Raw genomic sequence first — 72,089 nt, 5'->3', positions numbered from 1 at the left:
TTGTAAACCCCCCCATCTCAACAACTTCATGAATTGTTCTGCCACTCCCAGGCTTTGCCAAAGACCTGGTAGTGCCTGGAGGACACTATTTGTAATACATACATCTCAAAGAGAAATTCTCTTTCTCCTTCATCATCTCTGCCTAAGATAAATTCTTTAGTGCTCCTCTCAGAACATCTCTTCTTAGCCCTGGGAAGATAGAAAGAAAGGGAGGGAGGAAGGGAGACAAGGAAGAAGGAAAGAAGAGAGGGAAGGAGAGGGGGAGGGAGAAAGGAAGTGAGGTACTTGTAGCTCTTTTCATCTGATCATACAATATAATATTCAATACCATTTCGTCATTGTTATCTATCATGCTGCTGAGCATTCACTCTTATTCTCTGAAGCCTTTAACTTAGAGCTCACCATCTTTTGGCCCACCCCAAATCCTGCATTCTCCCTGGGTGCCTTCAGTACCCTTGGTTTTAAGCCATCTCATAAGCAGTACACTAACTGCATTTTTATCACCCAAGTTTCCAAGCTCTATTTTGGCCATCCACTCATATGCCTTTACCCTGTATTTTGTCACCACCCATTGCTGTGCCACCTTTGAAACATGTGATTTAAGATTCAGTTCTCAAGTAACCCAATTGCCCAATAACAGGAAAATGGTTAAATAAATTATTGTAACAGCATCATTTAGAATATCATACAATTGTTTAAATAAGTGAGGTGTCTATAAATGTACTGATAAGGGAGTTCACTAAGACATATTGTTCACTGAACTAACTAAATCAGAAAGTTAGAATCCATTCCTGTGAAAATAAATTAAGTGCAGCAATGTGTATATAGTATAAAAATAAAGTTCCAAAAGGATAAACATCAAATGCTGAGAGTGATTGCTCTGGGAAAAGGATTGATAAGGGGAAGATGAGGAGACATTTCAGTATTTTACCCTCTGTAGTTATATATCCCTTTATTACTTTCAATAAGAATGTATTTATTCATTATTTCTGTAATTTTTAAATGTATAAATATGAAAAACAATTTCCATCGTGACAACTTTTACCTTTCTAAAATTGAAACAGTTAATTATCTTGCCTCTAATTTGCCTTCATTGAGAATTTATGGGTATTAAATCCTATTATGTTTCTGTTGATTTCTTCTTATGTCTTTCTTTGACTTTCCATCCTACTCTCCATACTATAATCAATTCAACCTTCTTACTGTAATTTTGAAATTTTTGCCCCATTTTCTTTTTATCACATCTATCCAATATTATTTCAACTTAGGACAGATTCAACTATTCACTTTCTATTAACATCAGGGTGACTGCCACCACAGTCTTCTCATGTTCTTCCTACTTTGATGACTCCCCTACCTTTCCTATCTATAAGTTATTTTTCTCTGCCTACAATATTAGGGCTTTTCAGAACTTTTACTGAGGACCTCTTCTTTTATTTATTTAAATAGATGTTCCCGCCAAAACCAGTTTGGCTCAGTGCATAGAGCGTTGGCCTGTGGACTGAAAGGTCCTAAGTTCGATTTCAGTCAAGGGCATATACCTTGGTTGCAGGCACATCCCCAGTGGGGGGTGTTCAAGAGGCAGCTGATCGATGATTCTCTCTCATTGATGTTTCTAACTCTCTATTTCTCTCTCTTCCTCTCTGTAAAAAATCAATAAAATATAATTATAATAAATAAATAAATAGATGTTCCCTTCATGTAGATCTCACCTATTTTTTGTGACTCTAAACTACCTAAACCTCAGTAATAATTCTCCAAGTTATTTTCTCACCTGTAAAATAGGAGGTTTGTGTGAACTTAAATATATCTCCAAAATTGTCTGCATATTTAGTATTTATAGTTAATATCCCACACTAGTTCCTATCACTGATTCTACATATATGCTGAGAGTTAATTTAGGCTAACTTCAGTCAAATCACCAAATGACTCACCAATCAAGGCTGGCAGCTTGACCTAGTCTACTATGATTAGAGTCAATTTATTAAGGTGCACAGATATCTAAATAATATTCAAAAAGAGTGTAGGGAGAACATGAATGAAAGATTCATTATCCTCATCAAGGGCCTGTTTATACTTTTGAGTTTATCTATTTTCACTTACACTGGGCACTGTACATCAGTCAGCTTCATTTTAGACAATAACCGGATACATTGTTCATTAGCATATTGTGCATTAATAATGTGGAAATGGAAGCTTTGCTGTATTAATTACTGGTCTCTGTATAAGATTATATCCCAAAGCAGTTGCTAACTCATGATTAAAAAACCCTTATCAATCATTAACAGAGAATTGTAAGAGGGAGACTAGAAACTGGGTATGTGAAAACAGTGTTATTTTTTTAAAATGTAGGGAAGTGAACTAATATATGTTGAGCATCAGATTATTTACATATATTACCTCACTAAAATATTATAAGCTGTCAAACTTCAGAGGGAAGGTAGGGAAGGGTGGAAATAGGGGGAGAGATCAACCAAAGGATTTGTATGCATGCATATAATCCTAACCAATAGACATAGACACCAGGGGTATAAGGACATGAGTGGGGGATCAGGAGGCAATGGGGAGATAAGGGCACGTATGTAATACCTTAATCAATAAAGAAAAAATTAAAAAATATATATTATTAAGCCCCCTGAAAAGAATAGAAAGGAAATGGAAGTTTAAGGAAGTAAATTACTTGGGGACTATAGAAGATGCAAAATTCAAGCTCAAATCTTTTTAAATTGCAAAGTCACATATCCTTTTAAAAATCACCAGGAGTAAAACAGTAAAAAGTGGGGTGAGTAAAAAAAAATTAAAAGGTAAAGTCTATATTTTATTGAACAGTGAATTCAATATCAGCTTCTGTCAAAATTCCAAAAAAATATAATTTTATATGTCTATTAAAATGCTCAAACCAACATATTGGTCTATAATATCTTGATTTCAGGACAGCTAACCCCTCATGAATTATTTGCGAACAAGATGAGTATATTGACAGCATAACTAAATGGAGAATATCTGGTTAATCATCTATACACCCCAAAATATTAATTAATGAGTGTGTAGTACAGTAGTTTGGAAGACCTGACTCAGTAAGGAACATGTACCCACCCAAACTTACGATACAGTGTTATATTCTGGATGCTCAGGCTTTAGAGTGACCATCCCCAGTTTGCCTAGGACTGAGGAGGTCTCCAGGACACAGGGTCTTCGGTTCTAAAACCAGGGAAATATTGGGAAAACTGAGACAAGTTTGTCACCCTATCAAAATGGTACATATGTCTCCTGCTTAGATATCCTATGGTATACTGGATCTTTTTACCAGGGAAATAACCCTGAGTCCAAGGCTAAGATATAATGGGAAGGTATGTCACTTAATAATAGTTTTTACCTGGATTACATTATCCATAGCTGACATATACAATCTTATTCTTCAAATTTCTCCCAAAATGTTCCCCTGCCTAGTCATGGTGCTGGCACTAACCAAGAAGCCACCATTTTCAAACTATACCCACTTCTCCAAGCTGCCTGAAGTATACCCATGAACAGATATCATCTGTACTCCTGGCAATTAGAAGAGCTTCAGCATTATTTGCCCTAGCTGACCACTGAGTCGGTGGCCACTGAGAGGGACCAGCCCCATTACTAAACAAACCACAAAATAAAGACAAAGGTCTGGAAAGGTCAAAACCAAAATCTACAGATTGTCTCACTAGCTAAGTATAAACGCTGGGTTCTCCTTGGCTGCTGACCAGGAAGGAGAGGCATCTATGACAGACAGAAAGTGTGACAGAGCTTTGCAGACACTGTAAACAGAGTCAAGGCTGGAATTGTACAATAATGGACACATTCAATATTTCTGCCAAAATATATAGACTTTTGGTTAAAAGCAATAAATCACTTTCGTTTAAGTGAAAGTTGGTTGGATATATTTTCTTCTTTTTTGACAAATTTTTGAAAGGGAAGGGAATAAGTTAAATACTATTCATAGCCATCCAGGAATAAAAACTGGCTTATACTTTTAATGCACTTTCCTCTGTGGACCTGTAATGGATATAAACAGTAGGCCTGGGGTATAATGTGTTGCAGTGCTCAATAGTTAGTTTCCATTTCTTCATGTATTTTGGTGGTGGTGGCAGCGGCTGATGCTTATTAGAATAACTATCCCAATTTGGACTGACAAGCTTTTGAGAGAAAAGACTAATTAAAAAGGCATAGTCTGTAATGTTGCAGCTAACTCATATAGCTGCCAACTGGTAAGATTTCAGGAATTTTTAAACAAGTTATTAAAGCAGTGGCAGTCTGAAATCTTTGTTGGTGAGTGTATTTATACCACGGAAATTGGCCAACACAGTAATCAAGGTTTTATTGTTTTATTTGTTTGCTTTTCCTGGAAAGTTAGTTGTTAAACATTCACTAACATACAAGTGTGCAAAATTTCATTCAAAAGGTGCTCTTCAGACCCCTGTCAACTACAACTACAGAGAGAGGACCGGAGCAGAGCCATGTCACCTGGATCCATTTTCACCTCCCCAGTTTGCTTTAAGGAATAACCTTCATGACCCAGAACTCTAGGTTAATTACCTCATGGAAAAACAAAAGTCTACCTTCATAAAGAACTTGGAGCTAAGGACCAACAAAGAAAAAGTTAATACGAAGTGTGAAATGGTTAGGAACACCGAGTGCCATTTATTTTAGTTGAAAGCACATAATGTATTAAGAATGAACAAAAAAGGATAGTCATCACTTTTCCTCCAGTTAATAATGCCCTCCACTTCCCTTGTCTCCCAATGCTTTGTTCGGTGTTCAGAAGATTAAAAAAAATCCTGATGCAGCTTTTCCATCCAGGGGTCTTCTTAAAAGCTTATGAATCTTTTCTTAGATTAAACTTAACTTCAAAAGCATCCACTGTGGTCTCTGTGTGTCACTGCAAGAAGGAATTAAAGCATTGCAGAGCTAAAGAGCTAAGATCCTGTAGTGACACTTCTATTTTAGTCCCCAAACACATTTTATTTCATGCAACTCTATGGTCAAACAGCCCCTAAAGAAATGTTAGGAAAAATGGCTTTTGAATTTTGTCCATAAATTATGGGTGTCAGCATCTCAGGATGCATTCTAGTGTTTTCTCTCTCTCAATTTCAGAGATATGTTGCCAAAATGTAGCTCATTTATTTCTCTTTATTTTATAGATTAGGGTGCCCATTTCTTGCTATGGGGATTTGCATTCTCTGTCATCTGTCAAGGTCAAAATCCAAAGCCTTTGTGTGCATTCTAAGCCCTTTCAAATATGTGTTCACCCTCTGGTATAATGCATTAACAAAATATAATTTGCTCAGAATCCACCTTCTGAATCCATACAAAAGATACTCTGCTCAGACCTGTGCATTTTGTTTGTCTTCTATTAAAGACTAAGCAGCAACATTTTCATTTCAAAAATTCCACATAAGCACTTTCACAACAGCTGAAATCTGGAGCTGTTGGCAGAGGAGAAGTAATAGATGACCTCCCAGAATCTGTCCTTCCTTTCTTAGGTATTGGAAGCACTTCCTCTCTTCTGTGTACACAAGACTGCTTGTGACACAACACTGAAGGCTCTCTAGTATGAAGCCTTCCCCTTTCTCTAACATTTGCTCCCCACCTTCCAGGTATTTTTATATCCATTCCTCCTATGTTCACAATAAAGTTGCTGATAAATAATATACATGCATTTTTGAGAGTGATTGAGAATATACCCATCTTAACAATATCCAATTTAGGTGGTATAAAACCTACTGAGAGAGTCAGGATGATGACCATTTCAATATGATGTACTTCACAGACTGACAGACATACTTAAATTTCTGACACATCCCTCAGAGGAAGGTAGGCAATTTGCTAAGCATCTCTAGATCACTAGTTCAGCTAGCCTATCTGTAAAGTTGAAAAATCCAGTTACTTCATAGGTTGGTTGCAAAAATTTAGATTATAAAATGTATAGAAAGTGCTCATTCTGGCACATAGTACTATGCAAAGAAAAAAAAGGAAATAATTTAATAGCTGTTGATCAAATAACTACCAGTGCTGGTAAAGGCTCAGCTCTTGTCAGAAAACAGGCTATTGAATTCAGACACAGCTTCCACTAACCTCAGTCTGAAACACAGGGTAACAGCCTGTGGCATGCAAGATGCTTTCCTGGGAAGGAGGCCCAGATGCTCAGAGCAAAGAGGTATCAAATAATTTGAGGTCAAAATGAAAACCCAGTGCCAGGCTCCCTGAGTGACCCCTGATTTTCTTAGTCTCTACTCATTTCAGTTTTCCCAGCGGCACAACATACTCTCATGTTTAGGGCTAGTGGACCAGCATATCCAAAATAATTGCAGAAAAATCATACTCCTTTATTCTTAGAATCCAGCACTGACTAAGTGGGAAAAAAAAGATAGCTTAAACATTAAATACAATTAGTCACTACAGGATATATTGATTTTAGAAACATAAAAAGGTAGAAAACAAATGAGCTTTTCAGAATTAAGGAAACATTCAAATTCAATTCAAAATTTGTTTGTATACTGTAAAAACCACCTTTCTCATTAATCCTCTCTCTCTTTTAATGGTTGTGATGAAACTTAGATCAGTTTATGAAACACACACACACACACACACACACACACACACACACACAAACTGCATGTTGATAGGCTAGCTGTGATGTCCAGAAAGTTCTGCTAAAGAGGTGAGAGAAAACTCAGAGCCAAATAGAATCTGGGCTCCCAAAATCTATGCATGTGGATGGTCAAGAGAGATGAGTAGCAATAATGGAACCTTTGTGGCTGCATTTGAGCTAAAAAGTTTCATTTACACATACTTTCTAGAGGCATAAGAATGTGTAGGAGTACCAAATTACCCAATACGGTGAGCATGTGCAGTTTGGTGGGTTGGATAGTGGAATAGCTAAGTTTGGAGTAAGATGGGAGGTCTAGGAGAATCAATTAAGACTCTTTACTTTAGCTCTAGTCAGCTTGGTTCAGTGGATAGAGCGATGGCCTATGGAATGAATCCTGGGTTCAATTCCAATCAAGGGCACATATCTCAGTTGTAGGCTCTTCTCCCACCTGAGCCCTGGTCAAGATTCATGCAGAAGGCAACCAATCCATATGTTTCTCTCACATCAGTATTTTCTCTCTGTCTTTCTCTCTTCCACTCTCTCTAAAGATCAATGGGAAAAAATATCAGGTGAGGATTTAAAAAAAAAGACTCATTACTTTAACATTGATGTGGTCAGGTTTAGACATTGAACTCTTAGAAATTTCAAAATCACAATTTTGGAATTAAGTGGTACCGACATAAGATACCCAAGTTCATGCACCTGCAGGATATTGATCCAGCTGGTTTAAGGACAGAAGGCTACTAGGATAGTGGGAGTAAGGGATAGGATGATGGCTCCTGGGAGAGGAGGCACTTATAACCTATTCCTTTTTATTGCCCTTTCAGACCTCATTTGCAGGGATCTCAATAGTTGCCTCTTCCTTGCACATTTCACTATGATAGCTATACTCTGAATAGTTCTAAGTCTTGCTCCTGCTGGCTAACTGGACATCTGGATAAATATCTGAAGGTTGCCAGGCAACTTCTGACCCAGAGAAGAAGGACACTTTGCTCTCAGTTTAGCACATGTGTCAAACACAAGGCCCGCGGGCCAAATCCTTGATAACATGTGAGTTGGTTAACAGCACTGTTAAGGAAAAGATTGTTCCACTCATTTTAAATTCACATTTCTGGTTAACATTGTCAGTTTATGACTGTTCAGTAAACCATTCGGCCTGCGATTTAGGCTGGATTTTAGATTTTGGCCCCTTCTCTGATTGAGTTCGACACCCCTAGTTTAGAGGGTCCTTCCATCCCACTGATGAATTGTCATGTGTTCTTTTCCTGTGAGACATTTTCCTTACATCATGTAAATAACTCAGTATCATCATAGAATTTGGTCCTAGATCTCATCAATACCCAAGTTTCACAAATTCCCCTTCTAAAATAAAGGTAGGACAATAAAATTAATATCCATTCATTAACATACAGTGTCCTTTTCTCAATAACCTAAAACATTATTCTCAGAACTAGATTTCTGCATTTGTAAATTTAATAAATCAAATATTTAAAACCTAAAAATAAGATGATGTTCCTCATAAGGGTATGTCTTATGAGCATGCCTGAGAATAGTGTATGAAAATATAGGGCAACATATGCCACAGAAGCATGTATGGGGTATTCTAGGAGAAGGATAAACCCAACCCAGGCAACAGGAGGTTAATATGCTTTAGCCCAGTCTTGAGAAATTAGTCCTAAGACTCTAGGCAGAGAAAATAACACAAAATGGTCAAGAGAATATGCAGAATTTGTGTGCATGTGTGGGTGTGCGCACATGGGAATCCTAATTTCCACCTTCCTTCCAAAGTGCAATCAGTCATATGAATGGTCTGATATGAATAAAACTCAATATGTTCTCTGACCAGAGATCTTGCACTTTAAGCCTAACCTTCAGCTACAGAATCAAGCCTTTGTTCCCTACTAAAATAATCCCAGCTACCAATGCATACCAGATGACTGTCATATATTTAATGGGGAGAAATCTTCCCAGAATCACCTTCTCTATGGACAAGCAGGCTCTGCCCTTAGCTTTGGCAACATCATAGGCTCCCAAGATGGTAACAGCTAGGAAGCTGCTTCCTGCTGCAGTGAGAGTATCCAGGACTCTCAGACCATGTGGTGTCTCTCCTGCCCTGGCCAGGCTCCAGGCTACTTCCCTCTGTGAGACTTGCTGCTCATGACATAACTGGGTCATGCTGCAACCACCACAATGTGATACTTCTGGGGACCAAGCCAATTTCCTTCCTTCTCCAACCCATTCAATGCTCAATGGGTCAGTCAGAGGAATAGTAAATGACAAGGTGTGCAGCCAAGCAATAAGGATGGTAAGGGACACCATGGCAAACCCTGATTTCAACCCCTTCCAGGTGTCCATGGCCTCAAGATCTTGAAGGGAAATTATCTTAGATCACTTTCCCTCCCATGAAAAATGCCACCTTCTAAGTTGCTGTGCATGTTAGCAGTGGTACAGGATAGAACACAGTCCCAGGTTTGGGAGATCTGAGCTCTAGCCCTGTGAGTGTGTTGATCCACCTGTCACCATGGAAAAGGCACTTGTCTCTATCCCCGTCTTCAGAGAAATAAAGCTGTTTACTCATTCTAGGTTCCAGGGACTACTATCAGAGAGATGAAAGTGTCTCCAAAAACTTTAAAACATTAAATTATATTGAATTAAGACAGAAAGTTGTTCATCCAGAACATTTGTTGAGACCACTGAGAGCAAGCAGGCCAATTTGCAAAGGCAAATGGGTCAATTGCAGCTGTTAAACTTTTCCATCCATGCAAGATATGCTGCCTAATTTGGAGGGAAGTCTAGGATCAGAGAAGTTATGTTCGCTCCAACGAATACTAAATATTCATTGAGAGCCTATCATGCACAATGTGCTGTGCTATATGTTTTAATTTTAGTGATTTGTCCAAGGTCAGAGAGCTGTTTAGTGTAGGGCTCAACTAGCTGCCCTCACTTCCAGCCGCTCTATCCATCATCCCATTCCATCACATGTTCCAGAGCCAACTGTTTCCGATTGGGCAAATGACAAAATTTATCTGTTTTAGGTTCATGGCAGCTTCATTTGAAGCTCTACTTAAAGCACATAGATTTTTCCAGAAATATTTCATCAAATTTCTCTTTTGGGGGAGGGAAAAATACATTGGTGGTACCATTTGTTTTCCAATGAGAGGGGAAAAAATACGCACCACAATATCTCAGAATACACCAGGTTTCCAAAGGAAAAGCAGCAGTATCAAGGGCAATATGAGATGCCAACACAATCAACACATAAATAATTCTACAATAATTGACAGGCGTGAATTTACTGGCTGTCATCCTAAATGAAAAGGAAGCCAGACCAGAGGTCCAGTAATGTGATCTGAGAGATCTGCCACTCCAGTCTTCATCATTGTTGCCCATGGCTGGATGTTCTCTCTGAGATGTATCTACCCAGCTGTGGTCCTACCCACATGGAGATAAAATAAAGAATGGAAAAGAAATTCTTGTCGCACAGCATGTCGGGCTGATTTATCAACCTGAAATATGGTTTAATCTGCATAAAAATGGGCTTTTGCAAACTGACTGGGATGAATAGGCTTTGGCTCTAATTCCTTCTGGTGGTCTCATTTAAATGGGCTATTCATCACTGTGACCTCATTTGATAATAGCCTTACTGTAATATTTAATTTTACATTAATTCTGTTGTAACATAGCCAATGTTCATTTGCAAAATAATCACTAAGGAATTAGCTCTGCTCCCCACCCTTAACAGCAGCTCATGAATGTCTAAACAATTGAAGACAGTCGATTCTCATATTTGCTAAGTTATATAAGAATGCTTTGTGTTTGGATAAGCTAGGCCATAAGGAAAAAGAAACATTAACACAAAATCTTTACCTGGACTATGAAATAGGACATTTATTTTGAGCTAATTAAGAGATAAAATGTGGCTCCACAGCAAAAACCTCAGGTTAATGGATGATTGGCATATATTAGTTGATTTCTACTCATGCTGGAGTTTGGCAAAGTTATCTATGTTATGATTGCTTCTTAAGAACATGTCTGGTCCTTCTGAACATTATGAATTCTATTAAATACCATCCAATTCATTACAATGTTCATGGAGAATTGTATGTGTCCTCTGCAAATTACAAAGCTAACATATAGTTGTTACCAGGAGGCTTATGAAGGATAGTTCATGCCACATTTAAGACATTGGGAGACAAAAACCAACTTGGTCAGGAGTGAGGCGTAGGCCTTCCTTGGCCCCTTCACTGTTCTCTGTAACAATCAGTAGTACACCCAGGAGGCAGAGGCACACACACAAGAAACAGATATGTGCCTGTGTTCCCACATAATTCTATGGAGAGCCAGAGAAATCAGTATTAAAACTGGCCCCAACAACCTAGGGACAGGTGAGATTTTTCCTGCTAGATAGATCTCAGAGGGGATTGGCAACTGATACTTGAATATAACTTAAAAGCTCTGGATCTGCTAAGTGAACTAATTCATCAGAGGTGTTCTGGACAGGCAGCAGCTGGCGAAAGGATCTCAGCATTTTTTCAGTGTGATTTTCCCTCTTCCTGTAAATTGCATGTATATGATTGATAATGGAATGACTTTCCTATTTTAGAACTTAGAGTTTCATTAAAGATTGTTTAATCTGACTCAAGATGAGACAGTATTGTCCGTAAAAAACAAGTAAATTGCTCACAAGCGGCAGGTAGAAGAGGAGGGTAGAGGCAGGGCCCAGGACAGATTCCACATCTCCTGATCCCTGAGTCCACAGCCCCTTCTATCTTCCATAGCTCCACATGCTGCTTCAACCATCTCTCACTTTAAGTGGCCATTTTGGTCAGAACACAGGTAAGGAGTACACCAGCAGGGCAGCTGCCTGGAAGCCAATGAATATGGTGCATTAACATAAAGTTCTCCTCCAGGACCAGCAGTGATGACTAATGACCTGGCGATGAAAAATCAGTAAAGACCCTGATCCTGGAAAGCTGATGAATAGTCTATTGAGATCCTCCCCTGACACCTCCAGATACTCTCTCTCTCTCTATGCCTTTATTTTTCCTAGCTCCAAGGGCCTTTCTTTTGACTCCGTTGTTTCCTGAGCCCAAGAAGCTCAGTTGGCTCACTTCTTCCATGGCTCACTTCTTCTACCTCTGTGACTTTCTAAAGAAAATTTTACTTGTATTTAAAGAAAAAAGATAAATGCCTCCTCACATCCCCTATTTAAAAAAAAAATCATTTCTTATAAAACAGTAGCCAATAAGGAATCTTTCCCTGGGCTGGTTATGGTACTCTATGCCAAGATACCTAAAAGATCAAGAGAGGAATTTCCTAAAGTCGAGAATTGACTCGCTTTCCTAAATAACCATTTAACATATTTTCCTATTCTATCTCTCCAACAGTTTTTCCACATTTCAGTTTCAGTTAATGACTTACTTCATGAGGGTAGGGGTTGGATGCCAGGGAAAAAAAAACACAAACACATGTACACACACACACACACACACACACACACACACACACACACAAAAAAAAAAAAAAACACAAAAAAACAAAACAAAAAAAAAAACCTGAGGCTATCAAACTAGAACTTCTACACACGTCCTCCAGGAAATCTATAAGCCTGTCTACATCTGCCTTAAAGAAACTATGAACAGACATTCCATGTTTCTTATCTTAGGCTAACTCAGATGCTTGAGAATTTAGCTCCCAAATGTGCCCCTCTGTCTACTATACCCACAACGTTTACACCTCTATTTGACCATCCTTTCAATAAAGCGACATGCTTGCTATGACACCATTTGATAAGCTCTTCTCTTGATACTATATCCCTCTCCTTTGCCTGAGTTTTCTTCCCATGTATAGTGTAACTCCTTGAAATAATTGTCTAAACTGATTTTATTTCCTTTATTTTCTCTTGAACCCTCTTCAGGCTGAATTTCATTGCCACCACTTACTGCCAAGTTCAACAATTACCTTTGTATTGCCAACTTTTATCTTCAGTTCTCATCTTACCCAACATCTCTAGCATTTGTCATAGTGCCTCATTCTTTCTTTCTGAAACACTTTCTTCTCTTGGTTTCTAAGCCATCACTCTCTCTTGGTTTACCTTGTGCTGGTACTGTATTGACGGCTCCTTCTCAATTCCTCCCTTGGTTTCTCATAATTTTCCCAACCTCCTATTGTGGGGAAATCTATAACTCAGTCCTTGCACCTCCTTCTTTTCCATTTTAACTAACTTACTGGGCAATTTCATTCAGCCAAAGGGTTATAAAATACCATGTATATCCTGAAAACTCTCATATTAATAAGTTATTAATTTATGTCTTTTTTCAAATGTATTTGTAAATGCTGCATTCCTAGAGAAGTCTTCTCTGAACCCTCTATATAAAATAGAAGCCTGCCCACATTGCCTATTCTCCTTATTACCCTTACTGCTTGAATTCCAAAAGCATATATCCCACTTCACACTGAACAAGATTATATAAATATCTAACAGACAACTAAATCTAATATTTATCTAACAGCCACCATCATCTTCAACTGTGCTAATGCAATCGTTACTCAACTAGTCACTTTATTTTCAAGTGTGCCCCTCACAATCTGTACATTGCATTGTAGCCAGCATTTTCAATCAAAGATCACATCACTCTTCTCCTTGAAACCAACCAATGATTCCTCATGTCACACAAGAAAATAGCCAAAGTTTTTATAGCACCTTCTAGGATTCTACACAATTTTCTCCAGTATGTAAACAATATCAATTTTTAGTTTAAATTTAAATTATGCCAACTCTTGTGTAAGGCAGAGGGTGAAATCAAAGAGTGACCTTACATCAGTCTGTATCAGGGCTAAATTAAGAGATGCAGATACTCTTGGTAGAATGTAATTTAGTGTTCTTTGGAAATTTTTGTCTAAATGTTGGTAGCTGCTCATCCTAGGCTTAATAGACAGCAGGGAAATGGAAAAAAAACTATGTGATACTAGTCATTGAGCCTCACACAAATCTTCTCTTTTCCAAGCTGAAATATTTAAGTGCTAAAATTGGCAATTTATTTTAAGAAATCCCAAACTTACAAAGGAATGAGAACTTATCATAATACCACTTTTATTCCTGAAAACAAAAGCACATCTCAAGTCATGTAACAAGCTTCTTAATCCATTGCCCCTTGAACATTGCAACCTCCATAGCTATCCAGCCCCCCTTGAGGGATAGCCTTTTTGGTCCATGACACAAGACAGTTGAAATACAGGACTTCTAGATCAGCATTTCTAAAGTATATTCAGTAGCATACTAATTCTGTAAGCTGATAACATATCACACACACACACACACACACACACACACACACCATTTTGGTTAAAGAAGAGTTTGGGAAATACTTGGTAAACCAAAGTCAAATAGTTACCTTTTCTGTGTGATTTAAATATGCCACTGCCACTTTACAGTGTATTCTCTAGGACTGTACCATGCCAGTATATGGATAAGTACAGCATGTATGGGAATACCTACCTTGATGGCTATCCTTCCAATACTTCAGCCCAAGCAATGATATCTCTGTGTCATTATCCCAGGCAAATGTACCTACCATGAGGCCTAAAATGTACCCTCCCTACTTTGGAATTGGGCTCCAGCCTTATTCTCAAGCTTTCTTCCTAGACTATGAGTCCTGCTGACATCACCAATCATTCTGCCGAGTCCATGCTACATGCTTCTCAAAGTCCCCGTCCCCCCCATTAAAACTTTCTCTAAATTTCTACACTTGAAACTCTAACCAAGTTTGGTTTAGATTTATCAGTACACTCTTCTCAATTTTTGCCCCATTTTGGCAATCCCAACCATTCCATTTATAAATTTAAAGCACTGATGGCAAAAAGAACTGGGTGAGAGACTACAGCTTCCTTGATAGACATCTAACCATCTGTATTATTAAAAAATCAGCTCCTCATTAATAAAAGGGCAGGTATTCTTCTTTCATGTATGAAAGAGTTTGCTGATTGATCACCCCAAACAGTAGAAAAAGATAACATCAATTGTCTCTTACAGTTCTGACAAGGAGATTCTAAGAACTGTCAGTTCCCTGGAACAAACAATTGCACTTTATCAGATATGTTTGCAACTTGGGGATTTTGGAAGGCCCAAGATATGACTATCATGAACTGGGTACTCCCATCTCTCTTAGGCCATATGACTTCATAAATATTTATATTAAAACAAAAGAAATAAGATTAATAATAAAAGAAAAGCCCTACAGAAGATAGAAGTTTAAAAAAGATCAAATCAATAGCCATGCCTTTGAAAGCAAACATAAAACAATATAACTATATCAAGGTACCAATATCCACTGTGTCTTTAGCTAATGGATAGAAAGGATGAACTTGAGGGAGGCTTTTAAACAGAAACTAAATGCACATAGACTCTCAGGATGGAGACCAGAAAATACACATTAGGAAAATTAGGGTTGACACGTGGGATGGGTTAGATTATAGAGGCAGGAGAGTTTCAATGCCAATGTCCTTTTCTTTTTTGTCCTTAAAAACTCCTTTTGCTCAGAAAATAAATCCTGTCACCGTAGGTAGCATTTTTATCTCCAGCCCAAGTTCTTTTACAAGTCCAACATGCTTCTTGTCAACCCTTCACATCTGTAACATTTAATTTTAATGCCTCTGCCCCTGAGGAGGGGCCAAACACATTTTGGCCTGAGGAACTTGGCTGCTTGGCAGCGGATCAGCGGGTGACCTTTCCTATTGACACTGCCTTCAGGGCAGCTCGGCCACATGGACAGGAATAAATTTCCTCCTGAGCTGAGCCTTCCATGGGGGATGGGAAATCATTCAGATTCATGAAGGTCAGAGACTCTTCAATACAAGGGGAGCAAAAACCTTGAAAATGGACCCAAAGGGTGGGTCCTCCTCACTCTAAAAGCTACAAGACTGCATTCAGTGGTGGCCTTTCCTGTGTTTGTGATGCCATTTCACCCCAGATGAAAATGGGAGCCTGGGTATATGAGGTTCCCTCTTCTTGGCACTGCAGATGCATTTTCAGAGCTCCAACCTTTGCTGACATTGGAACTCAATAGTTCTTTATTTCTCTACCCTTTGATTTCACCCTCTGCCTTACACAATAGGGTGGCATAATTTAAATTTGAACTAAAGTAAAAATTGAACTACTGTTTATTTGTGGGAGGTTCATGGTGAAATGTAACTTGTGGAATATGATGTGGTATAAAGTTTAAAGATGCTGGTATAGGTCCTGGAAAGATGAATTCACATTCACTAGACATAAGAAAGGAGGCGAGCTAATGTTCTAAGAAGAAAGACTGAGCAAAAGCAAAGAGGCAGGAAATTACAGCAGGACTCACTTATAGCACAGGTGTGGGCCCTGGGAGATGATGAATCTTGCCTGTCCATGTGTCCTCCAAGTCCGCATCATCTTTGGGGCAAACTTACTAGGACCTGAAGATAACATTGGAGCAATACTTTTATTCAACTCCCATTAGTCTACAAACCTGGGTAAGGAGTCTAGACTTTATTTACACACAGTAGGAACCACAGAAGGCTTTTAAATCATAGCAGCATCATTAGAACCTGGTTTGGCAAAATATAATTCTGGTTTCCTTGGGAAGACCAGTTGCAATGCAAACACTAATGCCAAGGATATGATAAAGGAAGGTAATTAAATAGCCCAGCAAATGATGATAATATAGTAACAGCTCCCATTTATCTTAATATGTGCCAGGGACTCTTCCAAACATATCATTACATTATATCCACTCCATAACACAATCCAGTAGAAAAGACACTATAGTCATCCTCGTTTTAGAGATGAAGAAACCACAGCACTGAGAAGTTAAGCAATTTACCAAGATCTGGAACTACTTGGCAATGAAATCTACCTAAGAAAGTAGGAGATTAGACTGATGGCAAAAAATCCAAATTAAAATCAGTATGACTTGATGGCATTAGACAAAAAAGTAAGCATAAGTTTTCTAGCTTGAAAGATTGGGATATCATAATGCTATTAGGTAAAGGAAAAAATTTAGAGGAATGAGCATATGTGCTTTTAAAATAGAACAGCCATGTTGCTGAGTTCCTAAGAACTCTGGATTTCCAGTGAGGAAGGGTTTTGATGTTAGGGAAGAGGGAGCAACAGACAAGCATGCACAGAATCCCATCTGGTACCAAGAGCATATCGTTGGGGGTCATTTAGGCCTAACTAAAGGCATTTTTTAAGCACAGAAAATCAAAAAATCTTAGCTTTCCCAGAATTTCTTATCTTCTGTGAAATTACTTTGTCTAGCCAAGATAAAATAAGCAATGCATATTCACTGAAACTTTCACTATACTGCATTCCTTTTCGTTCGTGCCTTTCAGAGACACAAAGAAAAACTCAGGCTGCTTTCTTTACAGTTACAATTGAAGGTTTCACAGGGACAGAGGCGAGAGCTGAGACAGGAAAACCAGGTTGAAGGGCTGCTTGCAGAATAGTTTGTCATTCTGGTTTGATCGCCATCTCTGTAAGGCATAGGCTGGAACAAGAAATTTCCTCCTTATTGAATGCGACTTCTTCTTTAATACAAATGACAGTATTGACTAGCCTCCCACTGGTCCCTTGGACATCTCTCAAATCAGCAGCATTGGATCCTGTTCTACCACAGGAGTGTCTGCCCGACTTCCAAATGCAGTACTTATCTTTCGGTGAAAAGCAGATTTGTACATCAGTATTACAATATTATCTTTCAAAGGGAAGCCATTAGGCATTTTAGCAGTGCAGTGACAGGATCTGATTTATATTTTCAGAGAATCGCTCTGGCTCCTCTGGAGAGAACGGATTCTAAGGGGAAATGAACAGAAACGGGGATATGAGACGCGACTACACAGTAACACTGGTGATAGAGAGCAGTGGCTTCATGCAGCCTGATGGCTGAGAAAATGGAGAAAAGTGGATTTGGAACACATTTTAGGAGTGGAATTAAATAAGAGGAAGGAAGGCAGGAGAGGACACTTTGGGAGACGCGAGAGATACTTTCAGCAGCCAATTCTCTTCTTGGGATTCTCAGTATGTTCCTTCAATGTGCATTATAATACATAATGCCTCCCTTATTCTGAGGGATGATTTGTTTTGCTGCATACTACCTATTCTTGGTTCAGTTGGACTTTTCCCAGAACTTTTTGATTAACTTCCTGTATTCAATTGTATCTACACACACACACACACACACACACACACACACACACACACATATATATATATATATATATATATATATATATATATATATATACCTGCAAATCTATGCTTATAGATCGATAGATATAGATGTGCACTTAATAGAAGAAGCAGAACATCCATCTGCTTGGCTGTCTGTCTGTGTAAACATATAATCTTTCAGGACTTTATGCTAGAAGGCAGGTCTGCCCCATGCCAAAACTTTCACTGTTCCCCTTACACTGCACTGTTTCCCTAGAGCAGTGGTCAGCAAACTGCAGCTCATGAGCCATATGCAGTGGCTCTTTGGCCCCTTGAGTGTGGCTCTTCCACAAAATATCACATTCTGGGTGAGTCTATTTCAAAGAAATGGCATTAGAAGTTTAAGTTTTAAAATTTTGGCTCTCAAAATAAATTTCAATTGTTGTACTGTTGATATTTGACTCTGTTGACTAATGAGTTTGCCAATTACTGCCCTAGAGGCATAATGCCTTATCAGAAAGTACAGAAAATACAAATATATATGAGGAATCATTTCTCTCAGATGAATTACATTCTTATTGGGGGGGATTCTTTTTAACTTAATTACATGGATCAGTAAAGGGCAAATAAATGATTAGACTTTCAAGTCCTAAAACGGTATAGAGACCTTTCTGGCTTGAAGGGAACACAACAAGTCTAATTAAATTAGTCTTTGAAAGTTGAAGAAAGTCTGATAGGCAGAGAGAAAATGGGTGGCCATTCCCAACACCAGGACTAGGGAATATGGAAAACATAGGGATTTGTATAAGGAATGCAAAAGAAAGCGACCTAGCACTTATTAGGAACCAACTCTGTTTCCCAAACATTGTCATTTCACATATATAATTTGTTATCATATTTCATCCTTATAATGCTGAAATGGGAAACTGTTGGCATGTCTAATTTATAGATGTGAGAATGGAGTTGGAGAATATACACTGAGTGGCCAGGTTATTATGACCTCTGAACGCATGATAATCTGGCCACTCAGTATAAATATATGTATACATTAGAGGCCCAGTGCATGAATTCATGCATAGGTGGGGTCCGGCCAGCCTGGCCAGGGGAAGGGGACATGGGCAGTTGGACGGCCCACCTGCTGGTCGAACTCCTGGTAGAGGGGACAATTTGCATATTAGCCTGTTATTATATAGGATATATACTGAGTGGCCAGATTATTATGCATTCAGAGATCATAATAATTGGCCACTAAGTGTATAAGAGGAACAACTAGGTTTTGATCCTGCATTTTCCAAGTTCTAGACTTACCCTCACTGTGCTAAAACTGCTAGTAAATGGTGATGGTCAGAGGAAAAGTAGGTTGAGACCAGGTTGGGTGGAGCCTTAATTGGAAAATTTATTAATTTGGCAATGAGCAGACTTGAAGATTTTGAGCAAAATAATGACTGCTGAATTTTTTTATATTGTTTGTTTTGCTTTTTTAATTTAACTAGAAATTGATTAAGTTAAGTAGCCTTGTGAGATAAATATTCTGAAGCATTTAGACATAAAAAATTCTGGCAAGTTTGTTTTGATTATTTTATAGTCTTCCTGCTTAGAGCTGATATTGTAGGCAAGAAGGAGCTGCGATTCACAGATTCCATAACACCAGGGCTTTAAAGTTACAACACTGCAGCTGAAAACAGTTTAGCTCAGTGGTAGAGCATCGGTCTGTGGACTGAAAGGTCCCGGGTTCAATTCAGGTGAAGGGCATGTACATTGGCTGCGAGCACATCCCCTGTAGGGGGTGTGCAAGAGGCAGCTGATCAATGTTTCTCTCTCATCGACGTTCTAGCTCTCTATTTCTCTCCCTTTCTCTCTGTAAAAAATCAATAAAATATATTTAAAAAAATAAAGTTACAACACTGCAAAACAAATAATATTTACTCTGATCGCTTTTAAAAAGAGGTAACCATAGGTCAACATTTTAAACTATTTTTTTCAAGAGAATAATGCTTCCTGTTTGACCTCCAATGAATATATTGTAGATTAATTTTCTACTCTGTTCACAGCTTTATGGTTTAGGGGAAGCAAGAGACTCAGAATATTTAATCCTTACTCTCAAAGTAACTAGTATGGGTGGGAAGAAAAGATGTCCACACTTAGAAACATTCAGACACTACAAAAATCATGACTGACTTTTTTAGAATTATTTAGTTCATGAAGCAATTGCACTGACATCATATCATGAGGAGTGGTGACAAGACCCAACCTATAGATGGGTTGGGTAACGTTGTCATTCCTCCTAGAGAGACTAGAACACAAAAGATTCAGGAAGCTAATTGATGTCCCCAATGTTACATACAGTCGGAGAAGATTTAGGACTAGAAAGCACATCAGAGTATAACAAGATGCCTCTTTCAAAGCTAGTATGGACGATTTGCTTGCGCTAGCCCTCTTAGGGACAGAGTGATTCCTGCTGATTGAGTTAATGGGGAGAAGCTTCAAATAGGAGGTCGAATTTGAACTGAGCAGTATTGGGGTCTGAAGAGGCCCAAGATGTGAGGCAGTGTCTACTGTTCTCTTCTGTTAACTGGTTATAGGGCTCACCTTCCCAGACCAAACACCATATTAACAATACAGTAAAGGATACACACTTTCTTATAAGAAAATATGTTTACTTCCTCATTTTTTTCCTTCTACAAAACATTCAAAACCATGATATCAGTGTTTTGGGGAAGGGAAAAGAAAGGTTTCACAGAAGGAAAATTTTGACTTTAAAAACAAAGTAAGTCCTAGCCGGTTTGGCTCAACTGATAAGAGTGTCAGCCTGCGAACTGAAAGGTCCCAGGTTCGATTCCGGTCAAGGGCACATGTCCAGGTTGTGGGCTCGATCCCCTGTGGGGTACTTGCAGGAGGCAGCTGATCCATGATTCTCTCTCATCGTGGATGTTTCTATCTCTCTCTCCCTCTTCCTTCCTCTGTGAACTCAATAAAAATATATTATAAAAAAAAAGTAAAACAAAATCTTGCTGCAGTTACCAACAAATCAGGGTTTTTAAAGTTAACTTGCAGTCAAGATTCTCAAATCAGGTATTTTTTCTTGTGCTCTTCCCCTTAAGTTGAGCTAAAAAATTGCCATGGATATTTTGTACCTTTCTTCAGAATGCTTCCAGCTATGTATAACACCCTTTGCGAAATGATTGCTGGATATTTTTTATAAATTATTGTGAGATCTCCATGACAGCCATGCTCTGCCAGCCCTGTCGCCTGCCTGGGCAGCCAGGGCAAAGCAGGGAACAGCCAGGGGATGGAAAGCAGCAACTGGAGGAGCATCCAGGCCATACTCATCTGAGCAAACATACTTCCAGTGGGGTTGACAGCATCTGACAGCATCCCCATCAGGCCAGTCTGTATTTACTCCTGTCTCACCCTGTCAGCCTACAGAATACCAAGATTCCCATGTTCCAGCAAAAGGGGAAGCAGGTTAGCTTTGGGCCACATGAGGATAGGAAAAATGAGACAGTTGTCAATGCTAGTGGAAAAAATAAGATCTGGGCCATTGATTCAGGCCAATGCTCTATAGAGTTCTACCTAAGTCAAGGGAGGAAATAAAAAATAAAAAATAAAAAAACTACCAATATAACAGCTGTCAAAATGTGGAAATAACTCTTGGAAAGTCCTGTGGTAGACAGGGAAGGGAATTCTCCTCAATAATGTTCAGACAGGAGGAGGAAGAACTAAATGTCTTCCCAACAAAACTAAAATAAGGACATGTCAGTACCAAATTATAGATATAAAGCATGATTGCATAGATCATGCATGCAGAAGATTGCAAAGCAGAATCATACAGGTGTAAATAGAAAATTGGGTCACATTCAGGCTGTAAGCCATGGTCCTGGCATAATTCTGAAAATGGAGGAGAGGTCAAAGTGGGGAGCATTTACTACCAGTTGTAATAAAGCAAAGCTATGCAGGACATTAGACAGGCAACAGGAATTCAAATCAACTCAAGAATACTAAAGGAAGATATAAGATAAGAAGTTTAGAAGTTTCAGATGAACAACAACAGCAACAACAACAACAACAACAACAAACAGATACAAAGTGTAATATTATTGGGGAAGTGCTGGGCAGGGGGAGGCAACATAAAGTTGGGGACCCTTAATAGAATTATACTGACATTAAAAAAAAACTAGGAATCCACCCACCAGAAGCTAATCCTATGTAATAAAATCCTACTATGCTAAATGTCCAGCCATCCAGTTGTCCATTCAAAGTTTAATATGCTAATGGTATGCTAAGGCCACTCAACTGCTTGCTATGATGTGCACTGACCATGGGGGGGCAGATGCTCTGACCAGTAGGTGAGCTTGCTGCTAGGGTTCAGCTGATCAGAACTGAGCAAGAGAGTGAGACGGACTGGACATGCCCTGGAGTCCTCCTGTGGTCCCTCCCTGGCTGGTCAACCTCCTGCATTCCCCCCCAGCCCCAGATGTGCATCTGTGGGGTCCCTCAGCCTGGCCTGCACCCTCCAGCAATTCGGGATTCCTTGGGGGATGAAAGAGAGCCAGTTTCAGCCCAATCCCGCTCAATTCAGGAGCTGCCCCCTTGTGATCAGTGTGCTCTCACGGGGGGAGCACCAATCAGCCAGAAGCTGGGCTCACGGCTGGCGAGCGCAGCAGTGGTGGCGGGAGCCTCTCCTGCCTCCATGGTAATGGTAAGGATGTCCATGGGGAGCAAGCCTAAGCCATCAGTCAGACATCCCTTTAGGGCTTCTGAACTTCTAGAGGGCACAGGCCAGGCTGAGGAACACCCTCCACCTGAGAGTCAGAAGTCTCAACTCTGACCTCTGGACCTCAGTACTGTCCAAATTAACAGAAAAGAGTGTTTTCATAATGCTAATGTTCAATAATTTTAAAGAAGTCTGGGTATTTTTCTAGTCTATATATTTCCTAGGAGCTATATAGTTAACCTTGAATTTGCCACAGGTCTTTGTGTGGAAGGCTAGGAGGAAGACATATAATAAACACCTAAAAAGTTATATAATAGGTTCCTTCTTTAACATGCTCAACTTGCCCTTTACCCAAATAGTTCTAGGTCAGGTTAATAAGTCAGTTGGGTGATTGCTACTGTCTATATGGTGTTGATTAAAGTCAGGCTTCTTCTATCCATTAAAACATAAGTATTTTCTCAGATATAGAAATCAATCAGATTTTTTTTCATTATCATTTGGTATTGATTTCAGTTGTACAGCACAGTGGTTTACTAGTACATTGTGTTTCCTCTGATATTTCTAATACTCAACTAGCACTATAAATAGTTACCCCAATATTATTGACTATATTACTTATGCTGTATTTCACATCCCATGACTATTTTGTAACTACCAATTTTTACTTCTTGGTCTCTTTGCTTCTTCATTTAAAATCCCATGTCTTTCTAAGGTTCTGGATTTCTTGCTTCTGGTATCTCCACTTCTTTTGGCATAGATTACTATAGAATCCAGTTTTAGTCAATAATCCAAGTAAATAATCAAATCTACTTCTTGTTAGTTAAGCTGCTTTGAACTATTATAGTACTTTAAATCCAAAATCTCATGTAAATACACCAAAAGTGATTAATTCAACCTGATCTAAAATGTTACTCTCTCCCTGATCTAGCACTGTTAGGACTAATTACCACATGTATTTCCCAAGACTTTTTGTGGATGCAAAATATTGACATGCATAAGTCAACATCTAGGTTTAATTCATAATTGATCCTGAAGAGCTTCCTGGGATATAACTCAAGATGCCACACAGGATAGTTCAGTAGGGTAGGAGAAGACTTGGCATCTTGTTCTGTGAAGCCATTACTATATCTTCTGTCATCAAGATTGGCCTCATCTCATCAGAGATTACTGTTTCTGACTCCCTAGGATGTTCAGGAGAGTTGTTTTAAACTTCTTTGAACTGTTACAATTTGAATCCTTCTGGGTCCAATTCTTTACCAACCTTTATTTGAGGACTGCCAATTCAATGTTTAATTCAAGAACCGACATAATCAGATCCTGTGGCTGTTTTTTCACATGTTAACCCTGGAGCTACAGGAACTGCTTTAGGTGGGCACTGAAAAGCCTTCTTCTCTAACTGGGCCTAGGATTTAAGACCCGGAGTCAGCCTTTGTATTTAGTTTGTTTTTCTTTTTCTTTTTAAGCTCTTTAGTATAGTTCAAATAATCTTTCCTATAATTGTGTTCTCTGCAATGTCTGCTTGGGTAATTCTTTCAGTCTGTCAAAATCATCCCTTTATTTCTGGTTGCTACAATTGACAATATAAGTTTTCACTGGGTGGTATCCAGGACAGAGAGCATGTGTATAGCAGTGTTCTACGGTGTTTTCATGTGTTTTAGTCATACCATCATTCCATGATTAAACTTCAGTCGGGCCTTTGCAATTTTAACACCTGGTAACCCACGAAATATCTTGGTTCAGGAGGGGTCTCACCTTTGCTTCCAAATCATATCAAAGGGGAAAAGACTGGTGTCCTCTATTCCCTGTAAGCGCTAGTCCTTAAATGATGGTGGTCTCCATATTAAACAACAGTGACATCACTGCCCAGCTTTGTGCCAGCTGTCCCCTCCTGAAGCTGAAAATATGCAATGGGAAGTTTCCTCATAGTATTCTATGGCTTTAGATAGGTCTATTTTCCCAGGAAACACATTTATTTTTAAAAGTTTATACCTGATGGAGGGAGGGAAAATATCTTATTTGTTCCAAATCATTTCATCTCACCCTCCTAAAATTTGATTGATGAGCAAATAAAAGAGGGTAAATTTGCCACATACCTGGAATGCCATCTGTTGCAAAGAATAACACTTTGCCGCAGTTCCACAAACTGCATCCAGTGAGCAAAGTTAGATAAGTTCTGCCAAAGTAGTACATGGCAATGTCATTAATTTAAGAGTGTTGTGGGCAGTATCTCCCTGTAACTATCCTGGAGTAAACATCAGTTTCTCTTACAGGGACTGGCTTACATTAGGGAAAGTTCACCAGGGATTCTAGGTTTATTATCAAGCTCTTTCACCGATTTACCAGAGACAGGAGAGAATGACATCACCCTGGTAAATGGAATCATCCATCCTAACTTCTGTGAACCATTGAGGTGTCTCAGTTAGTCTGAGAAAGGGCCCAGGACAACCGCCCTAGGATAACTCATTTTAACTCGTATGATGAAGCTGGCACTCTTGATCCGAAATTGATGTGTTATTTTCTTTACCCCAGAGGAGGAAGTGGGTCAGCCAGGCTGGACGTAGCCTGTCAACAATTTGATTTATGGGCCCCATGTCCAGTTTCTCTCTCAAACATAACCAAATCGGCTTTCATTCAATCATAGTTTTTTATTCCTTTGAGTTTTGGGGCTTTTAATCCTCAAGGCATTGATTAAACCTGTTAGCAGTCACAGGTTTTATTATTACAGTTTCCTTTGCAGGTATTTCTAAGATAGGGCCATCAGATAGAGATTTGAGAGAATAAGACATTTGGGTGGAAAGACAGGTGAAATTTAGGTTTTGCTGAGTTCCAATTTTTTAAAGTGATGCCCCCGGTGCCACAGCATTTTGACACTCCTTTGGGTCCTCCTGGCTCAAAGGGTATTTATCTGGAGTAAACTGGCCTAGGTGACAGCCACCCTACAGCTATAGAATAGAAATAGGAAAATCAATGTCTTTTACTTGAGAATGAATTCCATGGCCTTGGGTCAGGATAGTTCTCTCCCAACAGGCATCCTACACCTTGACACAGACAGCTGGAGCCAACACCATGCCTCTGGTGTTGTCCACATGGTGCTTGAAAACAACTCTCCATCTCACAGCCAATTTCAAAGACTAAGGTATTTTTTCAGGATTTTCATCTAGGATGCTAGCCCTTTTAAAATTCCAAATAAAGGCCTGTCAGACACTGTGTAAGACTCTAACATATTACCCTGACTTTGGGATCAATCACAGCCCAGGGCCTGAGTTTTCAGAATGCATTACAGTGAAGTTTGCAAAACTCACGGACATAAATTAGGAAATCTGCTTGATATGCTTCATGTCACTGAATCTTCGCAGAGCACCTTAATGGTGTGGAGACCAAGCAGGGCTGCCTCCTAGCCAGAAAGAATGGTGGCTTTTTGGACATGCATGCCTGTCTCCTTCACCCTACCAGGCTCTGGGGTAACTGAAGCTGGATTTCCTTTCATCCTATTAGCCCCATCTGAGCTTGAAAGTGCTATTTCTTCAGGATAAAGGAGGAATGGTAGAATATAGAAAAGGGTAAAAAGGCAAAAGAATAAACAGAAGCAAAAATGCATTTATGAACTCAGTGAGAGGAGGTAGTAGAAATGTTTTTTTTTTCTCTGAGAATTTTGATTTTGCTAATATTAAGCTATTTGCAAAGCCATTGCTCTTGCTTCTGATAAAGACTGATGACCCAACGAACTGCACTTTCAGATACTTTCCACTCCTGATTAGCTCAAAGGCTAGCCTATCTAATAAAAGGGTAATATGCAAATTAACCATCATTCCATCACAAAGATGGTGGCACCCAGTCCTCTCAGCCCCACCAGAGTCTCCCAGTCTCGGGAGGCAGCCACTGAAAATGGGTAGCATGAGCAACCTGGCAGAATGCTTGTTTCATCACCGCAGCAATGAGGCAAGAGTTCCATGCCCAGCCACAGATGGGCTTCTGGCCAGGCTGGAGCATGGAATGCTTAAGCCATGACCACCCCCATGACAAGGCAAGCATTATGCTCCCAGCTGAGGATGGGCCTTTGGGCTGTGGAGAACCTCTGGGCAAGGGGCGCAGTGTGGCCAGGCCCTGCAGAGAGCTACTGGTGCACGGATTCATGCTCAAGGCTACTAGTGTCTTTATAACCAGAGTGAGACCTCACTTCCCTCTTTCAGAGTCCAGGGCTATCAAGAAACCTCTCCCTGCTGACCTGGAAGGGGACTATTGCCAAGAATGAAAATCCCCAACCTCAGTCAGAAGTGGCCTTGGAATTAGAGGGTGGAAACAACAGTGATTTGTCCAAAGTATCTGTTGCCTTGAGAATATCACCCAGCCCTTCTCTGACTTCAACACCCACAACTTTGAAATGTTGTACTCATCAATTATTTGGTTTTAATGAAATCTGGAAAGTGAAATTCTGAAACCAGACAGGGAACACACCTTTACCTCCATTTGTGAAGACCTGATTGACATGAATGATCCCACACAACAGCTGCTGGCCAATGATTGCATCTTTCCCCTGTTCTCTTGAAAGTTCAGAGTGGAGAGATAATAACCTTTGTGAAGGAGTTATGGGCCTCTATATTTTGACATTCAATTTTAAAAGAACTTCCAAAATAAGGATTATAAAATAAGCTGCTGTATTTCTCTAGTAACTAAAGCAGCCACACAAAACACTCTGAAACAGCAAGCCATATATTTAACTTCACTATCAACATAAATAAAGTAAAATATAGATGGAGACATGAAGCTGCCATCCTTCTTTTGCAGAGAGAATTATACCTGAGGCCAAGGAGCAAACAGCTCTTCACAAGTAAAATGTGATCAAGTCATATGTTATGCCTGCGTATTGAAACAACATTCACTAATGTATGCGAGTCATCAATAAGTCTGAGTAAGCACACACCAAAATATGGACTTCTTTGCAACAACCACAAGGTGAAAGGTGCCCAAAATATAATGACTTAAGTCAAGTAGTGTTTCCCTCTTACACAGCAGTCTAGTCATCCAGAGCTGGCATGATGACACAACAGAGCTGGAGACCCTGACTCCTTTAGAAGGTGCCCCCTCATTCTCATGGTCTAAGAGAGCTCATCGTCATATCCTCATTCCAGCTCACAGAAAAACAGAACAAGGGGACAAAGATATCATGTTCATTCCCTTTTAATTGATGATCTAAAAATTTAACAGATGAATTTGTTCACATCCCATTGACCAACACTTAAATGGCTACACCTAAGTGTAAGGAAATCTTGAAGCTTTTTTCTTTATTTTGGGCAGCCTTATATCCAGCTAATATTAGATATCCCAATTATAAAAGGAAGAAGATAGAAATAAGAAGACAAACAGCCATCTCCACCCTACACAAGAACAGCCGGAGCCTGTGCGTGTTAAGGGATATCAGCCTGCCATATCCTGAGTACTTCTCCCTGCCTACCTACCTCCAATTCTATATGGTCTTCAAACACTCTAGGCCTTCAGAGAAACTCCTTAATATGTTCAAAAATCCTGTACTGCCTGGCCCTATTCTCTTGAATTTTATTCAACATCACTATACTGTGTCATCAACAGAAATGCACCAACAGACACTATACTAGTACGAGGTATGCTTTGTCCAAAATCAGTTGCCTCTGGGCAGTCATGCAGAGGGCATTGTCTTCTCTTGACCACTCCTGAAACCTTTATTCCCTCTCTTGTTTTACAGGAAACGTTGGGCGGCATCTTTGGCTGATGATGCCTTCATGGAAACTCTCAATCAATCTTCCTATTTATTTCAATTAATCAAACCCATAGTAATATCCCAGGTTTAATTCATCTGTTCTCCCTGAAGTTTTTCCTGACCATGTAGGTCTCATTGACTGTATTTTCCTTTGAATTTTTCTCAGCTCTTAGAGAATTTTAGCCCACAATTGACACTTACATGCTCTATTACACAAGCTGTTTATAAAATATGATGCATTGTGTATTAACATTGTTTTCTCAATAATATCAATTCCTTGAAGACATTGGCCATTTATCATGTTCAGTACCAGCTCAAAACTTCAAAGCTGATGAATTGACATTTTAAAAATATTTATACCAGGCTTATCATATTACTATCTCTCTACAATTAAAACTAAACTACAATAGAGAACTTTTGAAGATAAAATATATTTTTATGGCATAGAATGCAGTGATGGTTTTATGGGTGTATACTATGTCCAAACTCATCAATATGCACAGCTTTTGTATGTCAATCATAGTTCAGTAAAGTGGTTTAAAAATAATTAGGAACTATAACATACCCCAAAATATTAAGGCTAATGCTGAGCAAGAATAGGAACATTGAGCACAAACCCTGCAAGGAAAAACCTTCATGCAAGCACTGAGAAGTCGGACTCCCCCTCCAGCTTGGTTCTACAGATTGCAAACATCTTTTGGCAGTAAATGCCACTGAATAATAGAAGAAGGGACTATTTTCAGGAGTAATATTTGCCTATTCTGCCAGTCTGGGATCCACAGTTTTAACTTCTAATATCACTAAGATTTAACTCTCTCAGAAATGTCTCCTTGGCAACTCCTTTAATGGTTCTTTTATGTCAACACTTTACAAAGATGAGAAAGGAATTACTTGAGCATACCCTATGATATAAACAGATTAATTCTTAACTAAAGATAGATACACACATGTTACATGGGTAAGTGATACAAAATGCAATTGATGCATACCATATGACTATGACATTAATTATAATTCTTCCTCAGAATGGACCAAGAAAAACCCTTATCCATCTATCCCAATAGATGACCTCCCTATCTCCTTTTGTCAGATGACTCCATATCATTATCAATTCTCTTAGTCCCTGATCATTCCATGCCACAGGACTGAGCATTCATTATACCGAGTCTGATATACCAATTACCTAGCATCTCTGTCTTTCCTCATCCTCCTTTTCCTTTACTTCCCTGCCTCCCTTTCACCTCCTCTTCCTTCTTCTGGCAATAACTTCTTTTCTTTGCTATAGCTGTGGTATGAATGACATTAGAAATTCTCATTTGGGCAGGAATAAAATCTCTTTCAAGAAAAGTGATACATGAGAAAAAGTAATCATCATTCTTCAAAAATCCATTATTGTTATTACTATACTTGTTTATGCTTACTTCCATTTGTATAAGCGTAACTCTAGACATTGCAAACAATGGTTAATTTCAAAGCTATGAAGCTAAATTGATCATACAATGCATACAAAACTTGACCCACTTCGCACATTTTGAGACTGACATAGAAGTAAGTCATTCTTTTATCCTCCCCTTTTCTGGTTTCACATTTTGCATTCTGGCTTGCAACTCTTCTAATCGCTCCAGCTCTGGAGTGATACAATGCATTAAAGTGGCTTTTATGATTGATTAAATGCTCCAACTCTGCTACTACATTTAATCAATGGCAGCAACACAACACAGCTTCATTGGCTACAAGGCATTACAGATTAAACCTCACACGTTTTAGCTATTTCAGAACGAATTATAATTTTTATAACTACAGTATTTTTAGGCCTTCAGAGAGTGACAATTACTTCTAGGAAAATATCATGTTCATTTTAATTATAATTAATTAGAATGCTCAACATTATTGCAAGGTATATTTCACTAATACCTTACCTTTGCAAAGACTCTAATAATGTTGATTCCGGATGACTCTCGTAGTAAATGGTCATTAGAGAAAACTTGATAGTCCAGCCACCAGATATCAAATGTTCAAGACCTGGAGAATTTATGCAGAGAATATTTATTTGTTTAAATCTTCCAAGATAGAAAAGTTTTCCTTGGTTCTGGTGACAAGAATACTTGTTCTCTCCTGGGAGGCATGGCTCAGTAGTTGAGCACCTATGAACGGGAGGTCATGGTTTGATACCCCAGTCAGGGCATATGCCTGGGTTACATGCTGGATTCCCAGTAGGGGGCATGCAGGAGGCATCCGAACAATGATTCTCTCTCATCATTGATGTTTCTATTTCTTCTCCTTTCTTTGAAATCAATAAAACTATTTTTAAAAAATAAAATTTAAATTTAAAAACCAATGCTTGTTCTCTTATATATTTTTTTCTATAATGAAGAACATCAAGTTTTATGCCGCTTTCACTCTGTCTTCTGGATGGTCACTAATACAAAGGCACTCTTCCTTCCCATGGCAGGCTTTACAAATCTAAAAAATAACATCCATATTTTTCTTCTTCACATTGAACAAGGTTGTTTTGGGCATCATATGTGCCTAGTCACACTCCGGACCACCACGTTCCCTCTTACACTGTAGTACCCTCGTGTGTGTCCTGTCTCAGTAAAAGAAGCACAAATTGACCTCACTCCGCAGAAAATTAGAACATTATCTTAATTAATGCAGCCTCATATTATGTGCTTAATGTGTTAATATTTTTTCCTTATTAAATTCCTTGAGGGGTGAGGAGGAATGAATTTTTAAATAATAAATTGCCTAAATGTGCTGAATAACAATGGAAATGTCACTTCCATTCTCCCTCCCGTGAACTCTTGCTTAGTGGCCTCTTAAGGGTAATAACAATAAAACAAAGTTAAGGATAAAGTTGGGGAAGAACTTAGCAGATGCTTAGCCTATTTGAACCAGGAGACATACTCTCCTACCAAGGCCCCAAACAGCCTTCAAACTGCAATAAAACAAACCTTGTTATTGTAGCTGAAGGAATCACCTGAATTATTGCCCTGCAGGCATTAGGAATTACAATATGCATCAATCTATTCTGTGGCCTTGAGAGCAATTCTAACTCAATCTTCCAGAGCAGAGGTGAGAGGGAAAGACTGAAAATCGTTATATCCAGCCAATCTCCATCTCTCATTCTACACACTAAGGTGTCCTTCACACAAAACATGGCTTCTGGACGAATTGCTTACACTGAAGAATAAATTATGTCTCACAAAGCCAAGCAATCTGTTCCTTTGTAGACAAAGAATTGTTCTTCTTTCTCCAAAAAGAGAGTTCTAGTGGTGGTCTGGTCTGCACTAGCTGTGGTGACCAGACAGCTTAATGGGTAGGGACAGATGCAGTTGATACAAGCTATTCTTAAATATTAACAAAGGGCATTTTATCTTCAAATATGTCTGGATTTTGAACAATAAATGATATGGCCATTTGGCAACAGTATATCACATATTTAAATCAGCATGTTGGAAATTCTGGGTGCAGGTATTATCAACAAATGAGCTCCTTTTGAAGTGCAGGTGATTATAATACATCCCCCATTTGGCATATGAGAGACTGACACCCACCATCATATGACTTGGTCATATCAGGACCAGCTCCTGAGTCTTATTTCCCTAGGAAATCTTGTTGAGATCCATTTATTCTTCTTCTCTCCCTCCTTCAGCCAGTTTGTAGGGGCGAGAAAGGCAGTGAGGAGACCTTGTTTTTCCCTCTACAAACATTAGTTTGCTGAGTTTTTTCTTCTTTTTGATGAAAGCGATAGTGTGATTTAAAGAAACATAAGCTAAGTCTATTTTTTTCTGCTGCTTCATAAAGTATAATTTGCTTTATCTTTTCTAAAGTAATAAATGCTTACTAAAGAACAGTTGGAGGATACAGAAAATGTAAAGAGACATGTTCAGTCTCAGAGAATGGCAGATGGAAAATCTATAAAGAAAAAAGTCAAAGTTTTGTTTAAAATCATACCTCCAACTCTATTGACTCTTTCCAAAATATCCTTTCTATGTTTTTCCATTACTTTATATTTTTACATGTTCTTAAGGCCTGTCTGAAACTTTTCCCAAGAGTCCTGGTCTGCATTAATCCCTAAAAATCTCTCTCACTCAATGAGTCTCAACCACTTATTTCACATGTTACATACTCACTTATGACTTTCTACTTCTAATTTTATGGCAAAATTTTCTCTCCCACTAGATTCACACCTTTTTATGGAACAGGGTCATGTCTTATCACTCTTCATATCCTTAGCACTTCTTCTACACATGCATGATAAGAGTTTAAGAACTATATATCTTTTGAATTGCAGTTCATAACAATGATGACCATAATGTGATGCTATTATCAAATAGGTTTCAAATGATGGTTTAGTCTTTGCACATATACTGCCTTCACTTTGTTTGATTATTAACCTTGATCACATATCTTAAAGGACTTTTAAATCCTGTAAATAATATCTGTGTCCCCTTATAGAAAATTACATTCAGGCCTAGAGCTTCTCAGATAGAGAAAGATGTTGACAAATTGCTGAAAATTCAGCAGAGGGTTATTAGATTGATTAAGGGGATGCAGGGCTTGATTTATGAGCACACATTAAAAGAACTAAATATGTATAGCTGGGTTCCACAGCCATTCAGAATGGGCCTAGGGGATCTGACAAGTGTGTATTAGTAGCCAGAGGATAAACCAGCATTGCAAGAAGAACCACTTAAATTAGGGGAAAGAGCCGTTGGTGACACTCACCAGGGATTTTAATTCTGGGGAATGAATGCCCTGAAAAATGAATTCAGTGGTTCTCAAACTTTCATATGCAAACAAATCACCTAGAGATCTTGTTTAAAATGCAGATTCTGATTTAGTGGGTCTGCAGTGGGCCTGAGAATACACATTCCTAGCAAGTGGCCCAGAGACTGAACATACTTCGTCAAGCCTTTTCTGTTTTAGAATTGTATGATTCTGTTGAATTACAGAGTTAAATAAGCTTCAAAAATGTGATATTTAGACTAAATAAAGTATTCAGGGAACCAAGAGAGAGGGAGCTGGGGCACAAACCAGAGAAACAGACCAGGAAGATGAGCTGTCGCTCCATGTTTCTTGGCCTTTTCTGGCATCCACACAGGGCCTGCACTGTGATTAGCTACCCAGCTCATTTCTTCTCCCAGATTCATCTTCCCACTTGTGCCAAATGACAGCATAGAAAGAAAGCATAGCTACCTCCACGTTCTATTTGTAGGTTCTTAGAAAGTTCCTTTTGCTTTTAAAATAACTTCCTCACCTTTTGATTAATGTCCAGAATTCTACAGCTAATACTTCATCCCTTTAGCTTAAAGCTTCCATCCCTTTCTAGTGGAAGCGCCATCAATTATGTGTACCTTGGTGTGAATGGCTTTTCATTCTTTCCTGGGAGATTATCACAGAGAGCAACAAGAGATTATAAGAGTGCTGAGTACTGAGGAAGTAGGCAAGAATGGGGAAGACATGTTACAACCCACCCATTTCACACTAAGAATGAGGTCCAAGGGAGAGAGGCCACTTTGCCAAGGTCTCCTACTTCTTTTTCCAACTTTTCAGGCCAGCATTCTTTCCAGTTCACCAAATCTCCCTCTTCTCTCTCTTGGAAATATGCATAGCTCAGATTTACATTTGTTTCAGGCTGTAAGCATAACAGAGGGGCTTCCCTCAGCCCTAGGAACAAGTCACCAATGAACAATTTTTCTCACCCAAATATGCTTGATCAGATAACTTAAAGATGATTTATCCCTTATCAGATATAAGCCCTAAATGTGTGAGTTTCAATTTCTTTATTATAACCAATCAATTAGGATGAAAATTGGGAAGGTGAGTCCAGCTGCTTCTAAGCAAACAAATAGCTCAAAGAGATTTTAAGTCACTAATTACTAAAAGACATAATCTCACCTCTGTGCATAGGATCTAATGAGCACAGTAAGGCCCCTATCCCTGGCCCCATCCCATTCCCCAAGTACTGCAGGTTTCTACCCATGTGATAACCTGAATAATGTCCTAAGTTTTCATAGGTCACACAGCTCTTTTATGTATTATCATTTTTAATATATTTTATTGATTTTTTACAGAGGAAGGGAGAGGGACAGAGAGCTAGAAACATCAATGAGAGAGAAACATCGACTAGCTTCCTCCTGCACACCTCCTACTGGGGATGTGTCCGCAATCAATGTACATGCCCTTGACCAGAATCGAACCTGGGACCTTTCAGTCCACAGGCCAACACTCTATCCACTGAACTAAACTGGTTTGCTATGTATTATTTTTTTAAGTTATCACAAAAATCTCTAAGAAATTTATATTATTACCATTTCCTATTTTAGGTTGAAGATATTCATTCACAAAGAATTAATATTATACCCAATGTCCAACCTAACCTAAACTTTAGACTCTTGCCTTTTAACTTCAAATTTCATGTTATTTTATCAACAATATACATCCTTGGTCAAGACAATTATTTCAGTCTCAGGTTAAGACAAGTTCAGAACTTGTTGCTTTTATCTTAAAAAGTGGCCTTCAGTGAGGCATAATAAAATACTAATTTTATGTATTCTCATATGATTTTTTATGACTTTCTTCCTTTTATATAGCCTGTCTCTCACCTTGAAAAAGTACATTTATCAGCAAATGATGGCAAAACTTCAATTAACAAGCTGGCAAACAGAATTTTCTTCAACTCAATGAGTTAAGTAAGAGCAAGAAGCAGAAAGCAAAAAAGCCAATCGAGTAATTTTTACTTAAAAATTCCAGTGTAAGTCCTTGAGTCATTATAGATTCAGTGTGAATGCCTCACTTTCTGCTTTTACCTTTAGTACAGAACACTGAGAATTCAAGGCCATTAAGATGTCGCCAAGACTCTTTAAGATCCCCAGTTTGCTGAGACAAAATCAATCACATTCAATAAGCTCTCCTTACTGAGACATAAAACAATTGTGGACACAAAGACAATGCCCAGAAAGAAAGTTGGACAAAAATGTGTTAATTTGGTTTAGATTATTTTTCCCCATGTGCTATAACTGACAAAATTTCCCACTCCCTTTAGGACAGACTGTCTCAAAATAATGCCATAAACTTGCTGCCATTTTTATTTTTTTCTAACTTGACTATCAGAGCTGAAAATACCAGAGTATTCCCAACCCCTTTCATTGTTATGATACTTTGGATCAGTGACACAAAGTCTAGTCATCATTTAAGGACCATCTCCTACCCTACTTAGCTCTGTATACTAATAAATAATATCAACCTCTTTCCAGTGATCTTGAATTGGCAGGGTCAAGAACAGGTGTACTGGTAAGGAAGAGCACATTTTTTCTCTATGTGTGTTTGTTTTATATATACATATTTTTCTATATATATTATAAGATTATTTAATTTTAAAAGTAAGCAGTGATACATTTTATGGTTGTTATATACTAGAGGCTCAGTGTATGAATTCATGCATATTGAAAGTCATTAGAAGAAATATTTTAATATTGCTATTTACCCTTTTTCTATAATAGAAGTGTCATCCAAATTCATGATCAACAATGACAGACTGAAACACATGCATGAGATTGGCACCAGCAAGAGCTTTATATATATAGATAGACTTGCTTAATTAGACCTGCTTTCTGATTTACATATACTTTTTCCAGCCCAGTGAAGTACCCCAACTTCTCTTTCAGGTAATTGTCAGAAACACAGCAGTAAATATCAAATGAAGCAGGTTATTATTATTATAGGTCATGTAGGGAGAACAACATGACCTATAATAACGTTTGACTACATTCTGCTCAATGAGATAACCTGAAGTTATTTTCAAAGTCCACCATTTCTTACTTTTTTCAGTCACACCAAATTTCTAAACTTTCTAAATCTCCATTTTCTGGCTAATAAAAAGAAAATAGGATTCCACCGAGTCTCCTTTCTACCTACTCCAGGAATTCTGTGAGAATCAAATGAGATGAGGCATGGGAAAACGCTCCATAGACATTTGGTTAAAGTGTAAAAATGTTTGTACCTGGCTATAAAGTAAGTCACATTCCTGGGCTGAAGAAACTCCAAGGAGGCTAGTCACTAGGGAGAGGAAGCTGGGCGTTGTACGTGATGTCATTACCCGGCATCCACAGCGACCACTTCTGGGCTGGGCATCACATTTTGAACCATGGCATCTCCGCAACGTTGGCTGCAATTTAGTGGGCTGTTGCTCTGGACTGGTGGTGGGGCCTATGTCCCCCTTGGGGAAGCCAAGTGTTGCTTTGTCGGTGCCAGGTCTGTGGTACCTTTTCTCTATGCACATCACAGCAGCTCCTGTGTTGAGCTTCTGGCCCCTGATGAAGAAGAAGAAGAATTCCATACATATAAAAATGGCTTAGATTAGAATGATTGTCAGTACCAAGTGTTGGCAAGGATTTAAGTAATAGGAGCTCTCACATATTGCCTACAATAAGGTAGAAGGTTATAACCAACTTGGAAGACTATTTGGTAGTATCTTCTACACTAAACATTAAACCCTATTTTTAGGTATGTACCCAAAAGAAATAAATACATTTGGCCATCAAAAATCATGCACAATAATCTTCATATAGCTTTATTTAAAATAACCAAAATATCAGAAAGTTATCTATTAATCAACAAGAAAATGGACAAATAACTGGCAGTATTCCCAAACAATAAGATATTATATAACAATAAAAAAATACTAACTGATACATTCAACAACATGGATAACTTTCATAATAGTGAGGAGACAGAAAGAAGCTAGGCATATAGGGGTGGGATCATGGGAGGAGGAAATAAAACCAGGAACCCAAGTAGGTGGAGTAACTAAGACACCCCAACTAGGTGGGGGAAATAAGGGCTTTCACAGGAGGCACAAGCTTTAAAATATATGGATACTGCCAAAGCCGGTTTGGCTCAGTGGTAGAGCGTCGGTCTGCAGACTGAAAGGTCCCAGGTTCGATTCCGGTCAAGGGCATGTACATTGGTTGCGGGCACATCCTCTGTAGGGGGTGCGCAAGAGGCAGCTGGTCGATGTTTCTCTCTCTTCGACGTTTCTAGCTCTCTATCCCTCTTCCTTCCTCTCTGTAAAAAAATCAATAAAATATATTTTAAAATAAATAAATAAATAAATAAATAAATAAATAAATAAATAAAATATATGGATACTACTAAGACAGGCAGCTTGCAGATAACCAATCACAAAGTAGTAAGCATATAAACCAATCCTAAGGATGTTGCTAAGACAAATTTCTTTGCAAAGACCAATCAGGAATTAACAAGCATATATACAAAAATGCTCGTGCTTCCTTCTCCTCCTCCCCTTCCCCCTACACACTAGGTTCTTGGGTTGATGGCAGGAGATGTGCTGCCCTGTGCCCACGTGGTTTTTGGCCGTGTGGGCCTCCACAGATGGACTATGAGAATTAATTAGCTTGGATACTAAACTATAACATGGAAACTAGCCTGTTCCTGGAACCCCAGTTACACCTTTTCCAGGACTGGCTTCTCTCAATAAACTTTGATTTCACTAACCATTTTTGTCCTCGACTTCATTCTTTGATTTTGAGAGACAATCAAACTTGGGCTTAAAACCCCCACATTTCTGGTTCAATAAGATATCGAATGAAAGATGAAAGACACAAAAGATGAATAATATATAATTTCATTGATGAAAGAGGCTGAGTAGTATTTGGGGGCAGGGATAGGGGTGGGATGAGAGGGCTACCAACTGGGAAGGAACATGAGCTTTCTGGGCCTAGAAATATTCCATATCTTCTGGATAGTATACACTTGAGTTTATATTTGTAAAATTCATTACAGTCCACTTATGATATCAGTGTACTTTATTATGCATACTGTTGAGGCCAGGACATGCCACCCCAAGATAATCCAAAATCACCTGAGAAGCAATAAGAGAGGAAGGAGCTCTCCGACTCTTTGTCTCTCTAAATGCAGGAAATAAATCTCCATGTGATAGGTGCCCTACCTGCTCCTGAGAGACAACCTTATCACAAGAGTTAAAAAATCCAAAGTCCAAAAGCCTGTATAAGCCAACCTTGTACCTCCTTTATTAACTTAATACCCATGGCTAAAGCTTGCTTAGATTCCTTTCTAATGAGCACTAACTTTCTTTTTCCTGTAAATTTCTCACTATTTATTGTTTATTCATCTAAAAAGTATAAAGCAGTGTCCAGTGTGATCATTTCTTTGAGCATCATATTGTAGTTCTCCCGTGCACACATATTAAATTAATTTAGTCCTGTGTCAATTTATTATCAGTCCAGCTATAAGAACTAAAGAAGCATAGAGGGGGAAATCCATCCCTTCCCAGACAATACCACACATGGTTCCTCACAATTCTTAAAAAGTGGCTGAAGGTGAATAATTCCAAACATGGGAGCTGAATAGAATCACATTCACTTCCCATCTTTGTCCTGGGGCTTTCTTTCAAGGCCCAAGTCCCGATTAGGCAGAATAGTTTCATTTCCCTTCAAAATAAAGACCCCAGCCACAATGCCTGAAAACAAAGGCTTCCGCACACTCCCAATCCTTAAATTATCCTCATCAGATGGCATTTGGCTAATGAGCCAGGTTTTTCACAGAACCCTAGTGTCTATCAGATGAATGCCCACTGGCCAATGAGCAAGGGTGCAATAATTATCTTTCTTATGGGTTTTATGCATATGTATAACTTTCATCACCAATGCAAATTTTTCTTTACTTACTTAATCTCCATTTCCCTATTTTATAACTGTAAAATTTGGTAATTTGCCATGGGAATTTGGAATACTTGTAAAAATGAATAATGTTCCATTATATTGTAATCACCTCTTATGTGGGTTTTTATTTCTCATCTGTGGATTGCTAGTTTATTAAAAATTAGCCTGGAAGAAAATTAAAAAACCTTAAAAAGCAAGATGCTGGAATAAGATGTTTTTGGTGTATAGTTTTGTGTTTTGTGGTGGGGTTGTTTTGTGTTTTTTTAAAGCCTTTTTTAGTGTAGTACAAATCTACTACCAACTTTAAGGTGAAACTGAACTGACAATGGTTGTGCTTTAATGCTGGGCAGGTTAGCAGATTGAATAGACAAGTGTTGCAGAATGGACATAGCTTGATAATTATCTTACCATGGGAAAATTACTCAATTAGAGAGATCACAATAATATTTGGATACTGGTGTTACTTAAAATATGCCATTAATTAAGGTGCCATTGATTCAAAACAGTATTAGGATCATCCTAACAATAATTCTGAATTTCTAATATCTGACAGCCAGCAGATCTTCAACTATGTTTTAAAAAGAGAGAAATTATTTTCATTATAAAAAATTTTTAGAACATTTTTCTCAATGATTTGGCCCATAAAATATCAATGTCTCTTTCAAGGAGAAAGCCTGCTTAGGCCAAATTCCTGTTGCCTTGTTATTGAAAATGCACATCAAAGTGTGGATTTGGAATGTATACTTGGGTGTGAATGCTGGCTCTCCTTTTATACTTGCTATTATATCTAGGCTAAGTACTTCGCCTATGCAAGCCACTCTTCATAATCTACAAAATGTGGATGGAATTTTCCTCCTAAGGTCTTATGATAATTAAATATAAAACACTCATTACATTTATTACTAGAGTTGAGGTAATAAAGTAGAGAGAAAATAGACTCCAAATATATCAAGAGTGGGGTACTCTGTGGACTACACTGGGCATTACTTTCTGTTGCTTCAGATCACCAAATTCTGTCATTAGAATGTAACTGAGGCAACCCTGTGCCAGTGTTTCAAGTTTCACACTAACATTTCATTCTTTCCCTAGTCCTCCTCTCTCCTGCCTCTGCTTCTTTAGACTCTGAAGGACCTTTAAAATTCTTCTGAGATCTGCTAGTGATGAGAGGGAAGAATCCTAACCAATAAAACTAGAAAACTAAAACCGATCAACCTTTCAGAGAGATGACACTGTAAACGCAAGAAACTGGTGCGTGGAGTTGGTAGTACTTATTATAGACAATGAGACATCCAAATTGGTCACAATAACTCAGATGTGTCCCTTACCCGCTCAGAGCAGATATGAGCTCTCTACTTCTATTTATGAGACCCAGACTGCTGTTGGAAAATGTTTAGTTAGCCTGTCACTGAATTCCTCCTCCAAGAATTTTTTTTTTTTATAAACTAATTCTCTTGTTGTAGAAGTAAATGTTTTATCCTTATTTCAAGGAATATTCAGAGCTACCCATTCATCTGAACTGTGGCAAATACTGTCACCCGAAATTCCTGGAATCATACTCTCTGAAGGCCCTTACTTCTCCCGTGCAAAAGGCCAACCCTGTTAAATAATGTCACCTTGCATGGGACAGTCCCTTTTTATAATTCCTTCCCTTGGCCCTTGAGGTAAAGCATCCAGTCATATTAATCATGCCATCTTTCAAGGAAGAAATCAGAAATCTATCAGCTTTCAAGGCCGGAGTGATGGAGACAAGAGCCAAAAAAAAATCTCAAATTGGGGTTGGATAGGAGCAAAGTTGACAACAGCTCCTGAGAGGCCATTTGTTTTACTTATTTATCACCTGTCAGGGCAGGAAGGAAAAGGGAACCAAATCAGATAAAGCATCAACAACTTGCCCTTATTTAGAGAACATTTGTGAGGAATACAAAGAGAATCTGACTAGGAACAATGTTTGCTACCAGTAGGATGACCATGTAAATTTTCATTTAAACTGAGGCTCCTTGGAAAGTAAAAGGGGCTCAATCAATACTTATTTCAGCACAGCCAATATCAATCAGGACTGCTCCAGGCAAATCAAGTCACGTATATGATCACTATAGTGATGATGTTAGGTAGAGTTTTGTTCTAATTTTGCAGATGACTGATAGGTAGGATTCCAAGCTATTCTTTCAGAATTTTAGAATAAGCAAAACCAATTTTTAGAGCTCAACTAGGTTCATGTCTCCATTTAACAATGAAGCTGAAAGAAGGAAAAAGCTTTTATTATCAACTAGAGGCCTGGTGCATGACATTTGTGCACTCCAGGGGGTAGGGGGGTCCCTCAGCCCAGTCTGTGCCATCTCAGATTCCAGGAGCCCTTAGGGGATGTCTGATTGCTGGTTTAGGGCCACTTCCTAGAGGGAGCGGGCCTAAGATGGCAGTCAAACATCCTTAGTGCTGCTGTGGATATGAGAGAGGCTCCCACTACCACTACTGTGCTCACTAGCCGCTAGCCTGGCTCAGGTCTTCTGAATGAGTAATGCTCCCCCTGTGGGAGTGCACTAATCACCAGGGGGCAGCTCCTGTGTTGAGCATATTCCCTCTGGTGGTCAGTGCACATTATAGTGACCAGTTATTCTGCTCTTTGGTCAATTTTCAAATTACCCTTTTATTGTATGGGATTAGAACTATATAATGGCAAAGATCATTGCCTTTAGGGTTATTACTGGTAGTTGAACTAAGAATGTGGGATGCTTGTTTCCAATCATTGCATCTTAGGAAAGTCAGTCTATACCTAGAGAGTTATGAAATTATCTGTTTCCTTATCGCATTCATTTGAGAAAATGGACTACAATATCATATCCAAAGCTACTATTCACCCTCATTATTCAGAGCATGATGCCTAAGTCAGAGCTGTACTTATGAAAAGGAAGTTGCACACATGAAGCCAATAGCCATCACACGCATCAGTACTCATGAAATAATATGTTCCCTCTCTCTTCCCAAACTCACACAAACAAAAATCTCTGGGTTCATAATCAAATGTACTCACCTAAGAGTGACCCTTGTTTTGTACAAGCCACATATAAAAATCAAGACTCATATAAAAAACACATGCCTGTGCATGAACCAAGGCCCTGAGTTGCAACTCATCACATAATTGAAGCAAACAGACCAGGATCTACAAAGAAATTATATGTATATAAGAAAGAGTTTTCTGGCCCTAACTGGTTTGGCTCAGTGGATAGAGCATTGGCCTGGGGACTGAAAGGTCCCAGGATAGATTCCAGTCAAGGGCACATGCCCGGGTTGTGGGCTCAATTCCCAGTGGGGAGCGTGCAAGAGGCAGCCGATCAATGATTCTCTCATCATTGATGTGTCTATCTTTTTCTCTCTCCCCCTTCTTCTCTAAAATCAGATAGATAGATAGATAGATAGATAGATAGATGAAAGGGTTTCCTGGGAAGATGCATGTATCAGGGTCTAAAGAAAAACGTGCTGCAGGAGAAGAGCTTGAGGAAGGGTTACATACACTCCTTAAAAAAATAAAAATAAAAAAATAAAAATAAATAAATAAATAAATAAATAAATAAATAAATAAATAACAGGCTGACAGTTTCCAGAAAATCTTGATGCTCAACATGTAGTTGTCAAATTCTATTATGCCCATACCATCTCTCTGACCAGCCTCTGCTTTTGCCATTCCAGATCAATGTCTCCATTCTGCTGAAAGGAAAACTAGAGATTATAAGGATAGGGAGAGATGGCCTAGTTTTATTATATCCTCTATAAAAAAAAAAAAAAGGTTAATATGCAAATTGTCCCCTCGACCAGGAGTTGGACTAGCAGGCAGGCTGCCCAACCGCCCATGTCCCCTCCACCTGGCCAGGCTGGCCAGACCCTACCCATGCACGAATTCATCCACTTGGCCTGAGTGGCCAGATTATTTTGCATTCAGAGATCATAATAATCTGGCCAGTCAGTATATATTGCACAATATAGCAAGTTTGATTTGGGATAGTAACTCATAATCAAACAATTATTCATTGCCAAAATATATACATATTCACAATAAGTGGTATAAAAACTATTAAAAAATACCATTCAAGTTCAGGCTTGACTATTGAATTATTTTGCCACAAATTATTAAAAAACCTGGAGTTTTGGAGTATATTGCATTTTGACATCATGGATAAGAGATTGTGGACCTATATTCTTTTTTTTTAATATATTTTATTGATTTTTTTACAGAGAGGAAGGGAGGAGGAGATAGAGATAGAAACATCGATGAGAGAGAAACATAAATTAGCTGCCTCCTGCACACCTCCTACTAGGGATATGCCTACAAGCAAGGAACATGCCCTTGACCAGAATCGAACCTGGGACCTTTCAATTTGCAGGCCAACGCTCTAGCCACTGAGCCAAATTGATTAGGGCCCTCTGTTTCTTCTTAATATTCTTTGGAATGGATGACTAACAAAGGAAGAATTCAATACTGTATTAGAGTTTCTGTTAAGGAAAATTACCCACTTTTAAAATACTTCTTGCTTCTCTATTATATGTTGACTAGAGGCCCAGTGTATGATATTTGTGCGCTGGAGAAGGGGGTCCCTCAGCCCAGCCTGTGCCCTCTGGCAGACCAAGACCCTTGGGGGATGTCTGACTGCCATCTTAGGCCGGATCTGGCCTAAGCTGGCACTCAGACATCCCTCTCACAGTCTGGGACCCTTCACTCCTTACTACCCACCTGCAGTGGAGGCAGGAGAGTCTCCTGCCACCACCACTGTGCTTACCAGCCATGAACCTGACTTATGGCTGAGTGGTACTTCCCCTGTGGGAGTGCACTGACAACCAGGGGGCAGTTCCTGTGTTGAGCATATGCCCCCTGGTGGTCAGTGTGCATCATAGTGACCAGACATTCTGCAGTTTGGTTGATTTGCATATTCCACTTTTATTATATAGGATTACAAAAATTAAGATATAAAACACTGTACTCTAATGATTTATCCTAGATTATCCTAAGAGAAGGAAACTATGACTAATATGTTCTGGGGCTACTTGGGCAAAGTTCCATCAGCTCCACTCCTCCATTTCCCCCTGACTATTTCTGCCTATCTTACCTATGCTCCTTCTCTAGTACCAAAGCATTCAGACAACCTGGGGAACAAATGCCAGAAAGGACAAAAACAACATAAAAAGGGAGAGTGGTTAGGATAAGACAGAACTGTGGCCTTTCCCAGACAACTAACACACCAAAACAATCAACCCCCATCCTTTGGGAAGAGCAGTGCTCATGGAGAAGCAGCTGGGAGCCTTCAGATTCCTGCAGCACTAATGAGGACAATGGCGTTTCTGCGCTCTTTATTTGTAAAATGGCTATGACAAGATGCACTCCCTTCCTCCCCTTGGCTCTGACCTTGTCAGAAATGTCTGCCCCTTTGCAATATGCTCTGCAAGCTCCAGGAAGAGTGCCGTGACACAGAAACGTGGTTTGGAGCTCCGAGGACCCTTTACTCATCCCTGCTGAGCCCCAGTCTGTCCAGGAGACATTTCCAGCCTGGGCCACTCAGGTGAGAGGTTGCCCTTCTCTGGCAGCCAGCAGAACCGAAGCAGCGACTGCTCAGTAGTCTGAAGGCACAGCAGGCAAAGTATCAGGAAAGACACTGCCCAAACACTTGGTGGATGTCAGGTTGATTTTCTTTATTAAAACCAGTGACTATGGTTGCTTTTGTGTTTGTTTGCTTAATCCCTTCACCCTTTTCATCCATCTCCCCAATCCCACCTCCCCTCTGTTTGTTCTCTGAATCTTTGAGTTTGTTTCTCTCTTGTTTGTTAGCTTATTTTGGAGACTTGACTTTGAATGGTGAACACCCAATACAATATACAGATGATGTTCTATAGAATCACATGCTTGAAACCTATATAATTTTATTAACCAATATTACCCCACTAAATTCAATGCTTTGCTAAGATAAAATAAATAAATATTCCTGAATTCAGTGAACTTGGGGGAGAGGGGATGGTGACTGTGATTTAATCAGGCACTGATGTTCTATCAACCTGCACCTTTTCCCCCTGTGCCCTGCCAATGACACTCCCCACCATGCACCCACATTGCCTCTTTTTGAACTGCAAACAATGGCCCAGACACCAGAATAACACTTTCAATGTTGATGACCTATGTATGACTCACCTCCCCCCTTCAAATATCCAAATGATTCATTACAAATGAGAGAGTTTAGAAAACCAGGGAGGGGTGTCAAATTACTGTACTATGATACAAGGATTGGTCATTATTTTGAAAACATCGCTGATAAATCTTTACAAATGATTATTATCTGGCAAGACAGAGACTCAGCTGACAGGAACCTAATCTGAAAGGCCAACAGTTTATGAACACAAGATGCTGCTTTAATAAGGGTGTAATGAGTAATTATCAAAAGCAAACAGAATAGTGTAGACTCTACACTGTAGAGAATCAAAAACAAACTCCTTATAGCATTATCTCTGGTCAATACTCTTTTGGGTACAACTCAATGGACAGAAAATGGTAGAAACCTTAATAGAATTAGTTCTTCCCCATGAACTAATTGTATAAAACTAAATATTGACTTCTTAAATACCCACCATCCAATTTCACTGGCAATGTTTTAAAGTTATATGCTCTCCCAACATGTTAAACTAAACCTACCATAGCCCTACTTAACCTTTGAGTTATGATCAAGATGATCCCATGAGTTGGAGATAGGCAGGACCCAACCTGCCGTGTGGATATGTATTCATCCCTTCTCCATCAGGGATGTGCTTCTCCCAGAGTGTGCTTCCTCTTCCATTTTGTGCACTATCTCATGTAATAGAAGACTGAATTAAAGATCTCACAGGTAACTCTTAAGTTATCTGAAACTCTTAAGGCCAAGGTCAAGGAATACAGACCTTGGGGGAAAGAAGAGAACTTAAATGTTGAACATCTAAGCACTCCCATAGTGCCAAAGTGTGGCCCTTGGAGAAGACCCAAATCCAAACACAAGTTATGTCTGGACAGGTAAGGGCAGGGCATCTTACATCAGTGACCTAAACATGTATCCCGAAGACAAATGATGGGTCTATGGAAGGAAGATGGACCTGGATGGTATGCAGGGCCAATGGTCATCTGTTCCAATTACTGTTCAGAGGAACTGTTCACAATGCTCACTCAGACTCCGGTCTTCCCATCTCTCCCTAAATGACTCCCACTTCAGCATGCCACATTGATTCAGACTCCAAGTTAGCTGCCAGGCCTGCTGTGATGCCTGCCTGCTCCTTCCATGCCTATAACATAAATCCTGCCTGTGGCTGTGACAAGTTCTGACATTTGGCCATCTGTCGAGGTCAGGTTCTCACAGAAGCCAACCCAGAGCCAAGGGTGTAAATGGAAGTGATTTATTATGTAACTGTTCCCAGGAGAAAGCAGAAAAAGAATGGAGAGTCAGGAGTAGAAAGAGGAAGAAGTCAAGCACATCTCAGCCTCAGCCTGACCCCATGAGCAGCTCTGGAGTATAAATCATACCTCGGAATGTGTCCTGACTTGACAGGAAGGAGCTGGGCTTTGGTATTCCCAGATACCACTGGCTATAATGGTCTAAGTTTCAAGGTTGGGGAAGTGACATGAATTTCCAAGCCCTTCCTGTTCACCATAAAGGCAAGTGTTCTAGTACTCAAAGAGTCTGTCTCTCTCAAGGTCAGAGGTGCCAGCTGTTGGCAGCAAACATCGCTGAAGTTGACAAATCTGTCAAAAGGGACCTGGGCAGGCAATTAAGAGTCCTCTATATCATTTAAAAACATTATTCCATGGACATTTTATTTATTAAAATTATTGAGCTATACATGCAAAATGGGTGAGTTTTTCTATATATAAATTATAATTTAAAAAGGGAAAAAATAAAGAGATGAAGCAGAAAGAACAATTGGAGACAGACAGAATGGGCTATCTTTGGAGAATGTCCCTGTGAATGGGAAGAGGGGGCAAGAATTGGGTGGTACCTTAAGGGAAAAGTGGGGGCATAGTGAGGGCCTTTTTTAGATGGAAGAAATAATGTTATTTCATATTTGGATTTAAATGACATAGAGAAGAAAAATGTATGATGAAGGAAGGGAAGGAGAAAGTTACTGAGTAGATCTGACCTATTGTATGAGGATTAACCTTTTCCATCCTAGTTGATACAGGACTTTGGAAAATTAAGCAAAACAGAAGACAGACAGATATAATGATGTCCACATGTGCTGAAATCAGGGGTGAGTTAAGAATATATGGTGCAAGGCATCAAAAGAATTATACTTAGTGTGTTATATACAGAGATTATATGAAATAGAAACTAAAGGGCAAAGATGGAGGCAGAAATTATAACAAAGGATTAATTCGAACTAAAAATAGGCACATAAAAAAAGATGGCACAGTTTATAAGTAGTGGAAGAAATGTTAAATGAAAACAATGAATAATCTCTTGCCTATCAAAATGATGTTCTATATTAGTGAGGAAAGTAAATATTATATTCATTTCTCTGGGGGTTATTGTTGGGTTATGTATTTAAAAAGAATTAAAAACATGAATTTTCTCAGACCCATAGTTCCCAGTTCTAATAATTTAATCTAAAGAAATTAATAACATTTAATAATTTAAATGCCCTAAAATAGGTGATTGCTTAAATAAATCTTAGTATATTTGTATACGAATATTAACCATTATCATATAATAACTATTTTTAGATATGAAAATATATTCATGATATATTATTAAATGAAATATTTAAATTACAAATAGGCACCCATAGAGTAATTCAGTTTTCTATAAAAAAAACATTTTATATCCAAAGCAATACATTTAAAATTTTTAGAAGTAATTATCTTCATGATTTCTTTTATGTTTCAGTATTTTTTCAAAGCAGATGTACTTTTTGTAATACAATTCAAATTGGGCTTTCTAAAAAGGAAACCTACAATATTTGTAATCTGTCTTATAAAATTATTATTAAGTAACTGGGTTGTAAAACCTATAGATAATAGACACCTGATATTCTCAAATGCTGTGTCCTGGGACACTGGAAAATCTAAAATTGGATGGACAGCATCGTAGCTATTTAATTTTCCTCTTATAACACAAAAGAGTATTATACAAAAATTTAAGTGACTCTCTCAGATCCACTTTAAAATTAGTTTATAATATTAGTAAAACACTGTGAGTAAAACAAACCATTTTGCATCAGCTGTCTAGATTCAAAATAAATGTTTATAATTGAGAAACCCAAGTGGTGACAACTTGAAGTGTACAGTAGGATGAAATTAGATGTCTGTTTATATCCACGTTCTTCTGACTGTACTGCATGCAAAGGAAAGGAAAGAGAAGGACAGTTGTACTAAAATGTGGATGGTGGGTGGTCAGCCACACTATTTTACTCTTCAGCATACAAGGCAAATCATCCTTTCCACGAATCGATTCAAATCCGTGGGGGAAAAAAAAAAAAAAAAAGCATGTTCTACTGTGTCCTTCATAGATTGTCAATTTCAAAATTATTTTGTTGTTGGCAATATGTCCTAATATAAAGCACCCACCACCTATGTATTAATCATGCTTTTCTATTTTCTGATGTTTTAACAGCCATAGCCTTACTGATCCTGGAGAGACTAGTCTTCCAGGGCTAATTCCTAGAGATGGTACACAGCTTGCTCCAGAAGCATTCCTTTTACATACAAACTAGAAGTCTGATGCATGAAATTCATGAGCAGTTGTGGTTCCTAGGTCTTGCCTCTGATCAGGCCATCTTCTCCAGCCCCATCTCTCACTGCCACCTACCCTCAGTTCCCCATTCAGCATTAGATGATCAGTGTCTGTAGGCTGGGGGAAGGAACTGAGAGGTTGGCTGATCCTGCCCACTCACTGGCCCTGCCCCTACTACAGGTGGCCATCAGGCAACTGGAGCCTGCAAGCAGGGGAAAGAAACCAAGAGGTAGTCAGTGTGCCTGATAGTGACTGGTCTAGTGGTCATTTTGGTGTCCTGCAGTTAGGGTCAATTTGCATTATTACCCTTTTATTGTATAGGAGAGAGGCCTACTGCGTGGGTGAGGGATGGCTTCCTGCCCTGAAGGGAGCCCTGGATCAGGGTGGGGGATCCCCACTGAGGGTGGGCTGGCCTGGGTGAGGGGTCACAGGCAGTTTGTAGGCTGACCACACCCCCAATTGGGGGGGGGGTGTCTCCTCTGGGAGGCAGGGCTGGCCTAGGCGAGGGTCCATGGGTGATTTACAGGCCAGCCATGTCCTAGGCTTTGTCAGGAAAGATGTTCAGAAGACATCCAGTCTATCTAGTCTAATTAGCATATTATCCTTTTATTAGTATAGATTAACCACTGTCATGTTCATCACTAGCCCCCCCCCCCCACACACACACACACAGACACACAAACTCACTCCTCTATAAGGTTCTTACAATCCAGGACAATATTCTCTGGTCTGAATCACCCCAGGACCAAGTAACAGACAACTAGAACACCCCCAGAGCCATCTGAAATTATTTATTAAGTTAATCCTAAACCAGTTTGCCTTCTTGTGAGAACCACTCCTCCACTCGTAAATCACAATGAAGGCTCTTGCCCATATTTTCCCCTGGCTCCCTGTGCCTCCTGACCAACCCTGGTGCCTCCCTGCATGGCTCTGCATGGTGTGGTACACCCCCTTGCCTTGGAAGCCATGAGTAAGAAGCTATTTTTTCAAGGGCAGCCATCTCCTGATCTGTTGGCCTCACCATCCTAGAATAATGAAAGCTGTATTGTCCAACCGTGCAAGGCCACAGACAGCACAGGCTGCTGAGTACTGGTTAGACAGGATTAAATGTCAGCCATGCCAAATGCCATGTTAGCCAATGTTGTCTTATGTGCTTCCTATTTCATGTGGACTTTATAACAGCTTTTTTTCTTCAATGTTGAGAAAGGTTTACTCGTGAGGCCAACTGTAATATCCAAGAAGAAAGAAGGACCCTTGCAAACCCATGAGTTGAAAAGAGTTTAATGTACCTACAACATTGTGAAGGCCAACTGGTTCTGTCTCACCTTCAGCCTATTTAGAAATTACCTACAGGGCCACAGAGCATAGCCAGAAGGCAGTGCTCACCTAACTGGCCAGGGCCCAGCCCCTCTTCTGCCACCAGCTGCTGCTCTGCCCCTCTTACCTGTACCAGCCCCTCATTGTTTCCATGATGCCCAGGTACCCACAAAAACACGTGTTTAAGCTAAAGATACCTCCACAATATTGACTCTACCCTCTGAAAAAAAAACTTCATTTTCTTTACCAAAGTTTGCCTGATTCCAGCTCCAAAAGAGAAAGGGAAGAATGGCTAGTTAAATTGTTCTTTTCTGGTGCTTATAAATGAAACATTGGGTAGAAAATGCCAACTGGCAATTTGTTTCACCCTCTTGTTTCCACTGTATCAAAGCTGGTCTTACAGGTACCAGCAGCCTCTGAATTGTATGCAGTCTTGTTAATTATCCCTTGGACTCGGGAGTCTTTGTGGCAGACCTGGTAGCCTCTACATCCCGGATCAGGGCCTTGCACTTCCGCCTCTCTAATATGTTCCTTCTGGCCCTCAGTAGTACTCCAGTGCCAGCTGAACTGCTTTTTGCGCCTAATTCTCTCCTACTTTTAACAAAAACTTCAATATACTATAATATAACAGTGAGTTACAATGGCGGAAATCACAGAAATCACACTCTTAAAATGTTTTATGTAACTTGTAAGTAGACTATGAACTCTTCAATGGGTAAAATTTTAAGAAGCTTCTAAAATAATAAGGTTAAAATAACATGAGACTATCCTTATGTTACACTGTTAGATGAAAAAGTCAAAATTCAATATTACATAAAGTAGGATCACAACTATGTTAAACAAACAAACTAGACATTTTCACAGGAAATCTCTAAAGAAAAACACATCAGAATGTGTTGCCTTCGAGTGACAAAAAATATGACTTTTTGGTCTATTTTTTATGTAGTGAACTCTCTATAATAAATAGACATTACTTTTGTAATAAAAATAAACTTGATTTTTCAAATATGGAATATGAATTCTGTTTGTTTTTATGTCTGAAATTGAAAATTTCTAGCGCATGTGTTAGACATGGCACTTGATATTTAAGTGTCTTGCAAAGTAAAACACTACTACTGCTAGTGTGTTATCTATGTTCCACCCTTCGACATTTAGGAAAGTTTTCAAATACATCATCTTACTTAGTTTCTACAATTTCAAGAAATAAATTACAGGACTGCAATGGAAAACAGTATGACACCAATTGAGACCTTGTGGTAAATGTGGAGCACTCTCCAAATTTCACCATCTTCATCCTCACCTATTTTGCCCTCTGCGTACCACATAAACCTAATGTTTAGCTGGTAAAGATTTTTCTTCTTTTTTCCATAAAGTCCTGGGGATCCAAAATAAGATGTAGCGGGTACTTGCTCTTAAGTCCTATTTATTCATACTTCTAACAATGCATACTGCATCACAACCCTAAATATCTGTTCAATGGCTTCCTAAATCACGGAATAACCTTTCAAAGGTCCAGTTTCAACAGAGATCAGTTAAAGTAAGCTGAGCATGCTGAATTATCTCCGTGCCCAAACATCTTGACTGGCTTCCTACCACCCAGTGGGGCTGAATGGGCCTATCATGCTTCAGAGGAGCCGATAAGGATCAGCCCCCTACTCTTTAGATTTCCTAAGTGTTTGGTGGGCAATGATACTTCTTACAAATGAGAAACAATTCTTGAAAAAGGTATGTGTGTTTTTTTAAAAAGTAAATTTTATACTTCAAGTCCTCCAAGTTTTCCTTCCTTCTCTCATCTTCCTGCCACATCCCCAGCCCCGGTTCTCTGTCACCCTTGCGGATCTAGGCAGTTAGCTGTCTCATCTGTCATTCTCAAGGGTCTTGCTCTCAGCTACTACTCAGGGAATCCCTGATAAGATAGTAACTTAAAAGAATTTCCTGTTACACTTGAAGACATTTTGCCTTTTAGAGTGCTACTAAAGAGCATAAAGACCTTTCTGTTATTATAATACCAGGGCCCAGTGTACAAAACCATGCATCTTGAAAGGAACTGTGGGCTGGAGGCTGCAGTGAGCATAGGGGTGGGTTTTGGCCCATCCTCTGTGCCCTGGCCTGGCCCCCCTCACCATGGCCCCTGGTCACTTGTCTGCCAGCAGCCACACTCCTGCTGCTGCTCCCACATGCTGATGGTGCAGAGTGATTATGCTGGTGCTGTCAGCAGGTGTGAGTGGCAGCTGCTGCCCCATCACCCCTCAGGAGCAGGGGGAGGTGGAGAAGCCCTCAGAGGTTATCGGGACCTACAGCTGCCATTCACACCCACTGATGGTGCCAAGTGACCAGGACTGGTGCCAGGCACTGGCAGCTGGTACAAGCAGTGGCTTCAGCACCAGCTGCAGGTACAAGTGGGGCTGTTGCTGGTAGTGAGTGCGAGAGGCGGATGCTGGCCCTGATTACCCCTCAAGAGTAGGGGGAGGTGGAGAAGCCCTGAAAGGTGATTAAGACCACCAGTTGCTGCTTGCACCACTGATGGAACTGAGCAATTAGGGCCCTTGCCAGCTGCCAGCAGCGACTCCAGTGCTGGCTGGTGCTGGCATCAGGTGTAAGAGCCTCAGTAACCACCAGATTTCTCCCCCATGACAGGGACTGGTGACCCACCTTGATCTGGTGCCCCGCCTCATCTGCTCCACCATCCAGCTGCAGCCAATGCTTGCCATGTTCTGTGCACATCCCCCGATGGTCAGCATATGTCATAACAGCTGGTTGTTCGGTTGTTCCGCCCTTGGTCTATTTGCATGTAAGGTATTTACATACATAGATTAAAATTTAGCCTTACCTCTTTCTTTCCTCTCTCACCTCCTCTATTTTCATAACCAGAACATATTGCACCTCTTTACGCTTTGTGTTTCTCAACTAACTTCACCCTTGTGAGTTTTTCATCTCTTTTTAGAAGCATCTTCTCCTCCTTCAGCTAAAAACAAATTCATGGTAGCATGATAATGAAGACTTCCACCAAGTGGAATCAGTCTATTTAGCAAACCTACCATGCTCTCTACAACCTCTTGATTGGCATCTCCACCAAGAGCCCTTTGCCATTCATTGAATAGACCTGGTTCTGACACATTGTTGTGTCTTTGCGTAGATGAAAATCCAAGGGGATTTTCTTTTCTTAAATCCTCATCCTCCTCTGAGAAGTCTTACAATTTCTTCCAGGCTAAGTGAGTTGATTCTCCTTCTACCCTACAATTATACTCTCACATAAGTCTATTACAGAACTCATTGTATTCTATTATAATTAGAAATTTCTGTTTCTATGGTCCCATTTTACTTGAGCTACTCTGTTACACTGTGGGCCCATTCTCACCCTCACTACCTATAAGCTACTCATAAAGAGATGGGCATATACAAAGACTAAATTACTATGGAAAGAATAAATAAATTAATGAATGACTGATGGCAGTACTTCAGTTCTCATAGATATAAAGTAGGAGAGAATTTCTGGTCAGGTCGCTGGACCCTCTGGAAAATTGTATCAACCAGCTGCCTTGCTATGTAATCTCAATGGCTACAAGAGAAGTCAATTGCACAGTATATATTCTCTCTCTTTTTAAATTAAAATCAAACAAGCTTGTATTTTGAGTAACCAAGTATAAAATCTAAGTGTTGTGATTAAACAAACTTTATACCCAAATTAACTTGGACTATTCAGAACAGTTATTGGAATTCAGTCAATGGGGCATTAATATCATTAGCAGGTCATGTAGAGAAAAATAGGGCTCAGGACTCCAAAAAGTTACCATTTATCAAATCTCAGGGTTACCCTGAGGGGAAGTTATAAATATAAGAAATTTAATATGAAATCAAACAAATAGACAACCATTTTCCAAGAAAGAGTTACATCATGGTTAAGATTATGATTTGAACAAGCTAGACCATTATGTGACCATTTTTAACATTATGAAATTATAAAGGACATAATTTTATTTTTTTTATATTCCTGGCCTAGAAACTTTGGCAAGTTCCTAAATATTGTGGAGGGGCAAGACATGTGTTCTCTCATGATTCCAGAAACGAATTAGTGATAAAAATTAGTTCTCAAACTTAGGAGGCTAATAACCACGTCCGTTTTAAAAGTTTAATAATCTTGTGCATTCCAATAGATTTTGTTTCCAATTCAGTCTAAGAAACAGCAGAATCATGCATCATTAGGCTGGACAAGGAGATGATAAACAACACTGTTATGTCTCTGTGGCTTCTAGGTTGCTAAAGGCTGGAAAGTGGTAGCTCGTTATTTGACATAGACATGTTGTTAAATGAGTGTCAAGGCAATTGTTGATGCCTGAAGTGGTTGAAGCAACCTACAGCATATCCGCCATCACAGATATTCTTCTGTGCGAGTGCAATTTATTCCACTGTGCTCGCTGCTTGCACATTTTCCTTACTCAAGCACACCCAGAGTTTTCCTTGCAGTACCATTTTATCATACCATTTATTTGTCCAAGCAAAGGCACAGAATAGTTTCCAGTTGTGTTAAAATAAAGGTCAAACTCCAAAACCTGCCTTTCAAGCCATAATACAATATATTCACAATCATCTTTCCAGTATTAGAGTTGCAACTCTCCCCAAACAATCCTGTAACCTGGAAAAACTTCCACCATTCATCCACCTCATAGTTCCAATTTCTCTTTTTTTTTTTTACCAACCATTCATTTTCCTCCTCAAGTCTTTCCCATAAATTTTTTTTTCTGATTCTTCCTACCTTTGGTGATTATCCCATCCTCTTAACTGGATATCATGCATTCTGCCAAAGGCTTATAATAGAGTAGATGTTTGTGTTGCTTTTTGTTTGTTCTTGTTAATCCTCACCTGAGGATATTTTTTTCCATTAATTATTTTTAGAGTGGAAAAGAGGGAGGACAAAGGAAGGGGAGAAAGGATGAGAGAGAGAGAGAGAGAGAGAGAGAGAGAGAGAGAGAGAGAGAGAGAGAGAGAGAGAGAGAGAGAGAGAGATTGGTGTGAGAGAAACACATTGGTTGCCTCCCAAACATGCACCCAGACCAGAGCGGGGATCAAACCTGCAACGAAGGTAAATTCCCTTGACTGGGAATTGAACCTGAGACCCATCGGGGCTCAGGTCAGCACTCTAACCGTTGAGCAACACCAGTCAGGGGTTCAAGCTTTTATATTTCAATTCCTGAACCAGAGTATAAGCATTTTCGGAGAGAAATGTTGTTGAATACTTTCTTTTGAAACTCCACACCATCTATCAGTGCATTTTAAACAGTAAACCCTTGTTATTTCCTTATTTTAGCATCTAAATTGGATCAAACATAAAGGGCATCTTTCCTCGAAAGATATCTTTTCTACCACTCCAGTCATGCCAGACAGTCTGGCTTTTATTTAAAGCACTTAAACATTCTACTGTTGACAGATTTACTTTTTGAGAAGTTCTTTCTTAGTTATACAAAGACAAATTCTGCTTCCCAGCACTTTACAACTGAAGGTTTTCGTTTGGTTCTCTGAAATGACACAAACTAAGTTCAACGCATTTTTTTCTGATAGTATTGCATTTACTTGAAGGCAGTTACTATCTTTCTCAAGATGCTTTTCCTCCTAGTCAAATATTTCTCATTCTATCTATTACTCTTCATGCAATGTGAAGAGTAATTTTGGCCTCTTTTGGACCCTAAGCTATTTACCAAATTATCTCTTTACTATGGTCATCAAATCAAAGCATACTTGTCTAAGTGTCATCCCACAAATGCATGTTTCAGTGGAAGAGGTGACTTGCTAAATCTTGGCACTGCATTGCTAGTAACATAGTCTAAGTTTATGTTATTTATTGTAATATCACATCATAATCTTGGCTCACATTAAAGAAATATCTACAAATATTTTCCACACAAATTACTATTTACTCAGGTGTTTGCATCTTGAATTTGCATGCTATTTGTTCCTTATTGGTTTCTTAATCTTATTTCTATGAAGGATAACATTTTAAGTTGGAATAATTATTCTCCCTTAGAGAAAAGTTGTTGAAAATATAAGTATGAAAGTAGGAATTTTCTTCTACTGAATTATAACTGCCTATATTTAAGAGACTACCAGTTAGCAAGTTAAATTTATTCTGTGTATCTCCAGATGACAAATAGGACATGAATAGGATTTAAATGACAAAAATCTACTCTAAAGGTAAATGACTTCTAATCATTAAAACAGTCCAATGAAACATGTTGCCCCCAGATAGACTATCTCATCACTGATAGAGTTCAAACAGAAGTTGACAGTCATCTTGTTACTAAAATATTCAAAGTGGAGTGAAAAATCTGTCAGGTGGGAAAGGGTGTCAGCTGGAAGTCCCATGCGGAGTTCAGAATCATGGGCTGCAAAAAGGTTGGAGGTTGATTTAGAAGGATGTTTCCTCCTCCACTAGACACAAAGCTAGTGTGTACAGTGTGTGTGATAAGCAATACAAATGGCCCTGGTAACTCCCCTGACCTTACTGTACTTTGGTTTTCTTTGCTCTAAAATAAGAAAGACATGCCTGGATAGTTACTGTGCCCCTTCTTAGAATAGAACACTCTATAGTCTTTCCTTTTCTAAGTACATTCAAGCCATCTGTTAACGAATTTTCTCTGAATATTGATGGATATTGGTGTTAATAAATCAGTCTAATGTTTCCAACATCTATGTTTTCCTCCATTGGTAAACTGGCACAGATTTTGTCTTTTTTTATTGTACTGGTGATTAAATAAGTAATTTGTTCACCAACTGGTATGACAAAGACAGTTGAGTCTTAATATCTGCCAGTGCATCTTCCTTGAGTCATTCTGACATTATATTCCTGACCAAATTGGCTGCAGATCCTACTCATGCTGAGCCTGAACAGATAAATTGTGTGTGTGTGTGTGTGTGTGTGTGTGTGTGTGTGTGTGTCAATCATAACATTTAAGCAGAAACCATGATCTCACCTCCCCCTCCCCCTTCTCAGTTCAGATTTTAGATTTGTCAAGTGACTGACTAAGTGCTAACAACTAACAGATGGACTAGGAGGGCATATGGGGCTCTCAAGAAAGCAGCTAAGGAGGGACTAAAATCATCGAGGACTGCACTCATTCCTTCTTTCAAAGTATGCTATGTTTTTCTAACTATTAAATCTGATAAAAATAACAAAGAAGACAATAGAAGTGAGGTAATCCCTGTTATTCTTCTCTCTCTATCTTTTTTTTTTTTTTTAAGAAGACAAGGTATTTGGAAAATATTTAAATAAGACTTTATATGTTTAAATACTTATGGCCTTTCCTAAGATTTTTGGGATGCATATTAAAGTATTTTCCATTTTTATAAAATTTTAGGTTTGTTAACTCCCACATATTGGTTGGATTGCCATTATTTTATCCATTCAACCACTTGGCATGTATGTAGGAGTCGAGCCCTATGTTGGTGTTATAGTGAACAGCAGTATGACCTCATTAAACTCAAACTTGGACTCTCCCCTTGGATTGGTAATGACTACATGCACATGACTACACCATTCAGAACATTCACGCTAGGTATTGTGCACATTTTAATAGCAGTGCTCTTTCCTACATTTCTGGGTTCCTCCTTATGAAATGCTTTCAGAACCAGATTAGCAGCTCCAAGGACAAAACAAAAAATTGTCTCATTATTTTATAGGTAAGCCTTATTTTTAACACAAAATAGTATTGCTCAGTTTCATTATCAAATTTAATTAGAAAAGTTATTTTATTGGTTACAAAACATATTTACATATTTAAAAAGACATATCATGGGAACAAAAGAAAATATAAAGGAGGTAATCTGGAAAAACATTATGCAATAATAGGAAAAACAATGCCCTCTCAAAAGTGCCTATGTTCTAATCTCCAGAACCTGTGAATATGTTATAGCACATGGAAAAGGGGACTTAGAAGTGGTGATTAAGTTAAGGAGTATGAGATGGGCTGATTGTCCTGGGTTATCTTGCTGAACCCAGTATAATCATGAGGGTCAGTAGAAGAAGAAGGCAGAGTCAGAGAGAGAAGGAGATATTATCACAGGAGCAGAAGTCATAGAGATTTGAAGATGTTCGCTGCCATCCTTGGAGGAAGGGGCCACTACCAAAGATTTTGGGTGCTCTCAAATATCTAGATAAGAGCCAAAACTGGTTTGGCTCAGTGGATAGAGCATCGACCTGCGGACTGAAAGGTCCCAGGTTCGATTCTGGTCAAGGGCATGTACCTTGGTTGTGGGCACATCCCCTTTAGGGGATGTGCAAGAGGCAGTTGATCGATGTCTCTAGCTCATCGATGTTTCTAACCCTCTATCTCTCTCTCTTCCTCTCTGTAAAAAATCAATAAAATATATTTTTTAAAAATCTAGATAAGAAAAGGATTCCTCCAAAAGCCTCCAAAAGATGGATGATTTCTTTGAAATATATTCCTATCTTAATTAGAGTAAAACATATGGAGAACCTCCTCTATCCCCTTCCCACCAGCCTTGAGTATTATTGTGTGAGGGTGATGCTAAAACCCACTGCCCCCAACCATCACCCATGAACCATGCAAGGAAAACCAAAAGAAACGCCATGAAGAGCAATAAGAAACTCGGTGGGGGTGAACTGCTGAATGAAGCAGTCAGAAAGCCAGTATTCTAGGACATTGTTTTATGAGAAATATCATCAATTGAACCCTATTATTTAAGTCACTTTTAGTGAAGTTTTCATCAGCAACCAAATTTAATCTTGTGAAAATGAATGGATCATCTCCATTCCCTCTGTCCAACTCCTGCTCTGAGGAATAGAGAAGCTCAGCCATAGACTGTGAAAATGCAACAGCTCTGCAAGCAGTTGCTGTGGACTTGATACCCTTTCATGAACACTCCAGCCATTCAGAGAGGGCTGGTTTTTATTGGAAAACAAAATAGAGGACAAATATAAAATCAAATAATAATAAATGCAACATAAAATGGTTAGATTTTATTAAATAATAAAAATGTTTACTTTATACTTATAAAGGAGTTTAAATAAAATAATGCAAACTTCAGAAAGGTACTTAGTTGTTGTTTTTTTCCTACATACTGATGTAACATCCCAAATTATTAGCACTGAGTTACGTTTTTTAAGGGAAAAAATTGTCTGGGGTCATAAGCCCTACCTGCCTTCCTCACTCATGAAATGCCCAAACTTATAGGTTTTTTCTTGCTATTAACCAATAGAATCCTTTGCTGCTTACTGAAAAAAACAGAGTTATAGATTATGATTTGAGTCAGTTTTAATCTTTAAGCTCTAATGAATTTGTAGGAAATGCTTCAACACTCTTAGTTGAGAAAGACTCTGAGGCTGTCTATAGGCTGAGTTGAAGAGAAGACTATGATTAGACTAGGAGAAGAGAATGTAGTTAATTATATTTGCCACTGATTTGCCTTTGCTGGCCTACAACAAAACTGAGAATTCCTGAAACCATTGTCCCATGGTCCCAAAAACCTCAGTCTACAGAATCTGGCTCATGGTACATTGACAGAATGACTCACTGAAAAATAAATACAACAACTTACCGTACCTAATTACAGTGTTGGGCATTTGTAGTTTATTCTGCTAATATTGTATACAAAATGCATGTTGTTCAATAACAGCATCCTCTGTACTGCCTTCAATCTCAAATCTTAACTAAGAATTTATTACGTTCTAGACCTAAAATAACTGAGAAGGTGGATAAATCAATGGAGAAAGATTTAAACTGAGATACATGAGTTCACCCTATTTCTAATAGAGAAGAAACCAAAGTCATATCTATAATTAACCAAAGGATATAAACTATTGTATTTCTGGGGAAAAAGTCATTGTTCATGGGTATATGCCAAAATGCCGATCTTGTTTTGAGCTATTAATCTTCTGTCCCCAACTATTTATAATTTACTCACATTCCAAGACTTAGATAATATTATGACTTGCAAAGCACTGTTATAACTCCAGCCCACACTTACCTGCTTTGAAATTCTGTGCTATGTATGAACATTTAACCCAATGTTATTCCTCTGCCATTGTGTGTATGTGTGTTTATCTTCCCTCCTGAACTATAACAAATTCTGCAAGGGCAAAAACCAAGAATTAAGAATACATGAATATCCTTCTAATTAAAGGGTAATATGCAAATTAACCATTATCCTATCAAAAAGATGGCAGCACCCATAGCCACAAGATGGCACACCCAGTTCCCTCAGCCTGGCCATAGTTCCCTGGTCCTGGGAGGGGCTGCCACTGAGAGCAGGCAGCTTGAGTGGCCTGGCAGAATGCTTACTTTGTTGCCACAGTGACACCCAGGCAAAGAGGGTTTCTGGGGGGTGGGGGGGCTGGCCCACAGCCTCTGTGGCCGGCCGAGTGCAGGCCTGGAGGGGAGACATCAGGCCCACCTCCCATGGAAGCCATGCAGCTCACTTCCACCTCCCGCAGAAGCTGCACGGTTCCCATGGAAGCAACGCGGGAGGCCTACTGTGCACAATATCATGCGATGGGCTACTAGTGTATATATAAGCCTGCAAGTATCCATTTTATATGTAGAATATTAGTGGTATGTTTTTCTACCACCTCTAAAAATTGCTACAAATTCATTTTGGTGGCACAATTTGGTCAGGAGTGAGGTTTCACCTAAACCCCAACCTTAACCCTGAAAAAAATGCAAGAATTCTAGCCTCTGATACAAGGGAGGAAGTGAGAATTTTAAATGTCCCTTCTAAAGCATTGAAGGTATCCAGGACATGAAATTCCACTAGGATGAGGCAGAATCATACAGTACAGACAAGAATATTTCAAGTGGCACAAATAACATAGTACCCATGGCAACCAGGCAGTCTCACCAGATGTTAATGGAAGAAACTACTCATGTTAACCTAGCTCTTGTATTTCCTTCTCCAGCATATCTCACAGTCTCTGTTTGGGCCCCTCCGAAATCTATATATTGAAGCCTAACCCCCACTGGGATGACCTTTGGAGGTGGGGCCTTTGAGATGTAATTAGGTTCAGATGAGGTCATGAGGACAAGGTCCCATGAGGAGACTTCATAAGAATACCCTTTTGAAATGAGGTGCTCTTTTTCTCCACCATGTGAAGACCTAGCAAGAAGACAGCCACTTATAAGCCAGGAAGAAGGCTCTTAATGGAACTTGCTGGTATCTTGATCTTGAATCTCTCAGTCTCCAGAACTGTGAGAAATGCGGTGTTTGTTTCAGCCATCCAGACTGTGGTATTCTGAGCAGATTAAAACAGATTTCTCAACTCTACCTTTGGCTAGCCACATAACCATGCTGTCTTCATTTTAGTCTTGGTGTGTTTTTATCTAGCAGGCACACATATGAAGCTTTTCATTTCACATTTAATCCAGCAGTGTGCTTATTTAATGCATAAGTATTTTCAGCTCTTGTTTATAGTTTTAAGTGGGTAATTCATTTCTATCTAACAGTTTGATCTGACATATAGGACTTCAAGAAGTGCTAAAGGAAGGATATGAAAGGTAGGGAGAAAACAGAAATTTATTCCACTCCACATTAAATATCTCCCCTAACAATTAGCATTGATTTACTGATACATTTAGATGTGCTCTTGAATTCTAATGGTGAGCATAAAGGCAGATGCACACCAGTAAGAGGAGTTTTTGTCTCTCTGTTTAAGGCACTTGTCTCCTCCCCTTACTCTACATTGCCTGCAGATAGTATTGTTTGATTGATTAATGCCATTTTTCATTGTAGAATTCAATTCTATCCACTTGTCACTGGGAAACTTTTCAGGAAAAAGGCCATAACTAACTCATTGTCAAAAAAAATGTCATAAATAAATAATTGGGGACTTGTTTTGGTAATAGAGGATTTGATAATTTGTATCAATGCTTTCTCAGAGGACAAGAGAAAAACTGAAGACTTTCAACATTTGAAAACATTCATTTTAAGGTACTGAAAAGCTAACAGGACAGTAAAGAATTCTCAGGCCCAATGCAAAGCCTGAGATTTGGAACCACTTTTCCTTGAGGGTGTCTAAGGGTTGTATACAGCAAAATAAAGCCAAAGAAAGTAGAAGTAAGCAAATATAATGAATGTAGCAAAAGCCAATGAAATAGAAAAGCAACATGAAACAGTGAGAGTCAACAATACCAATAATGGTTCTTTGAAAAGATAAATAAATTTGATAATGCCCTAATGAGAGTGATGAAGAAAAAAGACACAAATAACCAATATTAGAAGTGTACTAGCATTTGTTATTACAAACATAAGAGTTCCTTATGCACTATCTTAAGTAAATAAATTTAATCATTTCAGTAAAATAAAGTAAACATTTTAAAATTACCATTTAACAAAACTGACATAAGAAACAAAAATATGAATATTCATATATCTATTAAGGAAATTAAATCTGTATTTTTCAATATTTCCATATCAAACAATTTGAGAAAGGTGATTGAGTTAAATGTCCATCAATAGTACAGAAATTCAAATCAGATAGGTGTGGACTAGGACTTAAGGAAGTATTTTTGCAAGGTATGAAATGATCTAGGTAGGTCTTGGAGCATAAGTGGTTTATAAATAGATGGGGCACAGGAGATTAAGAATTCAAAACAAGACTGGCATCTTGACATATATCCCATGAACAATGACCTTTATGCAGAAATAGCTTATGTCCTTTGGTTTACTATAGATATGACTTTAGCTATTTCGCTACTAGAAATAGGGTGAACTTTTGCATTTTAGTTTAGATCTTACTTTACCAGCAAGATGTCTTTACCAGCAAATCCTCCAAAGACTTAAGAAAAATTCCAATAATATACAAATTATTCAAGAGAATAGAAAAAAGGGAACACATCCCAATTGTTTAACAAAATCAGCATAGCCTTCATAAGAAAATTTTATAAGTAAATCATGGCATAGAAAAAGAATATGGGAGGATCCAAGATGGCTGCGCCCAGGTGAACACCTAGCCGCAGCCGCACACAACAATTTCAATAAAATACAACTAAAATATAAAACGGACATTGCCCAGAACTACAGGAAGGTTGACTGACTGGAAATTCTACAGCGAGAAGCAAGGAGAAAACCAGAAGGAGGCGCGGAGGAGCTGGAAAAGCCCAAGGTACGGAGACGCGGCACGCGGAGAGGACGGAGCCGGAGAGGAGGGAGGCCGAGTGCCTGGCGGGCGTTCCTGAGCGGAAAGGAGAGAAAAGCTCCGACTGTGCTGGGTCCCCAACTGCTCTGAACCCCGGTTCTGGGCCAGACCCCGGGGACCCAGGCTCAGCCATAGGGAGCCGGGCTGTAAGGCGGAACCCCGGGGAGAGGCGAAAGGAGGTCCCGGAGGCGCGCACATTGCGCGCAGAGAAGGGACGGTCGGCTGTGCCGCGGGATTGCCCTGACGGGAAGGAGACTGGGGCTCCAGACTGCTCTGAACGCCACCTCCAACTCCACTTCCAACTGAACTGAACCCCAATACCGGGCTCATTGTGGGAGAGCATAGACTGTTTGGCAGCAGGCGAAAATCGAGGGCACCTTTCTCTCAGAGGCGCTGGCAGCAGCGAGCACTGAAGGACCCGCATAGGGCGGGGCTGACAGAAGCCAAAGCTGCAGGCTCCACCCTGAAACCCCGTCCCATCTGTAACTGCGAAATGCGACAACAAAATAGATCACAAACGAAAGAAATGGAGGACAAAAAGCGTCTGGATATAGAGTTCAAATCTACGCTTATAAGTTTTTTCAAGAGTTTCTTAGAAAAGATGGATAAGGGCTACGAGGATATGAAAAGAGATCAACTAGAATTAATAAGGAGTCAACAAGAAATGATAAGGGATCAACAAGAAATAAAGAATACATTGTCTGAAATAAAAAATATTTTACTGAGTCCTAAAAACAGAAGGGAAGATCGCAAGAATCAAGTCAAAGATTTGGAACATAAAGAGCCAGAAGACACTCCTCCACAGAAGCTAGAAGGCAAGAGAATCCAGAAAATTGAAGATAATGTAAGAAACCTCTGGGACAACTTCAAGCGAACCAACATCAGAATTATGGGGGTCCCAGAAGATGAGAGAGAGCAAGATATCAAAAACATACTGAAAGAAATAGTGACAGAAAACTTCCCCTACCTGGTGAAAGAATTAGACTTACAAGTCCAGGAAGCGCACAGAACTCCAAACAAAAGGAATCCAAAGAGGACCACACCGAGACACATCATTATTAAAATTCCAAGAGCAAAAGACAAAGAGAGAATATTAAAAGAAGCAAGAGCAAAGAAGGTAGTAACCTACAAAGGAGCACCTATACGATTGTCAGCTGACTTCTCAACAGAAACCATGCAGGCCAGAAGGGAATGGCAAGAAATATTCAAGGTGATGAATAGCAAGAACCTACAGCCAAAAATAATCTACCCAGCAAAGCTATCACTCAGAATCGAAGGCCAGATAAAGAGCTTCACTAATAAAAAAAAGCTAAAGGAGTTCATCACCACCAAACCAGAATTATATGAATTGCTGAAGGGGGTTCTTTCAGAAGAGAAAGTAAACAAAGATAAAAATTATGAACAACAAATACATAACTATCAACAAGTGAATCTAAAAACCAAGGAAATTAAAAAAATCTGATGAACAATATTAACTGTTGAATATAATAGAATCAGAGGTATGGAAGGGGAGTGAACTGACGATTCTTGGGGTAAAGGGGAGAGGGGGGCGTGGGAAGAGACTGAACATAAACTGTGCACCTATGGATGAGGACAATGGGGAGAGGGGAAAGGGCAGAGGGTGGGATGGGAACCTGGTGGAGGAGAGCAATGGTGGGTGGGGGGAAAGGAACATTTGTAATAATATGAACAATAAAAACTTATTAAAAAAAAAAAAAAAAAAAGAAAAAGAATATGGCCAATCTCATGTAGAATTATAAATTCAAAACTAAACTGAATATTAGCAAAATTAATTCTAAAATATATAATAACCAAACCAAACAAGATAGGTTTATTCTAGGAATACAAGGTTAGTTAACAGTAACCACTAAAGCTAAGCATGTGCATATTACTATGAATGCACGGTTCTACTGTTGGTAAATATCCATGAGAACTATAAAAAGGTACATAACAGTCATTATAGCATCATTATTCATAATAGTCAAAAACTAAAATAAATAAAAAAATATCCACCAACATTCAAGTAAATATATAGGGTACAGCTTTACAATGGGATCCTTACTGCAATGAAAATGAGCAAACTACAACTACACATGACAGTATGGGGAATCTTGGATTCTGAGTGAAAAAATCCAAAAATGAAACAACATAGACTTCATTATCCCATTGATATGAAATGTATTTTTAAGCATATATTTGAAAATTTTAAAGAAAGGAAACAAAGTGGTTGTCATAAATCAGAATAGTTGCTGGACATGTTCTAGTTTTTGCCTGGATGTCCACATTCAGGTGTGGTCTGGAAAGCAGTACCTGTCCAGGAGCTGTGTGTTACCAGCAGGCCGGCATGTGCTGGAGCTATTTTGCTAAGGTACTTGCTAGGCACTGATCACTGGTCAAGGCATGATGTGTTGACTAATAGTGGCATTTTGTAAACATGGGTCTGAGGAGTTTAGAAGAAGTTTGTACCAGCTAGTAAGCACTGTTTATTGATAACATTGACATTAATGATTTGTACCTGGTCTCAGTGTGGCACCCGGAGGATTCTGTCATTCCAGATGGTAAGGTAGCAAGAATATGCTTACATGATCAACAGATATAAGAAGCACAAGCTGTAACTTCATTTTGGGATCCTTGATTAAAATATCCTATGCTTACCTTGATGGTCCAGAAAAGAAGGTTTTTCCAATAAGACCCTGCATTGGCAAGGCTCCATCTGGCCTCTCTGGACACCTGGCTGGGAGACAGCCTTTCCCTACGGTGCTCAGCCTTATTTTGATGCTGCAGTGATATGTCCTTTTTTCTGTAAGAAGTTATATATTTGTAAACATTGCCATTTTAGGTCCTATGAGTTTCTTTTTTTTTTTAGCAATTTCACTCTAATTGCCACCATTAGTGCATGAGTCCCCAGGAGACAAGTAGAGAACTTGAGAATAAACATTCGGAAACTTTATTTGGCCAAGTAATTTTATTTCTTTTGAATCTAATCATTTAAAAATGGGATATGAATTTTGTTTCACTTTGTTTTGCTTTGATTTCATTTTCTGGTAATTGAATTTACTGCTTTTCTCAGAACATATGTTTCATAAAACTATATCCTTTCAGTATTTCATTTTATTATTGTGTTTTTTAAACTGATGGGTCAGGGACAAAACCGGTGACTTGCCCCCATTTGAGAGGCACATGAATGTACAATTTGTGGTGAACTGCTATGCAGCACATCTTTCCTCTATACACCTTTAAATGTGTTAGGCCACACAACAAGAAAGGCATATAATAAAAAGCAAATGCCATGAAAACTTGTTTTACTTTCTTCTATGAATCTGTTCCCAAATCCCAACTATTTGCTTGCTCTCTCTTCTGTGTTCTCTGACATTCCAACACCTGTCACCATCCTGGGTTTTAATTATTGTTAATCTGGGTGTTACATGATAGACTCTGAGCTCCCTGTGCCAAGCCTGGATTTCTGTGTATAGCTCCTTGCCTGCCACAGAGCACGCACTCAGTAAATATTTGCTGAATAAACAAATGTGGGGATTTTTTTGGCCAATGTGTGTTGTAAACACTCTAGCTTCAACATGACAGCCCCTCATTTTTCTTATTACACCTGTCTAAACCTGTCAGCAAACTTCCTGAGCATAGAATATCTAGTGTGTGCAGGGATACAAAACAATATCAAGCCAAGCACTTGGCTAAGCTTCAGAAAATATATTTATACCCAGTAACAAATACAGCACTTCTCTCATGTCTTACTTCGGCCCAAATAACCTAGAATTTGAACAAATTGTGACTCCTCTACCACAATTAAGAAACTACCCAGGAAAGTAGCTTGATAAATTTGGGGTATCACCCAAGTAAAGCCCAAGTTTAAAGCAACGCTGTGGTGCCAGTTTGGAATCTAGAAGTCGCTAGCAAGGACAGTGTGACCTGATTTTGAGTTAGACCAACCTTTAATTATCAGCACCTTTAACATGCAGGTCCTCAGCCAGGTAATGGGGGCATAATGATATGAGGTTCACAGTCCAGTTGATCTGAGGAACGATTCCTCTCCCTAAAAGCTTCTGAAAGAAAGCCTTTTGTTCAAACAATACCAGATCTGTGGCGTTTTGCTGTGTTTCTCCATTTGTATGTGCAATCTCTGGCTTTCTAATTCACAGCATGCATTACTCCCCTCCAAAGAGATAAAAATCCTATAACTTTGAAAAATCTTTCTGTTTAAACTGCTTAGACTTCCAGCTCACATCCTGAGCCTGCCTTCCCTGCCAGGGTCCTCCTTGTTATGCACGCCGGGTACCAGGGTATTATCGACAGCACTAGATTGGTGTTAAATGGGATGCAGACCTGCTTCCTGATGGATTGAGGCCAAGAGAGAAAATACCAAAAGTCTGAAGCTCACCACATAAATCAGAAACTACTTCATGTTGTGACCATGATAAATAGATCTGAAAATATCTGCTGGGGAAAGTTGAGAAGCGTCTTGGGGCATTGTGTTATACCTGAATTAAAAAGCAGCTTGCTAAAAATGAACTTTTCTCCAGGCCAACATGCTTGTTGTTTGCCTTGTTTTGTTTTGTTTTGTTTTGTTTACAAATGAAGTATAGCAAAACCCCTGTAAGTCACTGAGGAGATCTTACAGTCGAAGTCCAGAATGCATTTTGTTAAGGGGTGGCCATCATATTAGGCAGATAGAAAAAGAGAGGTTACTTTTCACAGAGCTAACAGATGATACAAAGAACCTAATGTCAATATCTCAGTTTCATAAACTGTACCAATTTTCTTTTATCTTCTCATTTTGACTGATATCTCTCAATTTTTAGACTCAGATAATAACCCAATAAAGATTATTACTCAGCGTTGTTCAATATTCTGGGAAGTTAAATATTTTATTCTTAGAGGTTATTCTTTGAAAGAGCCATATAATATCCCTGGAATCCTGGAATGTGTTCTGAAGATATCAAATTATGTTAGCAAATGGGTTAACTGAAATGTCAGAATATTTGGATTTCACTAAATGTCACAAAATCATAAGCCTGTTTCTGCATTGATATTTTATATAATTAATTTCATATTTTGCTTACAAAGTACTATCATTTTTAGACATGCTGAATCCATTTTATTCATCAAATTACTGATTTTGAGCTTATAGATGAACCTGGTGAATGGGGATTGTTTTTTGGATAACAGCCTCCAAGAATGAAATGGTCCTTTCCATTATAACACTAGAGAAAGAATGTCTAGGCCAGTGGTCGGCAAACTCCTTAGTCAACAGAGCCAATTATCAACAGTACAATGATTGAAATTTATTTTGAGAACCAAATTTTTTAAAACTTAAACTTTTTCTAATGCCACTTCTTCAAAATAGACTTTCCCAGTCCATGGTATTTTGGGGAAGAGCCTATACTCAAGGGGCCAAAGAACCACATGTGGCTGCAGTTTGCTGACCACTGGGTCTAGTATATTAGAAAACCCAAATCCTGGACTGGAAATGGCCCCTTACAAAACTTAAGGAGTATCTTTAACTTCCTTATTTATTAATAATACATTACAGTAATACAAACAACCATCATAAGGCATTCAGACGATGAGCTATATTCTTACTTACCATGCAATACTGATTCAGCTTCCTTCTTACATACAAGAGGAACAATGCTATCTTGAGTCTATTTAAAATAAGGCTAATAACTAAGTAGCCTTAGTTATTTCTGTCCATTATTTGGCAACATGGCTGAAAGGTCCAGCTCTGGACTCAAAATAGAGTGCTGCACTATGTGGCCTTGGGTAAGTTACTTAATTCAACTTACGAACCTTTGGTTTTCTTTCTGGATAATAAAGATATAAATAGTATCTATCCCAAAGGGTTTTAGAAATTTAAAAAAATGTATATTTAATACCTAAGAAACTTTTATATAATAAAAGAAAAAGGCAAGTTAAAAAACATTATTATTATTATTATTATTATTATTATCATTATCATTATAAACTGATTTACAATACAGCATGTAGTAAAATGGTGAAAGTACTATACATAAAGTCAAGGTAAATGTCAACAGTGGCATTATTGAAGGCTAATACCCATCCCTTCTAGTGTCTGATACTGAAGACAATGAGAAGAATGCGTCTTTCTAGTTGGAAAAACACCAAAGCAAGACCCAGAAATAGCCAAGAAGCTTACAGGTGGTTGGCAAGAGGGAAAAAGCCCCCTGCCTACCAACATTAATTGAATGAGAGCCAAAGAAGGGAATAAAAATTCACACTAAGAAACACTTAATAAAATGAAACTTTACACAAATGACATAAATACTGCTTAAATAATTCAGAGCTTTTTAAATTGTAGCTATAATTTTATTGAGGGATAATAGAGCAGCAAGGCAAGGAGATGCCCCAATGTGTAAGAATTGCCTTGAATTCAAGATGGACTATTAGAGAGGGGAAGTTGTGTTTTGGTTGGGAAATTTAATAAAATATACAAACCCTGTTTCAGAAGAGGCTCTTGCAGATCCAGGGAATATGAAACAAGAATCTAAATGCATTAGAAAAAAACATAGAAATTCATTTTTAAAGACTTCATTTTATTATTTAATTGCACTGAGAAACCACCATATCCTCCCCAACAAAACTACTACCACTACCTCACCATCTTCATGATCGTACTGGATTTTGAGGTGTAAAGTCTCAAGTCCTGTGCTGCTAATGATTTGAGCTTTGTTTTCATTGGCTCTTAACTCTCTTTGAAAGGCCATTTGAGAACAACTGTGGAAAAAATGGAATGTTTTAAAGAGTGAAGTGAGAAGTTACTTTGACCATGATGTGGAATAGGGGCTGGTCTTCAATGGGCAAACCCAGAGTCTAGAAATCAATCCAGGGGGGTTTCCATAGAATAGAGTCCAGGCTTGGAAGTACCTGGATAAGTTAGTTGACTGAGTAGAGAACTGTATGAGGGACTTTTTATTTTTATCCTCACCTGAGGATATGATTATTGATCAGAGAGAGAGAGAAGAATTGGTTGCCTCCCACACACACCTCAACTGAGGATCAAACACGAAACCTAGGTATGTGCTCTGAGTGGGATTCAAACCCACTACCTTGTGGTGGACTGGATGATGCTCTAACCAACTGAGACACCCAGCCAGGGCTAGAGGGAGAGGAGGGACATTTTTTAATGCCCATGACAGGGACCCTGCTGAGGAGATCCTGCTAGCCATATGGCCATTTTCACTTATATAGAAACTAGAGGCCAGATGCACGAAATTCATGCAATGGGGGGGAAGGGGTGTCCCTCAGCCCAGCCTGCACGCTCTCCAATCTGGGATCCCTCAAGGGATGTCCCACTGCCCACCAGGATCGGGTCTAAACAGGCAGTCAGACATCAAACTTTCTTTTCTTTACCACTTTCTGGAAAAGTTTTCTGGGCTGGGAGAAGATTTATTTCCCCACTTATAGTTCCCCAACATCATAACAGATAACTGAGGCTTTATGTGGAAATCTCAAAGATGCTTCAAAAAGGTGGTGAGAAACAGTTCAGGGCATAGCTGGCACTGCTCTCACTATAACCAAAATGACAGGAAGTCTTGGCTGACAGGAAGTTTCTGATTGGAGGCACTAATCTTATCTAATAAAAGAATAATATGCAAATTGACCATACCTCCACTACACCAACAAGCCATGCATACCAGTCACGCCTACCAGCCAATCAGACCAAGTATGCAAATTAACCCCAACGAAGATGGCTGTGGCCACAAAAAGTGGTAAAAAAAAGAAAGTTTGATTATTGATTAAGCATTAAATAAGAATGCAATGCACATCACAGGCGATCATGAAGAGATTGCAAAGACAAAAATAAATCTTATCCTTTTATGTGGCCAGCAGATGCAACCCACTACCGACAACTTCTTGAGATAAACAACAGCTAGTTATCAAGTAAGAGGACTCAACAGCATTATTTATTACTTATATTTTTTCCTAAGACTATATTGTAATTGGCATAACTGTCCATGTTAGTTAATTGGTTTTCTACAAAGAAAAAATAAATGCCTCATACCTTTTTGACAAGAGGTAGTTTTGCAATGTAGAGCCAGGCACCACTGAAGTTAGAATCCAGCCGACCTACCCACATTAACCAGAAAATACTATACTGTGTCTCTTGATGTTTACATTTCAGAGATGGCTCCCAGATCCTTAAGACATCCCAGGGTCATAAAGTTTCAAAAAGACTGAGAAATAACTTGAAATTTTCTAAAGTAAATGCTCTAATATGGGAAGCAGGAGAGAAGCTTTTCTCATTTATTCAACAGGGAAAAATAAGCCTCTTATTTTTATCTTATTCCTATGGGGACTCCTGAACTGAATACAATGATGGCGAGGAGTTCCCACTGGTATCCACAGATAGAATGGGTGAGCCTGGTAGAGCTGCTCCCACTTAAGACAGGAACCCTGGTAGTGACCATTCCAGTGAAGAGTATAGTATTTGTAATATTTATTAAAATGTTGTTGAAAAAATAATAAAAACATGCAACTTGAATAAAAACGCATATGTATAATGCATTTTAATGCCCGTTGTGATTATTTTTCTGGAGGTGGCAAACATCCCTTTGTATCACCTGGGAAATTCTCAAACACTCATTTTCTATCTGTCATAGATTCAGATTTTTTTTTAACCAGTGCATAGAATTATAACTCTATCCTACCTCTGGTTATGAAAGCCAAATGAGAGCAAAGATAGGAAATGCTTCTAAAGTTATAATGAGGTTTTACTCTTCCTAGAAATGAAATGTCCTGTGATAATTCAAGGAATGGTCACTCCAAAAGACACATTAGGCTTCTGAGTACATTATACACACATATACTTAAGCTCAACATCAGAACAGGCGCTGTTTCCAGAGAATTCTGATGAAATGGGCTTATAAGAGGCAGGCTGGGAGAAGGCTGAAGAAGCATTTCCTATTGTAATG

The sequence above is a fragment of the Pipistrellus kuhlii genome, unplaced genomic scaffold (genome assembly GCF_014108245.1).
Source record: "Pipistrellus kuhlii isolate mPipKuh1 unplaced genomic scaffold, mPipKuh1.p scaffold_m20_p_6, whole genome shotgun sequence".
Taxonomy (NCBI): domain Eukaryota; kingdom Metazoa; phylum Chordata; class Mammalia; order Chiroptera; family Vespertilionidae; genus Pipistrellus; species Pipistrellus kuhlii.
This window is presented reverse-complemented; position numbering follows the sequence as displayed.